The following is a 72,089-nucleotide window of genomic DNA, read 5'->3' on the forward strand; positions in this document are numbered from 1 at the left end:
CCACTTGGTCAAACTAACACACCTTCATTGGTCACTACAAATTGGACATCTTATCTAGAAATAGGGAAGCATTTGACTCTGCTGTACTCTGGATTATCCTTCCTTGAGGACCACCCTGGAGATTTTTTAGCTGGGGACTCTGCCCCATCAGTTGAGGAACAGACAAAAAAGGCAACATTAGAGATAAAAGTTATGTTCTCACTATAATAATGCCTTTGTGTTGTCCGATTACATCCTTCCTCAGCTTCCTGCCCTCCATCCCCCTTCCTACTTCACAATTTTTTAATTTTTAAGTCTCTTAGTTCAGCCTAAGGAGTAATGTATTGCCTGACTTCCAGCTTTTTTTCTACTTTGTTTCCACTTTATGTAGTTATTTCACTAGGATGTTATTTTACCATCCCTATATTGCTCCCATCCGATAGCTGTTATACACACACTGTAGACTAAAGGGAGGGCAAACTCGATCTGAAGTAACTCTAACTAGAAAGGAGGGTTATGGGTAAGGGGAGGAGCTTGAGCTATGGATCCAACACTTTAGAAGTGGCCAAAGTTGGATCTGAGACCCCATCAGTTGAGGAAGGATGAAAAAAAGTAACACAGATGCATAGTTATGGTGAGTATGTAACTATTTTTCTTGCCTAGCTGTGTGGCATAGAGTGAAAAAACCCAGATGACATGAAGATACATACCTATTGTCCACTTCAGTAACTAGCTAAGTGTATCTTTCTTTACTGGAATTTAGTTCTGTAACCAACTGAAATATTAGAGCAACTTTCTCAGAATATGTATTGATCCTGCACTAATACAGAATGCACTTAGAGATTTCGGGTATAATGAGTCATATATTCTGAATTAGATTGTCAATTAAGGCTTTAAGAACCTTACGCTTGGCTTTTCTTAGTCTAGATCTATGCAAGTCCAACTAAGCTTGCCTAGTCTTGGAGAAAGCATATGACAGGGTCATAAGAAAGCTGATTTGGGCAGTACTGGAATGGTTTGAAGTCCGAGAAATATTAGTACAATTAGTGCACCCTATGTACAAGGACCCAATGACTCAAGTACAAATAGTGTTTGGTCTCACACAGGGGTTCCCAGTGGGAGTGGGTGTGCATCAGAGTTCAGGTCTGAGCCCACTGCTGTTTATACTGGTGATGGACTACACTAGCAAACAAGTCAGAGGGAACATAAACAAAGCTGTTATATATAGTTGAGGCATTATAAGCAGACTCTGAACAGGAACTTCAGCAAATTATAGGGGACTGGAATGCAGAACTAAATGCACATGGGATGAAACTGATTACAGGCAATGCAAGTAATCTTGGCAGCAAGTTCTAGAAATGAAAATAAGCTGAAACTGAGGTATAATGGAAAATAGTATGGGGGGGCATGTCTGGGTCTTTTGAAAAAGAGCCCAGCCAGAGCAAACTCAATGTTCAGCCTTGGCACTTAGAGCTCATTAAGAGCAAAGCAAGGTTTCATAAAGTGGGACATGAGTGCACACACATATGCATACATTTTGTATCTATATTTTAGGAGAAGGTCTGCAGATGACAAACTCCACTGGCACTAAAACATCATACTTTTAGAGCAAAACCTAAATTATGAAAAGTAAAAAAAAAAATCAAAGACAATTTTTTTTGTAAGGGGGCAAGTCTTCTTGCACCCCATACCCCCTGCTATTTATATATCCCAAGTCCAAGATCACACAACAAAAGGAGAAGGGAAAATTACTTCTGAGGGAAGCCACAGCAGCAAAGAGAAGGGGAGAAAAAGCTATGGAGAGTTTCGAGGTGGAAAAATGAGAATTTGAAGAATTTTTTTATATGGAGTATCAGAATACAGATGAAGATTCCAGAAAATCATACAAATGAGCCCTGCATAGCTGTCTCAATGGAGAATGAAGTCAGTGAATCAGTTGGACTGGTGCACATAACGTAAGTGGTGTTGGGGGGGCTTGCAGATGATGTTCTGTTGAAAATAATTGAGCAGGATGAGCCAGATGACAGTTCTGCTGTTTCATGGGGTGAGATGGCAAATAACTTTTTTCCAGAAGTGCTGAGGATTGTAATGTGGAAAACGAACCAGAGAATACTGCAGTTAAAACTTATGCAGCAGTGACAGAAAGTAAAAGAGGAAAGCAACAACAAACTGAGGAGTCTGGTGTCGAGGCTGCAGAGGATGCAATAATTAAAACTTCTGCAGCAGTGACAGCCAACTAAAAAGGGAGCGCAGTAAGTAAAACTGTTTTTTTTTTAAAGAACAGAAGTCCAGTTGTGAGAATAAGAACAAAAAATGACACTATAATAGACAAATATGTATAGGACAATTTTGAAACTATTCTTGGATTTAAAGCTCAATAAATCCAGTCTTTTATACATATATAGGCAGAGACTTTTTGTGATGTAACATTTGAAACTGATGGACAGGTGATGCAATTTCTGGAACTGTGTAACAAATAAAGGACATTTATCCATGGAGCAATTATTTGTTTTCTGATAGTAACTTATATGTAAAAAAAAAACATGTTACTTTGTAGTTTAGAACTGATAAACTGGAAGAATGGGATGTTAAAAAATGCATGCAGGATTTGTGTGAAATTGTTGATAAGATTGTGGAAGTTAAAGATAAGAAAAACTTATGGACTTGAACTTGGGAGGTTGGAAGCTATTTTGAAATGTTTAAAAAAAACATGGTGAAACACTTGCCAAGTGTTATTCTTGTGGCTTGTGACAGATGGACATTAAGATATGCTGACCAGCCTAAATCATGTTTTTTGTTGGAACTTTAATCATTTAATTAATGATTATGACAAGATACAAAGTAACCATCGGGGTGGGAAAGGACATACAGCAAGAAGGTGTGCACCTGAACGCAGGTTGTGCTAAAAAAAGGGACACTTTTGGATGGATTGTCAAGAGTAAGCAGTAACTAATGAAAAAAGGGGAATGGGAAGAAATACACAAGGACATGACGAGGCTGGGGGAGAGGGTCAACTAGGTAAAGAAAAAACTGAGGAAAAGGAGGAGAGAATGCTTGCAGCAAAAGAGGTCAGGAGAAGGGAGTGACACTAGTACGTTTTTTGAAGTTAATTCTTTCTATATTATTTTTGTCTTTCCCATATATTCTCTTAACCTAGTCTGTTACTTTTTGCTCATAACTACGACTCATTTGAATATTAACAATCGCTTAGTTATCGCCAATTTTAAGAGATTTCACTACAACGCTGGCTGTAGAAACAGGTACTTGTAAATATTATATATAATAAAAAAATGGCGGCACCCAGTGTGGCAGGAGCTGCTTCAGCTCATCAAAGAAATGTGCATTATTTGTATAATTCTGTGTCTAAATCAATTAAAACAACCAGATCAGAGACAAAAAACATATGATAAGCTAACATACAGCAAGGAGAGACTTCAGGAAATTTGTCTACAAAGCTCGATGTGCAATAGGTTTGATGGACTGCTGGCTGCAGCGCCTACAAGGCCTAATATACTCCATGAGGTACTGGAGCTAGGAATTATACTGAAACACAATCCAAACTGCTCAGATAAGATGGAATCGGAGATTATTACTCAGGCAAGGAGAAGGAAATAGAGGCTCATAAACGAGGATCCAGGGCTGGAATCTTCACAAGATTAAAAGTTAATCCCTTTAGGCCTGCACTACCATCCATTCTATTGGCTAATGTTCACTCCCTGGAAAACAAAATGGACTACCTAAGGCTAGAACTAACTAACCAGAGCAAGGTGAGGCACTCTTGTGTATTTATCTTCACTGAGACTTGGCTGAGCTCTAACATAAATAACAGTGCAGTTCATGTGGAGGGACTATCATTTTATGCAGATAGAATACAGTTTGTCAGTGGGAAAGCAAATAGGGGGGTAGTGTCTGCATCTACATCATTAGCAATTGGTGCGCCAGCTGTGAGGTGGTAAAAATACACCTCTCTGAGGACTTAGAGTTTATGTCACTGAAATGCAGACCCTTCTACCTACAAAAGGAATTTAACAGTGTCAGCATCACAGCAGTATACATACCTCCCAGTGCCAACACAAACGAAGCACTACCTAAACTATATCAGTCTATAAATGATTTGCAAAATCAAAATCCTGACAGAGTACATATAATAGCAGGTGACTTCAGTCAGGCAAACCTGAAAACAGTCCTACTGGAATACCTCTAGTATGTAGACTTTGCAACCTGAGGGGAAATACACTGGACAAGGTCTATACAAATATTAAGCTAGCATTTAAGACAGGACCTCACCCCCACTTGGGTAGCTCTAACCACCTTGCCATTATGCTGCTACCATCATACAGACCACTGCTGACTGGAGGGATCAGTCATAGCACTACAAGGCTGTTGTGACAGTACGGACTGGAATGTCTCCAAGAAGACAACCACAGTAAGCCAACACATCAAGCTGGAAGAGTACACTGAATCAGCGATGGGTTACATCTCACAATGTGTTGATGTGACAGTCACCAAAAGCATCATCACAAAAGCCAACCAGAAACCCTGGCTAACAAATATCTGAACCTGCTGTTCCTCTCATACTGAGCAGGATTACTATCGCAAGAACACATCATCAATACGGTAAAAGTAACCGGTTTCATTACAGTTTAAATCTGGCTCACATTCCCTATTAATGGGTGAATAATCCCACATTGTGAATTCTGCTTCACACGATAGGAAGAGACAACATCGAAAGATCAAAAAGTGACATCCCTATGAATGCTTGGCCGCCACAAGCCAGTTATCCCTATGGTAACTTTTCTGACACCTCCTGCTTAAAACCCAAAAAAGCCAGAAGGATCGTGAGGCCCCGCTTTCACGGTCTGTATTCACACTGAAAATCAAGATCAAGCGAGCTTTTGCCCTTCTGCTCCACGGGGGGGTTTCTGTCTTCCCTGAGCTCGCCTTAGGACACCTCCGTTACTCTTTGACAGGTGTACCGCCCCAGTCAAACTCCCCACCTGACACTGTTCTCTGAGCTCTTGAAAGCAAGGAATGTGGCATTCAAGTCTGGTGATAAAGAATTTGTCAGATTGGCTAGATCTCAATTAAACAAAGGGGTGAGGGAGGCCAAACGCAAATATAGTTAAAAGATCATGAGCCACTTCCCTGAACAAAAGGACCCCAGGTACCTGTGGCAGGGCAGCCAGTCAGTAACAGGTTACAGATCCCCATCTTCACAGTGTGATGATGATACAGAATTCCTAAATAAGCTCAACATCTACTTCCGTAGGTTTGAGGAAGGGAACAAGGCAACAGCACCAGCAGAGAAAATCACCAACAACCAGAGTGAGGAAGAGCTCAGCCTCATCCCTGCTGATGTCAAAAGGACCCTACAAAGAGTTAACCCCAGGAAAGGAGGGGACCTGATAACATTCTTGGAAGAGTGCTCAGAGAATGAGTGGACCAACTAACAAATATACTCACAGACATCTTCAGCCACTCACTGAGTCAAGCCATTGTGCCCAAATGTTCCAAGAATGCAAACATTATACCACTGTCAAAGAAGTCACCACCTGCTAACCTAAATGACTATCAGCCTGTAGCTCTCACCTCCACTGTGATGAAATGTTTTGAGAGGCTGCTGAAAGATGTAATAACATCCAAACTACCTGCACACTTCGATCCACTCCAGTTTGCATACAGACCCAGTCGATCCACAGAAGATGCTATTTCTTTGGCACTTCACTTATCGCTGGATCACCTGGAGAACAATAATTGCTATGTGAGGCTACTTTTCGTAAACTTCAGTTCAGTTTTCAATAAAGTTACTTCGCAAAATCTGATCACAAAACTGGTTCAATTGGGCATCAACACTCCACTATGCAACTGGATTCTGGACTTTCTTATAGACTGACCCCAAAAAGTGTGCCTAGGCAAGAATACATTGGAGAGCACCACCCTAAACAGTGGAGTCCTACAGGGATATGTCCTAAGCCCCCTGCTTTTCACCATACTAACCCATGACTGTACTGCCAAGCGCACCTCAAACCGTGTCATCAAATCTGCAGATGATACGACAGTTGTGGGCCTCATCAGGAATGACGACGAGACAGCCTACAGAGAGGAGGTGAATCAGTTCATAAGTTGGTGTTATAGCAATAATCTTGCACTGTGTCAACAAGACCAAGAAGTAATTGTGGACTACAAGAAGAGCAGCAGAGAGCACTCTCCACTTGTAAACAATGAAGAAACAGTTGTGAGAGTAAAAAGCACAACATTTCTGGGGATGCACATTGCAGAAGACTTGACATGGTCAGCCAACACAAATTTCCTTATTAAGAAGGCACATTAATGTTTCACTCCTTGTGAAGGCAGAGGAGAGCAAACCTACCACCAACGGCTCTCACAACCTTCTACAGGGACACCATCGAAAGTATACTGACAGACAGCTTTACAGTAGGTATGGAAGTTGCTCTGTTTCTGAGCACCAGTCCCTCCCGAGGGTAGTGAAAGCAGCCGAGAGGATTATCAGGAACTCCCTCCTGTCCATACAAGAGCTGCACATGTCCAGATGTCTCAGCAGGGCAAGGAAAATAACCAAGGATAGCACTCATCCTGCTTAAAGGCTGTTCTTACATTTAACATCAGGAAGGGCCTTCGATGCATACGCTGCAAAACCACGAGATTCAGGAACAGCTTCTTTCCACTAGCCATCAGGTTACTGGACTCTAGGAACAGTACCCTTCACACTGGACATTAAAGCAGTAATCCAAGTATACTGAAAAGTCTGTATAGTGCAATATGTAACAAGGTGTTTCCCGCACCCAGACAGCAAAGTCAGCAGTAATCAAACTGAGCTGTATTACTGTGCAATATAAACGTAGGCCTTAACTCAATCGCTTAAGTGCAATTTTTCCAGTGAAAATAAGCTACTAGCCTAGTAATGAGTGACAATCTGTTAAATCAGTCCAATAATGCAAGTATTTATTATTGGGTTTGTCGTCTGTGGCAATAGAATTTTGTGTATTATCGTCATGTTAAATGTAGTCTATGTATTGTATGCACACTGGGTCCGAAGAAACATGATTTCGCTCAGTTCGTACTTGTTGTTTTTGCTTTCAGTTTAAGGTGTAACATTTATGACCATTTGTCTAATATTGTCAAGTTTCTATTGATCAATTTTTTTGTATACGAAGCACACTGGGGAATAATCTTAAGACTCAAGGACCTCTCTATCAAATAATTCATAATCAGGTGTTCAGAAAATTGGTGATACACAGCGAGGGTAGTGGACGCTAGTCTAAACCTACCAAAGTTATCAGTGAAGTTTATCCTGGGATCTTTACTGGATAATTTGTTTTCTTTTGGGCAAAAGTAGGCATTTTTAGATGATAAAATATCCAGACGTCTAACAAGCAAACTGTTTAATAGATGACCCTGATAAACTGAAAGTATTGTCCCTGTATACTGTGCCATACAAGCAATGAAAAAGGACCTATGCCTTGTTTGCAGGACTATCCTTGAAATGCTTTGATAGTGTTTGACTCACTGAAAATCTTTGCCTTCAGTATATTGTAAGGGGGCTGGTGGGGCTCAGACAGTCATTGTTATGGAATCTTAAAATGAACACAAGTATTGCTTAGGACAGATACAGTATCCAGGGGCTACCATGCCTCTAGAACAAGATTGACAAGGTACTGTACCAAATTGTCTCCTTCCCATCTTTTAAAAAGGAGCTTCAAATCTTTACAGCTGACAGACAATATCAACATATGGGGTGATGGTGTCAAGCTTCTTGAAAGGAGGTGGTTGCAATCATGCTCGAAATGAGGATATTAAGCTGTAAGCTTTGCTGCATAACTTTAGGTCATCAACAAAAAAGACAGTATTTTAGATTTAAACCATCTACAATGTCACTGGGAAAGGTACTAAAAAGGCTGGCTGGCTGCTGTACTGAACCTCATGACATCCAAACTAGTGTTATTTCACTTGTGTAAACTCTATTATGAACTGACTAAGTTAAACTGGGCTACATCAATGGGCCCTTTCTGACCCAGTAACCCTGTTACACAAAGCATGCTTACATTTGACAGTGTGTACCTTTACCATCCCTGTGTTAATCCATGCTATCCTGGGTCCCCTTCCCACTGGCTGTTAGTGCACAAATGCAGTCACACAAACAAGTCACAAGTTCCCAGCTCTGTCTTGCCTCTCCAGTTATTACTTTGTGCTGACATGGACTAATGCTGCAGTATTTCTAGCATTACAACAAAGCAGGAAGTCAATGAGTCATGAATACAACAGGATCCTTGGTTGATGACCCAAGAGATCTTGTGTCATGTGTGAATGGATATAGCAGCATTACAAGTGGATCACAGCAAGCAGCTGGCAACTACAACTGAAGGCCTTGTGTTAAAAAAAATAAATAAACAAACAACACTAAAACCATCACTTCATTTACAATACTCAGAAGAAAATAATTTCTTACAATCACTGAATCATTTAAGATGTGAAAATGGCATTTAGATAAAACAAACGTCACACAGTTAACATTTGTACAATTTTATTTAAAAAAATACAAAAACATAAAAAATCTACATTGTATAAATAAAATAGATAAACTCACACACTATGTATAATTTAAATATATTCACTGCAACCTTTCAAACAAAAAGTTCAATTAAATAAAATACTTTTCAAGTCTGCAGACATTATAGAGATAACCTTCAAGTAAGTAGTCCTTCATACAAGTATTTATACAATATACTCAGCACTAGTAAATAAATAAAAAAGGCAGCTGAACACAGAAAGATAACTAAATATTTGAATGCTGCAGCATGAATGATTGTACTAAAAGGCCTCTTAAATGTTTCTAAAATTATATGAACATCAGCTATGTGTAACACTAACAGATTGTGACATTTAAAATCAGCAAATCATCTCCTGCCAAATCCTATTATGTTTACACAAACAAAAAACATTGTGATACACATATTCCCTTCCTTAGACCATTTACAATTCTTCCATGGCCATACTTTCTCTAGAGTGTTTACAACTTTGTTTGAAAACTAAGTATGAATAAATATTAATGAGGCGTTATAGTCTGTTACGAAAAAATAATTTGTAATTGCCTATTAAAGAAAATAAATAAAACTGTAACAGTATTTTCAGAAGAAGCACTTTTGTGGTGACCAAAGGAACTACCTTATAGTAATGAACAAGAAACCCTAGCATTCTTAAAATCAGGTGGGAATTTTCCTGAATGTGATGTTTACACAATGTCTGTGCTAACTCTGTATGTAGTAGAAAATATTTAACAACTTTAGGCTTCTTTCTGAGCTTAAGTTATGAAGCTGTCATGTTATATCAGTTTGCAAACCTTCCCTGTAGTACAGCGGTGGTAACAGGTAATGATGAAATACAGATGCTGAGAAAGGCCCTTAATGTCTACTAACTCAGCACACTGAAATCTTGAATGCCACCAGGAAATGGGAGCAAAATGTACTATCACATTGTGTCACATTACTAAAAAATGCTGCAGGATGTTTTGCAGATGCTGTGTGTCAGGGTGCAGTCTTTCTTCAGTACAGGTGCTTTGATACAGTATACAGTGTGTGACAACTTTGGCTGTGTATAAGGTTACGTATTCAATTGCATAAAATGCCAAAGATACAGGTATGTTGGGGCAAAGGTTACCAACTACTCAAAAGACACAATGAGCCCTGTATGTGGCTTGATGACTGAATGTAAGTAAAAATGGGTTGTTTATAGTTGTGTGCCTACAACGATATCAGGCCCAAAAACAAACTACACAATTACAAAGTAAGAGAAACACAAACTGCATATGTGACTTCCAGAAGAATGCATCAGTCTCACAAATATATGCACCTGTCTATATTTAATCACTAGCCAGGGTATTTTCAGAGTGGGCAGTTACAAGTAAAACTACTTAGATAGCCATGCACTAAAAATGTAAATAGCTGTTCAGCAGGAATGCAGATGAAGCTAGGATTTACTCCAAAGTCACACCAAACAAAGGTGAAAAAACACAATAACAGATACACAGCAGTAGTGTTGTCGTCACATATAAAAATCAAACTGTACTTGTATATTTCTAGGAAGTCTAAGCATTCAATGACCAGGCTATATTAAAATGTTAAGTTCTGATTGTATCATGGATGTAGTTTGCTAGGCTTCATTGTTCACGGATCATCACTGTGAATAGTTGGAATGCTATCTATGTGCAGTTTGGTAATAAAAATCCTAGTTAATGTAGCTGATCTAGAACATCTACATTTTCACATTCTTACTTGATGAAATTAATTCCTTACCATAAAACTTAAGAATGGCCATATTTATATAGCCTTGCCACATTCAGTGATGTAATTGTAAAGTTCTCCTACCAGCAGCAGTGTACATAAATTTAAGTTGTACCACAGTGCTTGTAAAAACTGTTAATAATGAAATTCAAATATTTCACATTTTTGTTTAGGTTGAAAAGATGGAGATGCAGTCTGAGACCAGTGCCTCCCTAGTTACTTAGGCACATAATACAACATGAAGAGTTTTTACTTTTTACATTAAATTAGCATATAATGCATAATGAAGAGTTTTTACATTACATATTCTTTTGGGCAGCTTGTCTTGTGATCATAGTACATGTTTTCAGTATTTCCTGTATAGCGGGTCGTGGGGGTATAGGTGGTGTTTTCTGGCAAAGAAAAGTGGAATCAGTTTGTGAATCAGAACTGTCAGCTGATGACAGTACTTGAAGTGTGGTATCACTTGAATTCATCTTAGAGCTGTTATGTTTTTGTATCTCATCCTCAAAGTCACTAAAACGTACACAGAGTAAATTTTCTGGGCTTCCTGCTTCTGACGTGCTGAAACTACTTGAATTAGTGCTGTCTGAACTTAAACTAAGATTCTCAGGGCTTGTTTTATTTGATTGGAAGTCCTGTACATGCATTTCACATGTGCCTAGAAAAGAACCCAAAGATTTTGATCTTTGCCTTGACAGGTTTGTCAGATTTTTGCTGTTGGTGTTTGCTGTGCTGCTTTGATCATCTGATGAAATTTTACGCAGCTGTTTCAGAGGAAATGAGTCTATCTGCACACTATTTCTGGCACTGGTTAGGTTAGGGGTTGATGCATACATTTCCTTATGCTGTAATATCTGGAACTTCATGTGAGGATTACGGTAGACTTGGAGATACATCGATGGTGCATAGCCAACTTTTCCATTGTACCTAAAGAAGCAACAAGTTTGAACATATTTATTATAAAACAGCATGTGTCTGAAAGACTAAGGTATAAAACAATCAACAAGAAACTTGGATCCCTCTATAGAATCAAACCCTTTCTTACTCCAACAGCCAGGACTGCTATAGCCAGAACACATCTCACCTCTACATTACTGTATGCCTCACCCATTTATACAAACCTTTCTAAAGCCAACATTAACCAGCTGACTGTATCCTATAATAATATTGCCAGATTTGCTGCTGCCTCTCCTTTTCGAACTCATCATTGTCTAAATCTTAAACAACTTGACTGGTTAGAGTTTCTACACCATCTCCACTTTTCTCAGCTTACAATTGCCCACAAAACCCTACACCAATCTTCCAATACTCCTATTCTTGCAAGCCTCCTTACCCTCTACCAAAATCCAAAAAACCTACGCTCTTCTAACAAACTTCTGATTAACACCTGCAGATCCAACAATTTGGCAGGAGACTCCCTCTTCTGCAATTCCATTGGTAGACTTTGGAATGCTCTACCCTCTGAACTTACAACTCTCTGCTCTCATGCTCTTTTCAAAAAGAAGCTTAAGCTTCATCCCATGACTCACTGGTTATGCTCCTGTTCTATCCCTAACTGCTGCTTCCTCCCACCTACAACCTCCTGCTTTAAATAGCCTTCTCTTCTAACTCTGCTCAGGATGTAACTTTTTACTGAAGTCTTCACATATATATCAATAATTCATCTATGTTTATTGCTCTGGCCATGCCTTATACTAAAAAAATAAATAAATAAATAAATGTTTTATGCTCTGTTTTGTATACAACTAATTGATACTTCTTCCTTGACTCTATTTTGCTGTATTCTTCTGTATACTTTTTCATGATTGTACTTAATTTTGGTGTTTTTTATTCTATATTGCTATTTTGTATATCATTTGTTAATGGATTGTTGTACTCAACATGGAGCTTTTCTCCCCGGGCCTCTACTGAAAATGGACATGCTTCCAGCTAGACTAGCCCGGTCAACAAATGTAAAATAAATAAGATAAATAAATAAATAAATAAACAATAGAAATATAGCCTGACTAAACAGGTAAGTATAGAACAGACATAAACTACAGACCTGATTAGCCACCAGCCGTCGTCTGATTTCTGAAGAGCTTCAACAACTGCTCCAATGTTTAGGGAAACTTCATCACTCTCTTTGGCTTCATAACCTCTGACAGCATAGTATAGGAAAACTAAAAAAAAATAAAAATATTTTATTTTGTTTTATCCTTACCATTCTTTACCTACATAACAATTAATAATTGTTTCCACTATTTCCTCACTAGAAGGACTCTGCCATACTGGCTCTGGTCTATCAGCTAGTGACAAGAGAAAAAAACAAAACAAACAGTGCAGTGGAAGGAGGGTCAGCAGCATGCTACCACACTGCTTTGTGCTCAGCAGCATGCTACCACACTGCTTTGTGCTCAGCAGCATGCTACCACACTGCTTTGTGCTCAGCAGCATGCTACCACACTGCTTTGTGCTCAGCAGCATGCTACCACACTGCTTTGTGCTCAGCAGCATGCTACCACACTGCTTTGTGTGTAAAAAAACTGTAGAGTTTTCATTTAAAAATCAAGGTGTGCTGAATGCTATGAATCATTTAGGCTTCAATGCTCTAGTTATGGGGTTCCATATTTTCATTGAGGTGTGAAAAGTAGGGATTACTCATAAAAGCAGACCTGTATTCTTATTCAGTTTTGTTAATAGTTTGCCAGCCACAATGCAGGATCAAAACCTTTCAGTAAATTAAGCCAATATCCTTTTAGTAGAAAAATAGAGAAGTAAACAGAGGATTAGAGGATGCAGACAGACATTTTGTTCTTATGCCCAGCCATGCATTACTTCCTGGTCTCAGGATGGGTATCCTGGGCTACTAGAATCACAAACTAATGGCTGTTTTGTAGTTATACGTCTTATGGACTTATTTGTGTCTTCCAAAATGGATATAGTACCACAATGGAGATGAAGCTTGATTGCATAGATGTGTTATGGTTCTGTAAGGGTGTTTTGTCAGTTACACCCGTAGCTGCACATCATCAATATGTAAATATATGCAGTATCACATGCTAATCACATGGTGCTTTTTCTGGTCATATTTAACTGAGGGCAAAAAAATATATTCACAAAGTTTCAAAAAAGGCTCACAATGCATGAAATATTTAATTTAAACAGAACTGCAGATTCTTACTTTTACCACAATATTGGATATTCACAAAGCGGTCAGTAGAAGGGCTGGTCTGGTGGCTTACAGGAATAAGAGCTCAGGCAAACTAAGTTAGACTGGTAGTTCAGGTGTTTGGTAGAGCTGGCAGAGTGAATGGGTGTGCCTGTCCTATGGGGGGGGTGGTTGGAGCAGGCTGCTGGTTGTAGTAGCCCTTTGAAGACAGAGAACCAGGATTGTGACACAGGGGCACAGGTAGTTCACAAAGCTGCCAACTGGCAGTAGCACATCGCTCAGGTGAACTGGAACTTGTACTCACAATGGGGAAAACACTGATTTCCAATGTGATACAGGTCATACATCCCTCCAAAGAGGGGAGAGGTTAGATCAGTAGTAAATATGTCCTCATTGTATAAGAGGGCCCTCTTGCAAAAAAAAAACACTTTTGAAAGTGTCACCATGAGTTTCAGAATTTGCTGTTTTGTTGCCTATACATTTTATTTTTTGATATGTCAGGACTCACAAGATCTGAAATGGAGACCCACGTTTGTAGTAGTATTTATGCACAGTTTTCTGAGATTGCAGTGCCTGCAAAATAGTGGCAACACTATTAGCCTTTGGTATTAACTTTAAATCACTGGGTCATTCTTGCTATGTCAAAGTGTCCATCAGTCTCACTGTTCACTCAGGTTTAGTTACTGCCTCAGGTACCCGAGGGCAAGTTGTAGTGAGGGGACATATGATGACACTTGTCTGCTCACTGGAAAAGGTTTGCATGTCAAGGGCAATCCCATGCATAAAATCCATAGTTGAGTACAGGTATGACAATAGCTATAAAAAAGCATTCACAGACTGTAATGCTCATTTTGGGTTACATCATTTATGTATGCAAACAGTTTCCCCAGTTTAGACCCCCTCCCCTTTCTAGATCAAATGTGGGGATTAAAAACTGGGAGCAAAAAAAAAAGAAAAAGAATTTGCTTGCAGATTATATCAGTGTGGATACTATGTATTTCATCAAATAGGCTGGCTGGAAATATATAACAGGTAAGACGGAAAAAAAAAATAACTGTGAATGTGCATCTCTACTTTTCAAAATATGTTGTGTTTATGACTAACTACAGTTTTGTCTGGGTTATGTTAATCAGTATCCCTATTTTAACATCCTGCAATGAATTTAGATGAATTATTTGTTCCCTGAACCAAAATCATCATCATGACCATCACAAACACCATATCATTACATGAGACAACTGGTATGCCTAAGTGGATGCACATTTTGAAGCATTTAACTTCCATAGTTAGCCACTATGGAAATACGAACAAAATGCAGAAAACCTAACGTTCACTCAGATTCAGGCATTTACTGCAATTTGTTTACCAGGCCAGAGTACTGATCTCAGCGGCCCATTTTCAAACTCAGCCTGGGAGTTACAAAAAAGAAGAGTACAAGATTAGACGAACATTTGTAAATGCACTGTTTCAAGGCTAGTTAGCATGTTTTACAAAATTTACATAAGACAAAGCTGTTAAGTTTAGCAAAATGTATGTCTAGAAATTAACCTTTAAACATAGTTAACTATGCAATAAATAAATACATTCCAGAAAAAAAACATTCTGAGCGATGTCGGTGACATATAGCGAATGCCTTTGTATATACGTGTTTTTACTGACATATAGCGAATGCCTTTGTATATACGTGGTTTTACTGACATATAGCGAATGCCTTTGTATATACGTGGTTTTACTGACATATGGCGAATGCCTTTGTATATACGTGTTTTTACTGACATATAGCGAATGCCTTTGTATATACGTGTTTTTACTGACATATAGCGAATGCCTTTGTATATACGTGGTTTTACTGACATATAGCGAATGCCTTTGTATATACGTGTTTTTACTGACATATGGCGAATGCCTTTGTATATACGTGTTTTTACTGGATGGAAAGGTTGGAGTGCACACTTCTCAGTACACAGTTGCATGCATATTTCTGAGTACAGCTGTGCACATGCTTCTGAGTACAGCTGTGCACATGCTTCTGAGCGCAGCTGTGTATGGAGATAGAACTGGGGAGGGACAGAGGAAGAAGGAAACAGTAGCAAAGCAAGAGTTAGAATCAAAACCAATGTCTTTCGGCTTCGCCAATTAGGGTTCGCCACAGCAGATCACCAGTCCTCAGACTGATTGGCAGTGAAGCGTTTATGGCATCAAGTTGCCAGCCCAGCACACAACCTGCACTGAAAGCACATACTCACACACACCCCTACTGGCATGGCCTTCAAACTCACCTAACCACAGGGAGGACATGCAGGCTCCACACAGAAGGTGCTCCAGCCAAGAATCAAACCAGAGAACCTCTTGCTGTGAGGCAACAGTGCTAACCACTGCACCACCACAACATAAAGCAAGAGGAAGAATAAATAATATTTATTGCTGAAGAAAGAGAGTCATTTAATAATGCTTGGTGTAATGAGTTTGTTGTTCATGCTATGCATTTGATGGGAAAACAGTAGCAACTGGCTTCTTTAAAGAGAGATTTTTAACAGTCTTTGAAAAGACTGAAATTGATCTAATTTGTTAACAGTAGGTTGGTAAGGCTTCCCAGGAGTGTTGGGTCTAGTACTGAGATATTGTGCTGTGTGCACTGAAGCCTATTTCTTGGGGTCTGTAATGTCCAACCAGAACTGGGAATTGATCTGAAAGTGAAGCTGGGTTTCTTCCCTTTGATATTGGCAGCCAGAGATGGGAAGGAATTTTGTTCTACAAATTTATGGACTAAACATAAAACATTTGTATCTGTGTTCCACAGGAAGCCATTTTTGCCTTGGCTAAGACGGAGCTGTAGTACTCTGAGAACTCGGGAAATGTATCTATGGATGTTACTGGAAAGGGTTTGGAGTGAAGTCCTCCCATTTTAATTTCTCCAAGTCTTTTGGGTTTCTAATACCATGACAGAAATGGACCCCATTCCTAAGTCAAAGTACGATTAAAGTTCATGAAATTAGTATTGTTTCACTCTTTGAGGTTAGCCAAAAGTTCTCTTCGCAGCACCTGCAATGTGCCCAGTAATAACTCCTTCTGCAATTCGTACAGGGTTACATGGATTGGTAACATATCTAAATACGATTGTAAATTCTTTTTTATAAGACACGTTGCTCCTACTACTATTGGAACTGTCTGGGTATCTTTCTTCCACATTGCTCTCGTTTCTGCCTGCATAGCCTGATATTTTATGATTTTGTGTGTCTCGTACACAAGACACTGTAGTCACTGGGTGTGGCAATTTCAATGATCGATGCTGCTTTTGTCTTATTTTCTTGGACCACTACATCTGGTTTTCTAGCATCTATCTTTTGAACTGTTGGTATTGGGTGATCCCATCTGATGTAGACTTCATCATTTTCTATGATTCTCTGTGACTCATGTTTCCAGTGCTTTTCAGCCACTTCAATACCATAATATTTGCACAATCTCGCCACATTATTATGCCTTTCAGTATACAGTCCATCTGCCATAAGAGAGTCGCAACCAGCAATAAGGTGTATGACTGTTTCCAATTTGGTTCCACAAAACCTACATATATCTGTTTCTCCCACATGTTCAATAGACTTAGGAAACCAACGTGTACGTAGCCTACTATCTTGGGCTGCCAGTATTAACCTTTCATTTCTTGATGTAAATTTGCCTCTCCTTAACCATTCCTGCTTTCATTGTTGATCAACATGAGGTTCTTCCAGACGTTTTCTATACTTGCAGCTATATTTATGTTTTTTCCACATGTCTTGCCTTCTCATCTGGTCCTTCATCTTATATTCTTTCTTTTGTTTTGGCACATTCAGTTGCTGCCTGGTTTTTATCCACTTCTGGTTTGATTTCCATTCCTGCTTGATGCCGATATGCTTCTGCTAAATTAAGCAGAGATGTCATCTTAGATTTATTCTCCTCATGTTTCAAAACGTTCACCACATTTGGATCTTGTGAGGTCAGTAGATATGTGTGGAGTCCCACGATTGCAGATCTATACATGTAATCAATTTCAAGAGGCACATCCCTCCTTCAGAACGGGGGATATATAATCTTGGTACACACTGATTTTTATAAATCATTTGGTGAGCATGAAGCATCATTCTTGTTTTAATATCCAATCTATCCAACACTTTATGGGGCCAGTCAATCACTCCAAAACTATAAGTTAGGACAGGAAGAGCAAATTGATTTATAGCTTGGATCTTGTTCCTAGATGTCAGTGCTGTTTTCAGGATTAATTTAAGTCTTCTAAAGTACTCCTTACTAAGCTTTATTCACATTTGTTCATGTTTTATTGCTGATCCTTCAACAATTCCCAAGTATTTATATACCCCCTCTTGCTCAAGTTCTTTTATATCACATTCTTGTCCCAAACTGATGTTTTCCTGGTGCTGCAATGTTCCTTTTTTAAAGGTTGCTTTTGCACATTTGTCAAGACCAAATGACATTCCGATATCATCTGAAAAAGTTTTTTGACAACCTGCAGCTGTGCTTTCAGTTCCTCATCTGATGAGCTATACAATTTTAAATCATCAACAAAGAGAAGATGAGAAGTCATTATACTTTGTTGTTTTCTAGAAGCCAAATTATAGCCAAGGCCTAGGCTGTTAAGTAAACAGCTTAATGGATTAATGTCAAGGCAAAATAGCAACGGTGACAGGGAGTCACCCTGGAATATCCCCCTTTGGATTTTTATCCCTGGGATAATAATCTGTCCTTTATCATGGCTTAATTGCAAAGTGGTCTGCCACTGTTTCATGGTCACTTTAATGTAGTCAATCAGTGTAGGATGTACCTTATACATTTTTAAGCACTCTTTTATCCATGAATGTGGGATACTATCAAATGCTTTTTTATAGTCAATCCATGCCATACTTAGATTCTTCCCTTTCTTACAGTTCTCCACTATAACTTTATTTAACAACAAATGATCCTTTGTTCCATATGACTTTCTTTTATTGCCCTTTTGTTCTACTGCCATAATTGAGTTTTCTTCTAAATGACTATAAACTCTGTTGGCGTCAATCCCTGTGTATAGTTTATACGTAGTCGGAAGACAAATTATTGGTCTATAATTTTTAGCGTAGCTTGCAGGTTCACTCTTAAGCAAGAGCATTGTTTTTCCTGTTGTTAACCAGTGTGGTGTCTGTTCGGGGTGTGCATATAAATAGTTCTTACTCATGGCTAGAGCCTCATGTAAGGAAGTTAATACTTTAAGCCAAAAGTTAAGTACTGCATCTAGGCCTGGGGTTTTCCAATTAAAGGCTTTTCTCAACTTTGTTTCAATCTCTCTGGCTGTTAATTCATCCCATTTCATATCCTGTACCTTTAAACTTCTTATTCTTTCTTTTACTTCTTCAATCCATTTAGCATCTTTGTTATGTTCCACAGGATCTTCATAGCTACTTCTCCAAAATGTATCTACTTCCTCTTTTTTCAGTGGTATATCAATTCCTTTTACCTTATTTCCCAATTCTCTATAAAACCTTTTTTGGGTCATCAGTACATTGCTTATTTTGTGTTTTTCCCTTATATTTATCTTTGTATCTTCTGAGTCTTTCCGCCTGTTTTGAAATTTTTAGTTTGTTATCTCCAGTAGTGCATAATAGATCCTAGTCTGTTCTAATACTGCACATTGCTTTCATCACATCTATCTTTCTTAATATTTTTGTTCTTTGTCCTCTTATGTTTGTAAGCTGATGCAATGACAGATAAACCATAATCAAGATGAGACGGATATGTCTGCTTCTAAAGTTCTATTATTTGTAAAACTGTACTTTGGTGTATATAAATTCCACTCCCTGTTACTCTCTACTTCTGTCTTATATGGACTGAGACTGAAATTGGTCATTTGTAATTATTGTTCAACCCAGGCTAATAAATAAATATGCCAAAACTATTAGTAGGGCAGAGTGCTTAACTTACCATGTCATGCTTGAAGCATATCCTAATACTGATATAGGGACAGAGTGCTCAGCATACTAGTATGTCAGGCTTAAAGCATATCCTAATACTGATATAGGGACAGAGGGCTCAGCATACCAGTATGTCATGCTTAAACCATATCCTAATACTGATATAGGGACAGAGGGCTCAGCATACCAGTATGTCATGCTTAAACCATATCCTAATACTGATATAGGGACAGAGTGCTCAGCATACCAGTGTGTCAGGCTTAAACTATATCCTAATACTGATATAGGGACAGAGGGCTTAGCATACCAGTATGTCATGCTTAAAGCATATCCTAAAACTGATATAGGGACAAAGGGCTCAGCATACCAGTATGTCATGCTTAAACCATATCCTAATACTGATATAGGGACAGAGTGCTCAGCATACCAGTGTGTCAGGCTTAAACTATATCCTAATACTGATATAGGGACACAGGGCTCAGCATACCAGTATGTCATGCTTAAACCATATCCTAATACTGATATAGGGACAGAGTGCTCAGTGTACCAGTATGTCAGGCTTAAAGCATATCCTAATACTGATATAGGGACAGAGTGCTCAGCGTACCAGTATGTCAGGCTTAAACCATATCCTAATACTGATATAGGGACCGAGGGCTCAGCGTACCAGTATGTCATGCTTAAAGCATATCCTAATACTGATATAGGGACAGAGGGCTCAGCATACCAGTGTGTCAGGCTTAAACCATATCCTAATACTGATATAGGGACAGAGTGCTCAGTGTACCAGTATGTCAGGCTTAAAGCATATCCTAATACTGATATAGGGACAGAGGGCTCAGCGTACCAGTATGTCAGGCTTAAAGCATATTTTAATATTGATATTGTGGCAGAAAGCTCAGCTTATCACCATGTCAAGCTTAAAGCATGCCTTAATAATAATATTAGGGCAGAGAGCTCAGCTTACCATCATGCGGATCTTCATTTTCTTCATCTTCTTCTTCTTCTGCAGTACATTTCTCCAGGTAGGGAGCAGGAAACCAAGATATGCGCTTCTCTTCATTTTCTACTAACCACCAACCTATTGAAGTCAAGAAAGATACTTTTATGTTTATAGAAACAGAAACCTACAAAAATAAGAGTGCAAAACAGTGTCAAAAAGGAATTGTTCCCCTAAGTATTACTAAAATGAGAAGGAATAATGATTCTAGTATACATGCCATACTGGGCAACTCTATGCTTCATGTGGCACTGTGCATTATGGGTATATGACAACTTGACGAATATGGCATACTGAAAGGCATAATAGTGAATGCAAAATCCTGAAATGTCAAAACTTTACAATGTAGAACTCAAAACCTGCTAGCAGCATGCATGCATGTACAGCACACACAGGCCGCACCAGATGCATGCATGTACTGCACACACACACAGGCCGCACCAGATGCATGCATGTACTGCACACACACAGGCTGCACCAGATGCATGCATGTACTGCACACACACAGGCCGCACCAGATGCATGCATGTACTGCACACACACAGGCCGCACCAGATGCATGCATGTACTGCACACACACAGGCCACACCAGATGCATGCATGTACTGCACACACACAGGCCACACCAGATGCATGCATGTACTGCACACACACAGGCCGCACCAGATGCATGCATGTACTGCACACACACAGGCCGCACCAGATGCATGCATGTACTGCACACACACACAGGCCGCACCAGATGCATGCATGTACTGCACACACACAGGCCACACCAGATGCATGCATGTACTGCACACACACAGGCTGCACCAGATGCATGCATGTACTACACACACAGGCCGCACCAGATGCATGCATGTACTGCACACACAGGCCGCACCAGATGCATGCATGTACTGCACACACACAGGCCGCACCAGATGCATGCATTGTACTACACACACAGGCTGCACCAGATGCATACATGCACTGCACACACAGGCTGCACCAGTATACAGCCAGTCAACAGTATCACCCCCCCCGTTAATGAAACTTAGAAACAGGTGCTAACATGAATCCTGCAAGGAGGGGAGGGGGGAGTCCAGGTCCTTTTTTATGTAGGGTAACAGTTCAGTATTGCACATTCAGTTTTAGGAATTTCAGTATATTGCTTTTCAGTAAGTTAGTAAGTCAGCAACATGAGATAAGTGACATTATGTATTATGATGCATATGTGAGTATTTTGCTCATATTATGCAATGTCACTTAAAAAGTAATTTTGCATTTTATTAAATCAATATTGTCTGACAGTTTATGAAAGCAAAAATGACTAAAATAATCTGAATTAGTTATACTAACTAAACCCAAAAGCTAGAACAGCAGGGCACTGCAGTTCTATATGAACTTCCTGATTTTGTCTGTAGTTTTGTCATCAGTTTATACCTCCTAATACCTCTTTTTGCTTCAGTTATTTTTTTTCTCTAGTACTGCTAGAGTCTCATTCATATCTGTATTTATGTTGCTATTAATAATATCTATATTTTGCACCTGTGTAGGTGCACATACATACACACAGGCACAGTGAGGACAAATGGCCAATAAATACCTGTTTCACTACAATGATTTCAGTGTGTCACCTGTTTCCTGTTTTCCCTGAGTATCTCTGCTTTTTGATAGTATCACTGCTTTTTGATACTGAGTATCTCTGCTTTTTGATACTGAGTATCTCTGCTTTTTGATACTGATACTGATGCAGTGAACTATATTAACTGGCATTTTGTTCTCTTCCTGGTAATCATGATGGCATTAAGCTATGTGAGGATTAACAAGCTGACCATAACTGTTAAAGGCTTGGTAACACTAAAAGCTACTTTGTCTGCACTGGTGAATTCGCACAAGTATTTATGGTGTTGAGTTACCAACCCAGTGCCCAACCTTTCATAGAAGACACACACATGCACAGGGCCAATTTGGAGTATCCAATCCACCTACAGCATGTCTTTGGGATGTGGGAGGAAACCGGAGCACCCGGAGGAAACCCACATGACCACACAGAGGGCATGCAGACTCCGCACAGAAGGCACCTCAGCTGAGGATCGAACAGGAGAACCTCTTGCTGTGAGGTGGCAATGCTAACCGCTGCACCACAACGGCTGCCCTTTTTAATAAACAAGACCAAATAACCAAAATTAAATGAATGGACACCCAATGAAAAGCGTCTTATGAGGTGCCCTTCACCCCTCACACCTAGAGCTTTGTTCCCAAAATTATCTTCCTAAATACAACAAATTTTGAGGCCATAGAATCTTAGGATAAATTTAAAAAGTAATCAGTGGATGTCTGTGCATTTAACTGGGCATGTCTGCTAGTGTTTCAACTGGAAAATGACATAATGAAACAAATGTATACCACTTTGACCTAACCATATGATTTAATGGGGCTGGAATTATGCTTTGGATAAGCCAAACCTATTTTGCACTTCTTTTCTGTTTAGTTAAGTACTCTGCTACTATTTCAACTGCTACTATTTCAACTGCTACTATTTCAACTGCTACTATTTCAGCTGCTACTATTTCAACTGCTACTATTTCAACTGCTACTATTTCAACTGCTACTATTTCAACTGCTTGTCTGTTTCCTCCACCAAAATACAAACTTTCTCCCCCAAAGCTGTTCTTAAACAATAGATATTTTGCATTTAAATGCTGCTAATAAGCTGAATATTTTAATTCTTACTGATACAGATCTTCCACTCATTACTAATTGATATATTTTTATCACAAAGATGCAAAGTGTATATCTTCTGAATAAAATAAAACCACAGACAGCAAGCTTACCAGATGGATCTTTAATCAATACACCCAAACGATCATTTTTATTCACTTTAAATGGCCTGTTCTTAACATCCTTTGCGTCATACGAATCTTTGCAGATGTATGTTTCAGAAACTAATGGCTGCGTAATGGATGAAACGCTATCTCTTTTTTTCATTACTTCATTATCCTCTGGTTCCACCATAGATGGCAAGATGATGAAACTAGCCAGAAGAAAAAAAAAGAAAAAAGATAAAATGTACTTCAAGACACTGGTTACATCTGGTGTGTAAACAACAGCCTACTGTAAGTGTGGTAACATTTAAAAAATGATGTTCTGTGCTGACAAAGAATGGAAGACTTTTGCTGATGAGACAAAGTATTTTTAACTGTAATGCTGAGGAGGACCCCAGATATATGGGTAAGATACATATGTGGGCATAACAGGAAACAAAAATACAAAGTATACCTGCAGCCATAATTCTAGTCACAGAGTCAGGAAAACAGAGCAGAAAAAGCAGATCTAGATGAGGCTGAAACTGGGCAAAAAGGTCAAGAGATACGTAGAGGGTGGTAAGTGCTTGGCAATCACATTAGGCAAAGATGACATCACATATACAATTCAGGTCTCCAGGACTGCACTCCTAGGAGAAGCTATCAACACTAGGAAGGGACTGAGAGGAATTACAGAATATGGAATTAAAAATAATACAACATCTATATTTGTAAATGTTTAATGGCTCTGTGTTTTCTAATGACCATTTGTCAGTATGGACTTCTCATGTGATCATCTTAATGTCATGTAAAAGGGAATATTTAGTGTGTTTCTGATTTGGGAGTTCAATTACCATTGCTACATATTCAGACTTCCTGACTTTTTACTTACACAACACAGATATTTTTATTAGTACACTAATGGAGTAGCATGATTCTATGAGTTAAATGCTCCATAAACTACATTTTATGAAAATAAAATGCCAACGTTTACTTGTTAACTTATTGCTGCATTCAGCAACTAAGATACATTTACCAATGAAAATATTTCTTAGAACAGTCATAATACACAAATTTTACCTGTTTTTAGGGAATGAAGGTTCTAGATCATTAGCCTGAGGCAAAAAGAACTGAATCAGATGGTCGCACTGTGAGATGTCTTCTTTATCTAAAAGTTCCGTGCAGTACTTCTCTAATAATATCAGCCTTCGCATGCATCTGCTTTCTTCCCTATTTCGGATGAATTTTAGAGGGGCATCTGGCAACAAATAAGGATAATTTATTAGACGCATAACCCCTCCTAGCTTAGATGTAGATTTCATCAACCTCTTACTACAACTCTTTCACCCCTGTAAGCTCTCAACAACATCCTTAAGCATACGCGCACGCACACACACGCACGCACACGCGGCCACACATGCACGCACGCACGCGCACACACATACGCGCGCGCACATGAGTAATATGTAACCATACTGCAAACTAAAGACAAAATAAGACAAACAGAGACCTTTGCTCTGCCTTCTGAAGAACAGATCAGTATGATTAATCTGATTTAGGATTTCCTGGATTTTATGTTCCCATTACTGCAAGGACTGTATCTCAACAGTCATGAAAATGAAACATTTTAGAACAAAGTTGCTTTCTGGATTATGAATAGTCAGTTTTGTCATGTAACACTGTATTGTTCAAAACCACAACAGAAAAATAGAGCACCAAATAACATTGAAATTACAGGAAAGTGTCTGCAAACGCAATTAATCTCAACCAGAAAATCTCTACCTGTACAGAGCTTCACGATTAATTTGATTTAGCAGTTCATGAATTTTATTTTACTAATCAGTTTTTCGATGTCATGGCCTCATGGCTGCAAGGACTCTAACAAAAAGAATACAGTCTCAGCCTGTCTCTGCCTGAAGAATAACCTTTCCAACTGACCCTATACAGCAATACAAGGTTACAGCACTGGCAATACTGGTTAAAGAGCTGGGATATGTATTGTAGCCTGAAATATCAACCGGCCAATAAAACCTATTGCAAACAAACCAGCAGCCATGAAACTCTACAGACACTGGTTAATATATTGGCATCACTGGCAAGCAATAAATGAGTAGCCAGAGTCGGAATGTAACTTACCGTTGAACAGTAATGAAATATATAGCATGCTATTAATATAGACTTCCGCGGTGGTGCAGCGGTAGTGTTGTTGCCTCACAGCAAGAGGTTCTCCCGTTCGATTCTCGGCTGGAGTGCGGGGAGTGCCTTCTGTGTGGAGTCTGCATGTTCTCCCCGCGGTTGGGTGGGTGTTCGAAAGACATGCGTAAATGGGCGTGCCTTCATTGAAGGTTGAACATCGAGCTGGCACCTCGACGTTCATGAAAATCTGCTGCGAATCATTAGCGGACCGGAGTTCCGCTGTGGCGACCCCTAACCAGGAAAAGCCAAAAGACAACAACAACAAAGCCATGTTATGAATATGTAACCATTGTCGAAGAGCAATGAAAAAGATAGCCACATCTAGGTGCTGCAGATGTTGTTAAGAAATAGTGCACTTGAGTTGAATAAAACTACACTACAAAACAGTCAGGTGATTTTGAGGAGAGGAAGACAATTTGGGTGATATTATTTAAATATTTCAACCTGGATAATAAAGGTATAGAATATTAAGGGTTCACTTGGCATTCTACAGTTTACCTGTTGCTCAATTTCATAAATGTTTTGAGCAGCATACTGTTTTTTTGTAATTGAAAGTTAGTAGCTAAGAGAACAATAATGGCTGCCCATTTTAAGTGTGATCTAGCTTGGGTGGGTTGAGGGTAACAAAGCAGCATAAAGTTAATGGATTTCCTTTATCAGTGCAGGCAATAAGGTACAATTTTCTATAAAATGACTTGCTAAGTCACCTTATTGTAAAAGCATTAAGGCAAAATTGCCAGAAACTGACTGTGAAATTCTACATACTTGTCTATTAGGCATATAGAAACTGGAAATTTGTTGAAGGCATAGTTTCTGGGAACCATGCCATACTGAAAGATGTTTGGGTTTGTGTGTGTGTGTGTGTGTGTGTGTGTGTGTGTGTGTGTGTGTGTATATATATGTGTGTGTGTGCGTGTGTGCATATGTGTGTGTGTGTATAAAGAAATATGTCCCCCTTTTTAAATAAATGATTTAAATAATAAAAATGGCTTCTGTTATTTACAGTGAGGCCTAGTCTGATATGTAAAACATAAATCTGTTATCAAAACTATTTGACTTTTTCTGAGTGCACTTAAAATTCTGACAGTAATATTTCATGCACAGCTGCAGCTTATAAATAGGGATGGACATATTTTATTGTTTAGGAATAAATTCCATTAAAATAAGTCAACTACAGTAAAACTGCAGATGAGTTGCAAGTGAGTTCCTTTTGCAACAAGACTGAAACACACCTCAATGATCTGCACAATGCCAGTGATGGGATGGCTAAAACTGCAGACACCTATAACACGATATCCTGAAAATACAATATTCAAGACAGTTCTGAATACTATAGTATGCATAACAGTGTATATACAGAGGGGGCAATCCCCTCTACCCTCCATATCTAACTTCTCACTCCAAAGTCACAAGAGTTTGTCTGAGACCATATTTTGCACTAATCTCTGCCAGGGTGTGAAATATTTGTGCGAGAATAATTAAGTAGGGGGCGGGGGTTACAGGACCCATTTGTAAACATGGACTTAAAGATATGTAATAGTGACAATGTAAGTAATTTATCATCTTTATATGACACTTTTTTTAATCTGTTAGTCTTTTGTAGTGTTTCATTTGTGATATTGTACTTTGAATTCTGAGTTTCATTCCTTTGGCTATAGTGTATTGTAGTTCGGTGAGGCGTGTCTAGGCTTCTGTAAGAAACCTGATGAAGCTGCATACACAAATGGACTAGTGCTACAAGTTTTTTTTTAAACAATTCCCTACTGGGTGTCAGGCCCATCTAGATCACACCCACTGCCCAACAGTCCGGGACTGTAATGTATTTTTTTACTTGCACCCCCACACCCTCCTGAAAATTGAATATACCAACTCCGAGATTGCACTACATTGAGGAAAAGGGAAAACATCACTGCATGCCCACATCTATGTGGGAATCATCCAGTGGGGTATGCATGTACAATATCACTCAATTTATTTTACATTAAAGGTTGAAAAATTGACACTTTGCATTTAATCATCTTTTGAATGAGTAGCCTCTAATCTGCAAGTGTTCTTGTGTGAAATATTTTTCACAGCAGGTACAAATTCTCCACCTGTCCTATTGTTCTTGTTTATGGATCAGCATTTGTGGACAACACAGATAAATCAGTATTTATTGAGGTCAGACATTAATGTACATTTCATGGTAAAATCTTCTCACTGATACAGATTTAAGATCATAGGAAGTTACTGGGCTATTGGCCTGAGGCCCTTATAAGTCTAGCCAAGTATTTAGCCCATGTTCTTACAAGTCAGCACCCAAATGCCCCTGTCCAGCAGGGACACAGGTGGAATCCCAGGGGGTGTATTTTCTGTTCCCCATCCAGTTATCCAGGTTGCACTTAAAAAGGGTTAATGAGGTACTCTGCTTGACATAGAAAGGGTGTCTATTCCACAGAGGGGGGAGTCTCTGGGACATAAATCTGTCCTGCCAACAAGTCCTATTGATGTCACAGACCAGATTGAGATTGCCTGTGCAGGTTATTAAGTGGAGCTTGACTTGCGGATATGCAGCAGTCCCAACAAGGAAATTCTCATCTGACTTCAGTGTTATAGTAGGGGAAGCATATCGATCCATTAGCAAATCTACCAATTCTTGGTAGAAAAAAAATAAATAAATAAAATAGAAGGAATTTCTTCTTGCAAGGGGGCAATCCCCTACCCCCTTCAAACATATATATTCCTACTCCAAGGTCACACAACCATGAAGAAAAGAACGCTCTCCACTGGTGGTGAAAGTTATTTGGGTAGATTTCCTTCCGTCTACTAGCATTTGCTAGAAGCATGCTTGATAAACTGACAGGCTGCCATAGTGGATTGGTATATACCTCATGGCTGGTAAAAAAAAAACATACTGCCTAAACTCCTTTCTCTGTTTGTTTATCATGACCACTGGGTATCAATGGTCAGTACTTCTCTGCAATTTGGAGAGAAAATCACATATAAATCTGTCTTTTTAATTTACTAGGGTGCAAAATGGTGGCAACAACAGGTCTTACAGGAGGATAATGTGTGATGGAGCTTGTGAATTCCAAGCATTTACAGTAACTAGCATGTAGCAATTTCTACCCAGAAGGCTACTTTGCTGTTTTCTTCACTAAACCCTCACACTGCAACATAAAGGCAACAACTTGGCACGACTCCATGTAACACAACAGGCTGCTGTTAAACAAGAACTAAAATCAGCATAAACTTTACTTTGAAAAGTATCAGAAGAATGAAATACTTAAGAGGAATTGATTACCTTTAAGTCTGGGAAGAATTTCTTCTGACTTCTTAAGCCTTGAAGCTGCAGCAAATTTCTTCTGGAGTGCTTTCTGGTAAACATGCAGGGAAGACAGTTAAAGTGAAGCATTGACCCATGTAACTGCAGACTAATGAGACATCAAACTGTGACATGAAGAGCCTACCTACCTGTAGCTTTCGAAAATCACAAAATCTTCTGTACACAATGATTTCATTTCCATCAGACCACAGAACAGATAACAGGTAGGTCTGTAATGAAAACATAAGAATGTGTATTGTTTATCAGCTGTGCAAATGACCATAGTAACTTAACTACAATGCAAATAGCCAGCTGCAAAAGGCCCAGAGGCCTGGTGAACTTGTACTGTATTATGTAACGTCACACCTCTCATCCACCTCACCTAAGAAAGGAATTACTGGTGTCTTTATTTTATAGAAATAAACATGAATAAACATTACATACAAAATATTCCTTTGAACAAGAAGTGAAGCACAAGACAAACTGAACCATTTAGCATTCCTTTACCTGCAATAACAAACTGCCACCAGACCTGAATTTTCATAGACAATTAGAATACTAATAACATACATTTTTTTGCATTGTGTTATGGAAAGGAAATATGAGAAGGCTCATCATAATGTCACTGAAATGCACATCCTATAGTAAAGAAGAACAGGGTATTTAAAATAGGATTTTTGTAGAAAATCAGAGGGAATAACACATAGTGCCAAGTTCAAAAGTGTGAGGTCCTGCCTAAATCCATTCTCTACTGGCTAAATATACTATAAGCACAATCCTTCTATCGTATACTGTTTTTACCTTCAGACTTTAGTCCCTCTATTAACCTACACTGTGACAACTATCATATACTGTCACACACTTTCCTTCTCCCAGTCATTTCCTTATTTCTACCTATTCTCTGTTCACCCTTCACCTAACTCTCATCCCTTACCTCAATACTCAACACTATTTCAATGAAAAAAAAAATCTGTTTTACTGCAGCTTCCTAACTGCCTCAATAATATTTTCTGTGATAAACAATACACTAGTTTGTGTTATCTGTAAATTTTTATACAATTTGCAAATATGTACATACAAACATATCTTATGGTATCCTATGTTATCTTTAAAATGTTTATGATAGGTTGTACTTCAATTATTGTCAACTAATTACATATGCTATTATCTCCAGGCTCCCACTGAAAATGGATACTTCTGACCCAATCAAAACATTGAGAGAACATGGGTGAAATTCTTGGCTAGGCTTATAAGTACCCTAGTATCATGCTATGAAGCTATTATCAGACTGTCCTGGTAAGCAGCAGTAAAAATAAATCAATTAATTAATTAATTAATACATTAATTAATTAAATAAGTAGTGAATCCAGTAATAAATAACTGCATTGGATGTGGGCAAAGGGAAGGTTAGGTGATGTTACAGGTATAGATAGCCTTTTTTAAGCGAGTAATTAAATACTCTTACTGCATTGTGGGTACATAGTGATAAACAGATTTCTGAGCATCTGGAGAATAGCTTTTGGCAGAATATTTAAGCAACACTTTAAATATTTTCATACATGTAGCTAATGTACTTTAAATTATCTGCCTAGCTACTGGCCACGACAAAAAAACAATAACCTGTGGATACATTTGTAACTAAAATACAAAGTTAAATATAGTTACTAAAACACGTGCAGAACCAAAGCAAACCAGCTAAACTCGCTTACTACATTTTTAAAACCTTTTGGTGACTTTTACTTACATATTTCACCCTCTGGACCAATGAATTTTAGTGTAGTAGTTTGAAAAAGTGTACTACAGTTAAGACAGCATTTTGAATTAAATTGCTGCCTTCAGGAAAAAAAGCTATTTATTTTTAGTGCCAAGCATTAGTTGTAAACAAGGATTTTAAAGGCTACTAAGTCAGATTTATCAAATTCGTTATGAGTAGATAGATCATTCCTTAAAATACAGCACAACTTTCTGGATTCTGTTTTATTTTTTACTATGTAGCACAAAATCTTATCAATATGTATCTTATGTTTCTGTATCTGATTCAGCTGTGTTTGTTACTCCATGTAATTTTAAGTATGTAGAGCTTTTCTACTCGGGCATCCGCTGAAAACGGGCTCTACCCAGTCGGATTTTCCTGGCAAACAAATGTAAAATAAATAAATAAATCTGAGAAATTATAAAACGAAACAACGTTACTAGCACTTTTTAAATCACGTCATTAAAAAAAATACAGCCAGTATAAATGCATACGTTATTGTAGGGTCACTGCCTTTGTGGAACGTTTCTTACAAAACAAGGCGATGCAGGGCAGTGGGCATCACCGGACAACGCAGGAGACTTGTTTTCAACGCATTATCAAAGTTACCACTCACATTAGGACAATTAATGATGCCACTAAAATTAGGGTATTTAATATTGTTGTCATTTGGTAAGTCAAAACTGCAAATATCAGGATGGGCTTTTGAAAATAGGTACACATGGTCACCCTAAATAAATATAACAAGACCCACGAGTCTTTAAGCTAACTCTTTAAAGTTTTTTTCCCAGATGTGGAAACCAAGGACAATGTTTTGTTGTACCCTAACAGTTACAATGTATTTCACTGAGGAAGCAGTATTATTTTAGAATTATTTAGCATATATATTTGCTTAGATATCTTTATTCTGAATGTCTGTCAAACCCTTTTATTATTGTACAAGGAGTTTGTACGATGGAAAATGAAGGACTGGTCCTAGAAATGCGATACAGTTGATTTACGGTACCATAATATACGAGTTTCCAGCTATTATGCAAGTAAACTGCATGCATCCCTTAGACATCGCCGTGAGCTTTGCTGCAGACATCCCTCTGTTACATACCTTGCACTTCTTGTGTCTGATGAGCCCAATGAGCTTCACATGCAGGGGGTGTCGGTTCTCCAGCATGTTGACAAAGTGCGCTTCTGAATCACTATCCCAGTATGCAGACCTTAGAACCAGCAAATCCTTGAATGAGTCCATGCAGCTGCCGCTGGGTTTATATACACCTGTCGGTCACCAGCCAATCACATCTCAAGAATGCTGCGCGCGGCAGCAGGAACGTGCACCCAGGGAGTCTTTTGTTTCTCTATAAAGGAAACATTCATTATTTTTAATGCTCATCCTGGAAGGAAATCATCAGAAAAAATATCCGGAAATAACATGCTGTAAATTAATTGACAGCATCTCATACTAAATTGTTTGTACTTTTATAATTTCCTCGAGGCTTAAAATCACAAAATAGAGATTTTTTTTAAAATATTGGGCACCATATCTGCAAATGCACACTGCGTAGCTTTCAACCTCTTAGCGCATACAATCTGGACAAAGCAAAACTAATGAGAGGACAAAGGTGAAAAATGGGGATAACATTTAAACATTGTTCTTATAAAGTAGCTAGAATGAAAGGTCTTGTTGCGTTACCTGAGTACTATGAAGTCTGAAATTCAAGTGACCGTCTTTATTTAGTGAATTTAATCCTCACTGACGTGTGAAAAAAAATCAAGAAAATCACACATTTTATGAGGAACAGCAAAAAAATATGAGGCAAAAATATGGACATCCTTTGAAAACCTGTACATTGAGAGGTAATGCGACCCATAATCGTAATTTATTGCAAATGGCTCACTGCGATGAGACTGATGTGTCACAAAATAAGATTATTTTAATCAATATTATTTAATCGCGTAGTAGGCAGAATAGTGCAATCATTAAAAATTACAAACACCATACATGTCTTGGAAATGAAGCTATAACGTATAAAATCGATTTTTTAACGGAACATAGACCTGAGCATGCAAAGAAGACAGTGAAATTAAATTCATTGTATTTTCTGGATTCCATTAAATCGGTTTATGTTATTTTTTTTATCAAACTGGTATCATCATCACAGCAGGGGGTCTTTGAGGTATTGCCTGCTCTTATAGCAGCAGCTACCCCTTTTTGACCCTGTTATACTTGAAGTTCAGCCTTCATTAGGACCAGCTGAAACTATTAAAATATAAGCATCTTTGTTTTAGGGTCAGACAGTCAGGTGCCAGCATCCGCCATATAACGCACGCACTCAGGTCACTCCACAACAACTACAAGTATGACTCCTTCATTGTCCATGTTGGAGTGATGACCTGAGACGTACCTCCATGGATTACATGAAAAGAGACATGGAGGAGCTCTCTGACCATGTGGCCCAGGCAGGTATGACACTAGCCCTAAGTAGCATCCTGTCATCGCCAAGAATGATGCCACAGTACAAGGACAAAATGATTGACTTCAACAATTGGCTAAGATTCTGGTGTTATTCAAAAGGGACCCAGTATCTGTCTGCCTGGGATAACATGATCGACAGACCACGATGCTTTGCTAGAGATGGCCTGCACATGTCACTGCTGGGATTCCAGATACTGGCTAAGGCTCTTGTTGCCCCTATAGTGCCTTTTTTAGGTAAGGCTCAAATGTCAAATGCACCACCATAGTAGACATAAACAAGTGAAATCTAAGGGTAATGCTACTCAATACTAGAAGTCTAAACCTCAAAATGCACACACTCGAGGCTCTCCTTAAGATGGAGAACATCAACATCTGTGCAGTGACAGATACCTGGTACCTGGTTTAAGGGTCCAGAGAGCGCCCCTGCATTACCAGGCTACAATTCTTACCACACCTTTCGGCCACCCAACCCAGAACGAAGTACTAAAGGAGGAGGCGTGTCCATATTCATAAAGGATATCCACACCTCCGGGCTAGATGTTCAACATAATGCCTCCAAAATTATCCAAGTACAATTAACACTGGGAAAGACTGCAGTTCAGGTTGTAGTGTATTACAGATCCCCCACCATGCACCAGGATGCCCACTCCATGTTTCTCAATATACTGGATAATATTAAGATACAGCCCAATACCCTAATTTTGAGAGATTTTAACTACCCCTCCATCAACTGGGAAAACTACTCATGTACTAACTCATTTGCCCAACGTTTTCTGGAATTCATCAATTCCAATGCCCTGGACCAGCTTGTCCATACCCCTACCAGGGGTAGCAACATCCTGGACCTGGTCATTACCAATATGGGTAATAGATCCTCCATGCCAGAGGTCAACTCCTCACTGGTCAGGTCTGACCACAAGCTAATCACCCTAGATCAGACGTGGCAAACATCATGACACCCACATAAATGGAAAATAGTGGCACAACTGCTGAATCATATACAAACGCACTGTATAAGTACATACACGAGTGCCTGGACCATGCCATTCCCAACAGAACCAAGACGCTATCCTCCAGAAAAAGGAAGCCAATCTGGTGGTCCCCTCCCATAAACAAGCTCTACAACAGAAGGAAGAAACTGTTGCAAAAAAGAGTAAAATCCCATGACTGCAGGAACTCCCTGGTCAGCCTCAGCAAGAAGCTGAAACCCCTCATAAAATCCTTCAAAGCTAATTACGAAAATAAAATTGCCTTGGATTCTAAAGACAACCACAAAGCCTTCGACAGCTATGTCAAGAATCTCAGTGGCAACAGTCAGATCTGCTCTGAACTACAGTACAATGGCACTGCATTTACCGAACCAACTGATATTGCCAACATCTTGGCAGACAGGTTCAGTGCTAACTTCACCCCCCCCCTCACCCCCCAAAGGGCCCATCCCCATACTGGATGATTACTAACCCCCCTGAAATCATGGCCACACAGGTGAAGACCACGCTCTCCAAAATCAAGAACACAGCATCTATGGGACCGGACAAAATCCCAGGCTGTGCTCTGAATGAACTACAGAACAAACTGGCACCCCACCTAAGTACCATGTTCAACCATAGCCTCACTTCAGGCTTTGTGCCTATGGAGTGGTGCACAGTGACAGTTATCCCACTCCACAAAGGAGGTGCCACCACAGACCCCAGGAACTACCACCCCATTAGCCTGATGAGCTTGGTCTGCAAGGCCATGGAATGCATCATCCTAGAGCTTATAAACAAAGACATAGGTAACCTCCAAACTCTGGACCCCACTCAGTTTGTGTTTGTAAAGGATAGATCATGCCTCCTAAACCTGATTGACTTCTTCGAAGCAGTCACTAGAGCCGTAGAGGGTAAAGTAGTGCACACTGCCCATCTTGACCTCGCCAAGGCTTTTAACACCATCTCCCACTCTGGTATTATAGATAAACTCACTGGACTAGGCATAAATCCCTATGTCACAAGATGGGTGGTCAACTGGCTCACTGACAGAACCTACACAGTGAAAGTAGCCAACTCCAAATCCGACTTCAGACCAATGACAAGTGGAGTGCCACAGGGTTTGGTCATGGTTCCTCTCCTGTTCGGTATCTACTTCTCTGAAGCCCATGCAAATACAGCTGGTCTCTGGCTAATGAAATTCGCAGATGACTGCAAACTAGGAGCCATAATAGATTTGCCTAAGGATGTGGACATTCTACAAAGAGGCCTCACTGAGACTAATGCTTGGTGTCAAAGCCATGGCCTAAAGCTCAATGCCGAGAAGTGCATTGTCATCCCCTTTGGGAAAAATACCATACCCATGAACTACCACATAGGCGGTAGTCTACTAAACACTGAAAGTATGATAAGAAACCTTGGAGCACAGGTGGATAGTAGTCTCTCCTTTGATAATCATGTCACCACAGTAGCCAGGAAATCCTTCTATGTGGCACACCTCATCACAAAAGGGTTCTCCTCCTGAAAAAGAGAGGTCATGTTCCTCTCTATTCATCCCTTATTAAACCCATCATAGAGTACAATGCCTCGTAATGTATATTAGAGGGTCAGCCCAGCTTGGAAGGTTTGGAGACAAAGCCAGAGAGGCAAAATTAAGTTGGTTTGGACATGTGCTCAGGAGGGATGCAGAGTATATTGGGAAAAAGATACTAAGGATGAAGCTACCAGGTAACAGGAAAAGAGGGAGGCCTAAGATAAGGTTCATGGATGTGGTGAGAGAGGACATGCAGGTGGTTGGTGTGACAGAGCAAGATGCAGAGGACAGGAAGAAATGGAAACAGATGAACCGCTGTGGTGACCCCAAACGGGAGCAGCTGAATGAAGAAGAAGATAGAGTACAATTCCCCCATTTGGCATGTACCTCGCAAGACATCTGCAACAGCTGGAAAGGCCACAGAAATACCTCACTAAGAGGATTACTGGCCTCAAACAGATGCCGTATGTCGACCATCTCAAAAAACTCCAGCTCTACTCCATCGCATATCACCTAGTCCGAGATGACCTCTGCCTAAAGTTCAAAGCCATGTGTAACCCAGACCTGATGGACATGCTACACTTAAAGAAATCCCAATCTCTCCGAGCCACATGCTCCAGGGACCTAAACCTTGTCACCACAATAAACAGAACATGCTGGAGGGATAGATTTCTATCCCAGAGACTTCCCCTGCTGTGGAATAGGCTGCCCATTCATAGGTTCATACTAGGCTATCTGCCCTAGGACATTTATAAGCCTAGCCAGAGTGTGTTTGGCTTTCGCCACCCATTTTAATTTTGCTATGCCCTTTTTCGAGGTTAGTATGCTGTGCCTCTGTCTAACAGTGACACAGAAGTGATACCCGGGGTAAACCTATGATCTCCCATCCACTCATCAAGATTCCTCTTGAAGAGAGTCAATGAGGGACTCTGCCTAACCTGGACTGGGATTTTATTCCAGAGTGAAGGGAGCCTCTGGGTTATGAATCTGTCCCTCCAGCATGTCCTATTTGTTTCAGTGCTGAGGTTCAAGTCTCTCAAGCATGTAGCTCAATGGGATTTGGATTTTCTGAGGTGTAGCATGTCCATTAATTCCGGGTTGGACATGGCTTTATACGTCAGGCACAGATCGCCTCTGAGCAGGCGGTATGCCACTGAGTAGAGCTGGAGTTTCTTTAACCGGGCAGCATATGGCATCTGTTTGAGCCCTTTGATCCTCTTGGTGAGGTACTTTTGGGGTATTTCCAGTTGCTGCAGGTGTCTGGTAAGGTACATCCCAAAAAGGGCATTGTACTCAATTATGGGCCTGATGAGGGATGAGTAAAGAGGCACGGTGACCTCCCCCGATCTAGATGTGAATCCCTTCATGATTAGGTGGGCTATATAAAATGTTTTTCTAACCACTTTGGCCATGTGGTTGTCAAATGAGAGATTGCTATCAACTTGGGTCCCCAGGTCCCTAATTACTTCTTCTGTACTTAACGGATTACCACCTATGTGGCCATTTGTGGGCACTTTGTTTTTGCCAAAGGGGATGACTATACACTTTTTGGCATTTAGCTTGAGGCCATGGCTCTGGCACCAGTTGTCTGTTTCTATGAAGCCCTTTTGGAGGATGCTTGTGTCGGCTGGAGAGTCGATTATGGCGCCCAGTTTGCAGTCATCTGTGAACTTGGTCAGCCACTGTCCTTCCATTTTGGCCTGTACCTCCGAGAAATATATACCGAACAAGAGAGGTCCCAGGACTGAGCCTTGTGGGACGCCACTTGTAACTGGTTTGGATTCTTACATGGCTCCAGCAATTCTAACCATGTGGGATCTGTCCTTGAGCCAGTTTGCAACCCATCTAGTGACATAGGGGGTTATATTTACGCTGGTGAGCTTATCTATAATGCCAGAGTGGGGTATTGTATCGAAGGCTTTTGCGAGGTCCAGGTAGGCTGTGTGGACCACCTTCCCCTCGTCAATGGCCTTGGTGAATGTTTCAAAGAAATCGACCAGGTTTAAGAGGCAGGATCTGCCCTTAACAAAGCTGAACTGGGTAGGATCCAGTGTCTGTTGGTCCCCAATATCTTTATTTATGAGGTCCATGATGATCCTTTCCATAGCTTTGCAGACCAAGCTAGTCAGGCTTATGGGGCGATAGTTTCCAGGATCCGTTGAGGCACCACCTTTGTGGAGAGGGAACACTGTTGCTGTACGCCACTCTTTGGGTACATATCCTGTAGTAAGGCTGAGATTGAACAGTAGTTTTATGTTTGGGTTTAGCTCTTCTTGGAGTTTATATAGGACGCAGCCCGGGACACCGTCTGGTCCCATTGATGCTGTGTTTTTTGCTTTGGAGAGGGCGGCTCTTACCTGAGCATCTGAGATGTCAGGGGGGCAGCACTCTGCTGGGATAGATATTTGCCCTTTTGGTGGGGGGGGGGAGTTTGTGCTGAACCTGTCAGCTAGGATGTTGGCAATGTCTGTGGGTTCAGTGTACTTTTTGTCGTTTTGGACTAATTATGAGCATATCTGGGAATTCCCACCCAGGTTCGTAACATAACTAAAGAAAGCCGTGTGATTATCCTTAGTGTCCTGTGCAATTTTTCTCTCAAAGCTGGCCTTAGACGATTTTATGAGTGCCCATAGTTTTTTGCTAATACTGATCAGAGATGCCTTCCCTTTTTGGGATTTTGCTCTATCATGTAGTAACTTCCTCCTTCTATTGTATAGTTTGTTTATGGCTGGGGTCCACCAGACAGGACGTCTGCCTTTGGAGGATTGGGTTTTGGTTTTATTTGGGATTGCATGATCCATGCATTCCTGAAGGTGTTCATAGAATGTGTTTATAAAGGATTCTGTGGTCTGGGCCGTATTTTCCACAAGCCCAGGGGCTTTGAAGGATTCCACCTCGGTTTTGAGGAGTGTGAAATTTGCTTTAGAGAAGTTTTTCACTGTGGTTTTCTGGGCAGGGGGTGGGGTCGGGATGTGAATATCCAGTGAGATTAGTTTATGGTCTGATCTTACCAGTGAGGGATACACTTCTGCTCTGGAGCATTGAGTCCCCATGTTGGTGATGATCAGGTCCAGTATGTTTTCTCCTCTTGTGGGAGTGGTAACAAGTTGTTCCATAGCATTTGAGTTTATAAATTCTAGGAACCTTTGGGCTAGGGTGTTGGAGCTAGAGTAATGCTCCCAGTCTATGTTTGGGTAGTTGAAGTCACCCAATATAATGGTGTTTGGAGAGACCTTCATATTTTCCAGTGTTCTCAGGAAGGCCGAGTGGGGTTCCTGGGTTTGGGGGGGTGGTCTGTAGCAGGCTATAAACTGGAAGGCAGTTTTACCCACTGTTAGTTGCACATGGATAGTCTCTGATGCTTCGTGCTGTGCCACCAACCTGGAGGTGTGGGTATCTTTGACGAATATTGATACTCCCCTCCTTTTGTGGTTCGGTCCAAGTTTTGAGGCCAAAAAGCATGGTATGAGGTATAACCTGGTAGCGCTGGTGTGCTCTCGGGAGCCTTGAACCAGGTTTCTGTTACTGCACAGATATCGATGTTCTGCTAAGGAGAGTTTTGAGTGCATGCATCTTGAGGTTTAGACTTCTGGCATTGAGTAGCATTACTCTTAGTTTCTTATCCCTTGTGATACCTATGGTGGTGGGTTTGTCTTTTGAGCCTTGCCTAAAAAAGGCACTATGGGGGTAGCAAGAGCCTTTGCCAATATCCAAAAGCCCAGGGGTGACAGGTGCAAGCCGTCCCTAGCGAAGCATCGTGGCTTGTCGAGCATGTCATCCCAGGCTGACAGGCATTGTATCCTCTTTGAATGACACCAATACTTAAGCCAATTGTTGAAATTGATCATCTTGTCTTCATATTGTGGCATCATTCTTGGTGAGGGTAAGATGCTAGTCAAGGTCAGGGTTATACCGGCCTGGGCTACATGCTCAGAGAGCCCCTCTATGTTTCTTTTCATGTAGTCCAGGGAGGTACGTCTCAGGTCATTCACACCAGCATGGACAATGACTGAGTCATATTTGTACTTGCCTTGGAGTGACCTGAGTGCTTGTGTTATGTGGCGGATCCTAGCGCCCGACAAGCAGCTCACCGTGACCTTCTCCTTGTTCAGCCTGATGAGCGGGACGTCAGTGTGCCTGATGATAGAGTCACCTATTACAAGTGTATCAGGTGTGTTGTTTAGCCTTAAGGGCTGTGACTGTTCGGCACACTGGCTTTGTGAGCTATGTGTTGCACGTGTTTTGTTTTGGGGTAGCGGTTGCTTGGGTGTCTGCTTTGAAGGTCTCTGCTGCTTAGGCAGATTTTTATTTAGAGCCTCCGAGTATGTTTTTGTGTGTTTATGTGTTTGATTTGCTGTTGTGGTAGGTCTATGTGAGACTGGAATTGTAGTGAGTGTGGTTTCCTTCTCCTCCTGACTGGTTAGGGCAGTACTGAGTTGAGAGAGCGTAGCCTCCAGTTTGGCTATATGGTTGCATCTCTCACATGTTTTGGAATTTGTTGGGAGGAGGAGAGGGTTGTCTGTGTACATGAGGCAGTTGTAACATTGCCTCAAGATTCCCAGATTCACCAGCTGGACCAGAGAGGAGATTGAAAACTGACCTTTGGACATGCTAGAATAGTATTGGGAATTCCTTTATAATTGAAAAAAGGGCCAATGGGGAACAAGGTACTCAAGGGGAGTTTGTGAGGGTGTAGTGCTTTTAATGTTTAGTGCTGACTTAGTGGGCAAGGGCCAGGTAACTTAAATGTAATGTGTTACAGGTAACTTAAATGCAAAAATGACAAACAGTAACTTTCTTTCAAGTGAAACAAGGAAATAAGTACAGTAAGCAATGCAGATATCACTAGGGATCCACAGAATCACGGAAAAGACGCATTTTAGGTGATATTAGTATTTCAGGGAAATAACAAGCAAACAAACAACAAGCATACAAACAAAGCTAGATTCAGCAGACCTGGATCTAGTCTATGCTACAGCAAACAAGGTGTACCAATTTTAATAAGAAACAGTTCAAATATGCAGGCACTATAAGCTTTTAACCAGAAATTCCCAGCTCAGAAGGGCAGAGTCCAGCCTCTCCTCCCACAAGAGTGCAGACCACAACCCTCTTAATGTAAAATAACTGGCCTGAAGCCCAAGTGCTTAAACTAGAATTAATACACTTTTAGAATAACAGACACTGAGCCCTCAATCAGCAGTTCCCAACTTAGAAGGATGTAAGCTACCTGTCCTGCCACCACAGTGCAGGCCACAAACCTTCCTAATGTAAAACAACTGGTCTGAAGCCCAAGTGCTTAATCCAAAAGACTTAGAATGATAGCTACACTTTAATCAAGTTACTACCAAGCAGTAATAAATACAATTGAATACTTTAAAGAATGTCTGGATTAGTGCTCAAGTTATACAAACAAAGCTAGATTCATCAGGCCTGGATCTAGTCTATGCTACAGCAAACAAAGTGTACCAATTTCAGTAAGAAGCAGTTCAAATATGCAGGCACTAAAAGCCTTTAACCAGAAATTCCCAGCTCAGAAGGGCAGAGTCCAGCCTCTCCTCCCACAAGAGTGCAGACCACAAACCCTCTTAATGTAAAATAACTGGCCTGAAGCCCAAGTGCTTAAACCAGAATTAATACACTTTTAGAATAACAGACACTGAGCCCTCAATCAGCAGTTCCCGACTTAGAAGGATGTAAGCTACCTGTTCTGCCACTACAGTGTAGACCACAAACCTTCTTAATGTAAAACAACTGGTCTGAAGCCCAAGTGCTTAAACTAAAAGGCTTAGAATGAGTTACATCAAGCAGTAATAAATACAATTGAGTATGTTTAAGATGACACAAAAGCAAAATAAAGTAGGAAGAAACACAAATACAGTAAAAGCAGATAATTTTTTTTTTTAAGTGGAAAGAGAGAAAGGAGTAGCAGAAACTAAGCTGATTGGCCTTCTCAAATGTTCTCCCTGTACTGGGTAGAATGAGGTAATGACACTAGACTGGGAGGAGGGTCCCAGATCAAATTTACACTAGGGGTGGGCAACTGCAAAGCCACCAACTATAAAAACACTATACCAACAGGGAAGGAGGGTGGGAAACAAACTGCAGAAATGTTTCTCACAGCTGAAAAGCAGCAGTGAGCCTTTAAATGAAAGTTTTAAACAGCTAAAGGAGCCTCTAGAAAAAAGAGTTGAACTTCAACAAGTTATCAGAAACAAACAACCCAAGAGATGCTTAATAAAAGTGGACAATTTCCATTTAATACCTCACACACAGTGAAACTAGCTAGAAAAATACACAGTACACAAAGTGCTATAAATAACAAAGAAATAAAGAACAAAATAAACAAAAACCAGGATACTTAATGTTATATATTATAGCTCCAAGTTTCCTCACTGTCTTTCCTTCGATCAGCTCAGTGTGAAATGGCAGAACACTCACAACTGAACTTCTTAGGTAACAGAAAGTTGAAACCTGAGACAGCTTTTAAGAAAGAAATCTCAAAAGAACCAATGAGGTGCTTAGTCTAAGCTGTAGTCCAGGTGACCTCAGTCAGCCAATGACCTCAAACAATTCTCTCTCACTGAAATGCCTGATGGCTTTGGCTAAACCAAGATGTCCCTGAATATGTGCTCAGACACACAGCTTCCACAAACACTAGGCCCAAATACAAGCCTGAATATGGAAATGCTACAACTATCCCCACTACTTAGAACAAACTGCAGAAATGTTTCTCACAGCTGAAAAGCAGCAGTGAGCCTTTAAATGAAAGTTTTAAACAGCTAAATGAGCCTCTAGAAAAAAGAGTTTAACTGCAACAAGTTATCAGAAATAAACAACCCAACAGATGCTTAATAAAAGTGGAAAATTTCCAGTTAATACCTCACACACAGTGAAACTAGCTAGAAGAATACACAGTACACAAAGTGCTATAAATAAAGAACAAAATAACAAAAAACAGGATACTTAATGTTATATATTATAGCTCCGAGTTTCCTCAGTGTCTTTCCTTCGATCAGCTCAGTGTCAAGCAAAGCACCTCATTAGCCCTCTTTAACAGAAATTTTGACAATTGGATGGGTAATAGGAAATTTACCCCGGGAATCACTGCTGTGGCTCTGCTCGACAGGGGCACAGGAAAATAATTTTCTTGGGTGGCGAAAGCCAGGGAACACATTTGGCTAGGCTTGTATGCTAGGGCTAATAGGCTAGTACTTACCTATGAACCTATGAATCTATAAGCATCTTTGTTTTAGGGTCAGTCTTTTATATAATTGGCATTTTTCTTTAGCTTTGCACCTCCCACTCCTTAACTACCACGTTTTGATTTTCAGCACTGGGATGAACAGAGCAGACTTTATTCATTTAAAGTAGCAGCTCCAGGTTCCTTTTCTGCAGGGGCACAATAGGGACACAGTAGCTAGCTGGTAAGGCACAGATGGCATGTAAAAAAAAGCAGACACAAATAAAGTATAGAGTATATGGTAACAACTCGCTCACAAGCCATTGTTAAAAATGAAAGACTATTTTCCTACAAAAAAAAGCTACTGAGATGGCAGATAACCAAATATTAGTTTTCCAGCCCACTCCAAATAAAACAGCACTGATGAGGATGAAAACTATACCAAGCAGATGTAGCAACATAAACTGCCTGGTACTCTATGTCCGGTTTGCTGAAATAATACCAATAGAAATAATTTAGGAGTAGAACTCTACCTATCAACATACTGGATCAATAATGCTGGAAAAACCCAAAAATAATGGGGGGGGGGGCAAATCAGGAACAATGTTTAAATATATTACACTAATTCCCTTAAAAAAGTTACTAGAATCAGTTATGCATCAATATGCGTTTTTTTAATCAAAAAGAAGTATAAAATTCTAACGATTGGCATTACTGATTGTAATCACGAGTTATTTACTGCAAAATCAAAAATGTTACGAGGGATAGAACAATCATTTAGAAGCAAAATCAGGGAGATTCTGCAAAAATAGTGACAGCTGAGATGCATGGGCACCACTCAGATGGAAAAGACTGATCGTAATTATCCAGTCCTGGTTTGGATGCAATGGAGTTTAAATTATGTCGTTATTATATTCTGAATGTTATTATCACTGTCTATCAACAAATCTCATTAGAAGAATTTAAAAATGGTAATTTTAATGACTGTTATCATTAAAACTAAATACCCTTAAATTATTAAGCTGAGGCGTCATTTTCAGTCATCAAAATGTTTAGTATTTTTTGCCATTATCATAACATCCATAACATAATCAAGTAAAATAATTAAAGAAACTACTGCCATAGTCAGCTTTCCACCGTCAAGATATACAACACTATAGTGCCTATCGTAATGTGAAACAAATGGGCCAAATGTGGACTATTTGAAAGAACTAGAGAGGGAGCTGACAGCATGGTCAGAATGTTACATTGTTACATTACACCCGTCTTACCACATACCAAGTTCTTCAACCATTAGAGACTATAAGGAGAAGCAACTGGTAAGAATGTTACATTACACCCATCTTACCACATACCAAGTTCTTCAACCATTAGAGACTATAAGGAGAAGCAACTGGTCAGAATGTTACATTGTTGCATTACACCCGTCTTACCACATACCAAGTTCTTCAACCATTAGAGACTATAAGGAGAAGCAACTGGTCAGAATGTTACATTACACCCGTCTTACCACATACCAAGTTCTTCAACCATTAGAGACTATAAGGAGAAGCAACTGGTCAGAATGTTACATTACACCTGTCTTACCACATACCAAGTTCTTCAACCATTAGAGACTATAAGGAGAAGCAAATGGTCAGAATGTTACATTACACCCGTCTTACCACATACCAAGTTCTTCAACCATTAGAGACTATAAGGAGAAGCAACTGGTCAGAATGTTACATTACACCTGTCTTACCACATACCAAGTTCTTCAACCATTAGAGACTATAAGGAGAAGCAACTGGTCAGAATGTTACATTACACCCGTCTTACCACATACCAAGTTCTTCAACCATTAGAGACTATAAGGAGAAGCAACTGGTCAGAATGTTACATTACACCCGTCTTACCACATACCAAGTTCTTCAACCATTAGAGACTATAAGGAGAAGCAACTGGTCAGAATGTTACATTACACCCGTCTTACCACATACCAAGTTCTTCAACCATTACAGACTATAAGGAGAAGCAACTGGTCAGACTGTTACATTACACCTGTCTTACCACATACCAAGTTCTTCAACCATTAGAGACTATAAGGAGAAGCAACTGGTCAGACTGTTACATTACACCTGTCTTACCACATACCAAGTTCTTCAACCATTAGAGACTATAAGGAGAAGCAACTGGTCAGAATGTTACATTACACCCGTCTTACCACATACCAAGTTCTTCAACCATTAGAGACTATAAGGAGAAGCAACTTACGTTGTAAACATCCAAAGGCTCCAGGTGGGCAAGCCAATTACCACCCTCCCCCCACAAAAAAGCACAAGCAACTCTAGCCAACATCAAATAATCAAGCAATACTGGTAGGAGGGGGCTTGCAATATCATGAATATCATACCATCCGTAACATCAACAAGTTAAAGAATTAAAGAAATTACAGCCATGGTTAACCCTCCACCTTCAAATTCTACACTGTTGTCCATGATGTTGAATAGATGGGTAAAACGTGACACATTTACTAACCACTAGGAAAGAAGTTTGCACTACGGTTATACTATGTATTTTATACTTATAAAACGTTCTTCACTGACCCGGTCTTTCTTTGCTTGCCAAATAGTTATTTGGTTATAACATAACATATTCTTTTTACATTATTCATGAGACAAACAAAGTTAAGTTATATAGCTGTTGTAGTATATTGAGTTTTACCATGCACTCAGCTTTTCAAATAGAATACCTCACTATACACACACACACACACACACACACACACACACACACACACACGCACACACACACGCACACACGCACACACGCACACACACACACACAACAAGCAACTTATTCTTTTATTCTCTGTTTTAGCATCTCCAGTTACAAATTTTTAGTGACAAATGACTTTAGCATTTCTCCTCATGTCAGCTATTTTTACTTCATTCTAACCCCTACATTGCAAATACTTTGATATTTGACTTACACACATGTGCATGTGTGCAGACACATACACACCCATACACACACACACACACACACACACACACACACACACACACACACACACACACACACACACACACACACACACATGCATACACACACAGGCCCATCAATTACAGCTACTTGTATGATGATACACCTCAGATATTTGCTTGAGATCAAGCAAATGAATACATTTATAAATAATTGTCTCAATGCTTGGCTTTTATCTTTCTGGTATAAAAGTATTAACCTTTGTGTGAACTTCTGCATATCATTGCTAGAAACTTCATTGTGCCTGACTGAGAGTGCTTCTCAAACAATCTGGAAATATAGAGCTGATAAGTATATTTTTTGCACTTTAACTGTTCAGTGTTCTGCACTGTCTTTATTTTTGTTTGATTGAATTATTTACTTATCTGTGTCTGCATTTATATATTTGCTGACCTGTGCTCGAATTTTGTTTCCTGATCTGTGCTGAATTTTTTCTCCCATCCTCCCACCCAACTGCTGTTGTGTTCTTAAAGTTGGTGGCTTTTGCAGTTGCCCACCCCTGCTGAAAATGTTATCTGGGACACTCCTCGCAGTCCCATCTCATTAGCTCATTCTACTTAATACAGAGATCATTTGGGAAGGCCAAACCCCTTAGTCCCTTAACCTGAATTATCTTCTGTTCCTCCTCTCTCCCTTTCCACTTAAAAAAAAACACTTTATTTGGCTGCTTATATTTTTCTGTATTTGTGTTTCTTCCTACTACTCTGTTACATCATCTGGCTTTTTCCTGTTACTTGCTGCTTGTTCTGTAAAGTGTTCAACTGCATCTTTTCTGTTGCATTTATTACTGCTTGTTTATAGCCTGTATAAATTGTTGTGTTATTCTAAGCCTCTTAGTTTTGGTTTAAGCACTTGGGCTTTAGGCCAACCCTTAGCTCTCCCTGGCTTTTCTCCCTCAGATTCTTCTGCTTTCTCCTTCCAGTCTGATTGATATGGGCATCCTGAGACAGTGTAGCAACTGCCGCATGTACATGGAAAACCATCTACTACTACACTCTAGGAACACGATTTGTGAGAGATGCAATTACATTAGGAAGCTAGACTACATGCTCTTTCCCTCTCAAGCCAGTATATCTGGCACCAAAAAGGTTGTCTACACAATCACTACACCTCAAACATCACCCACACCTATACAACACATACCCACATATGCGGAGGTCCTCAACATAAACATACCCAAACAAAGGAGACCTCTGAGACAAAAACACACACAATCTCCACAGCCCTCCACACTACATACCATGCATAGTCCACACACATGTGTATCACAGCCACTAAGGCTTCACCATAAACCCAACATATTAGTCATAGGAGACTCCATTGTAAGATACACAGATGTGCCTCTCACCAGGCTGGATAAGGAGAAAGTCACTGTTAGTTGTCTGTCAGGGACCAGAATCCACTATATCACATACTCAAGTCTCAACAACAGGTATTCTTATAACTCTGTCATAGTCCATGCTGGTGTGAATGACTTGAGACGTACCACCCTGGACTATATGAAGAGATACATGATTGAGCTTGCTGATTATGTATTCCAGGTAGGTACGTCCCTAGCATTAAGCAGCATTCTGTCATCACCTAGAATGATGCCTCAATACAAACAGAAAATTATTGACTTTAACAATTGGATTAGTTTCTGGTGTCATTCCAGGGGGATCCAATATCTGACAACCTGGGAAGATATGATCGACAGACCATGATGCTTTGCCAGAGATGGCCTGAATCTGTCTTACCTGGGCTTCAGGCTTCTGGAAAAGGCTCTTGCCTCCCTGTAGTGCCTTTTTTAGGAAAAGTGGTGAGGTTAAAATTATCAACATAAAAATTTCAACAAAACACAAATTAAAGTTCTTGCTGCTAAACACTAGGAGTCTAAACATGAAACTGCACTCATTGAAAGCATTCCTAACCCTGGAAGATACCGACATCTGTGCAGTCACAGAAACCTGGTTCAAAGCTGTGGAGAGCACCCCAGCCTTACCTAGTTACTCATTCCATCATACATTCAGACTCCAAACTCTGGGCAGCAAAGCCAAAGAGGTGGAGTTTCAATATACATTAAAGACATACACACCTCCAGACTGGCCAAACAGTATGACACACAGGAGACACTCCAGGTGCAATTAACCATTGACAAGAACCCTATTCAAATCATAGCTAGCTACCAGCCCCCAAATCTGACTCTAGATGCCCAAGCCACCTATTTGGACCTGTTTGAATCTATCAAGATTCAATTTTTTACCTTGATCCTGGGTGACTTTAACTACCCAAACATAGATTGGAAGAACTACTCATGCCAGAACACAAATGTCAGAGATTCCTCAATTTTGTCAATGCAAATGCCTTGGAACAGCTAGTCGATACCCCTACAAGAGGTGATAATATCTTGGACTTGGTATTAATCAACATGAGTAACCACTACGGCATCCCTATAGGATCATCCCCCCTGGTAAGATCCAAACATAAAGTGGTCACTTTCGAAGTCACCATCTCCTCCAACCCCCCTCTAGCTAGGGTCAGACATAAAAACGTCTCCAAAGCTGATTACAGCCTGCTGAGGGATGGTATAAACAGATTCACAACCCCCTCCCCCTCTGTTGGAAGTGGCACCAATATCCAAACTATACCAAAGCACTATATAAGCATTTATATAGATGCATGGAATCAGGAATACCTGACAGGACTAAAACATCCACTGCAAGAAAGAGTAAACCCGTCTGGTGGATATCTGCAATAAATAAACTCGATAACAAAAGGAAAAAAAATTGCTGTCCAAGACCAAGCAGGAGCAGGTGCCCAATTGGAAGCAATGTCTCCTTAGCTTGAACAAGCAAATAAGAGCACCAGTGAAATCCTCCAAAGCAAACACTGAGTCCAGATTGGCCACATCTACTAGAGACAATCATAAGGCCTTGTTCACATATGTCCACAACCTCAAAGGAAGCACCCAGATATGTTCAGAACTGGTGGTCAAGAACACCACATATACAAATGCAGTAGATTTAGCAAACTTATTGGCTGACAGATTCAGTGAAAACTTCACCCCTCTGCCCCCCATCCATAAATCCGGACCTCCCCAGTATCTCCCCCTTCCCCTTATATCTAGGGAACAGGTCATCACTGCTCTCTCTAAGTAAAAAAATAACAGCCTCCATAGACCCGATAACATCTCAGGCTGCCTCCTACGTGAACTCAGGCAAGAACTTGCAGCACCATTAGGCAATCTATTCAACCAAAGCCTGAGTACCATCTTCATCCCATCTGAGTGGAGGACAGCCACTGTCATCCCTTTGCACACAGGTGGAGCATCCACCGATCCAGGAAGTTATAAACCCATCAGCCTAACTAGCCTGATCTGCAAGGCCATGTAACAAATTATCTTGGACCTCATTAATAAGGACATTGACAACCTCCAAACACTCAATCCCACACAGTTTGGCTTCATCAAAGGGAGGTCATGTCTGTTAAATTTGGTCAACTTCTTTGAGACAGTCACCAATGCCGTGGATGAGGGGAAGACAGTGCACACCTCCTACCTTGGCCTGGCCAAAGCCTTTGACACTATCCACTACTCAGGCATAATAGATAAACTCTCTCAACTAGGCATGAATCCATATGTTACCAGATGGGTAGCAAACTGGTTCAGTGATAGAATCCACCTAGTCAAAATAGGGGATTTGGGCACCCAGGTTGATAGCAACCTGACTTTTGACCACCATGTTGCTTCCATTCTACAGAAAGCCTTCTACATGGCCCACCTCATAAGTAAGGGTATCTTATCCAGGGACAAGGAGGTCATAACATCCCTGTATTCTTCCCTTATAAGGCCGATTATTGAGTATAATGCCCCTTTCGGCATGTACCTCGCAAAGCACATGCAGCAGCTGGTGAGACCACAGAGGTTCCTCACCAGGAGAATCCAGGGCCTCAAACATCTACCACACACATATAGGCTAAAAGCCCTATCCCTCTACTCAGTTTCAAACAGACTCCTCAGAGGTGACCTCTGTCTGCCATACAAGGCAATCATGGACCCCACCTTGATGGGATTGCTGCATATCCACAAGTCAAGCTCCACTCGAGTAACTCACACGCGTGTCCTCAACCTGATCTGTGAAATCAACAGGACTTGTTGACATGACAGATTTGTGTCCCAGAGACTTGCCCTTCTGTGGAATAGACTCCCTCTCCATGTAAAGCAGAGTACCTCTTTATCCCTTTTTAAGCGCAAGCTGGATAACTGGACCGGGAAACAGAAAATACACCCCTGGGATTCCACCTGTGTGTCTGCTGGACAGGGGCATTGGGTGCTGACTTGTCTAAGCATGGGCTAAACTCTTGACTAGGCTTATAAGGGCCTCAGGGCCAATAACCTAGTGACCTCCTATGATCCTATGATAATGACCTGGAAATGTATCTCAACTCTCTGATGTCAGGACCACAGAGTATAATTTCCCTCTGCCCTCTCAACTTCTTAGTTCAAGAATCAGAAAGAAGGATCAAAATCAGGAACAGCTTTTAAATATTTCTCTTATATACTTAAAAAATTGATAGACTAGCAGGCTTTTCATTATCAAGTATTTTCTGAAACATATAAACTCTGAAACTCACATGTAGTGACTGCAATTCACAACAACTTACCAGAAACCACACATTTTACAAGGAACAGACCAATATACTTTTCAAGCTCTTATGAATCCTGGACAAAGCCAAAAATAATTGTAGACAAAAAGGAACACATTTTAAATATTACTACTTTATGTATTTGTCATCCAGGTAAACAGAATGGGCAAAGTGCCCCTTATCAGGGGTTAAGTGATTTGTTCAAAGTCACAAAGTACGCAATTGGAGGTAGAAGGATTCAAACCCCTGTACCTTTGATTACAGGAAGCAGTTTATTAACATAAGTGCCAGACAACACCAAAGCACTTAAAATGTTAACATAAGTGTTGTGTTCCATGGACATACATTCTCTGAACAATAAAAACTTTGAAATAAAGAATAGGCAAGAAGGGGATATAATTTATTGGAGAAAACTGGCAAAGGAACCAATGTATTGTGAGCAAATAACAAATAACAAGGGAGGTAAAGATGATACAATGGGATGAAATCATGGAGAAATTTGAATTACAAACTAGACAGTGCCGTCCCTACCAGGAACTGATATCAGAGTATAGACAAAGAGAAAGGATAGAGGAATCTTAAATGAAAGACCTGCTCTGGTAGAGTTTTCAGTTGAATCTAGAACAAAAGTTGCTGTTAAAAAAGGGCATATAAAATATTAGATGATAACTATTAGATCAATTAGAGGAGGTTAGAAAAATTGAGAAGAGAGATTGGCTAAGCACTTTACAAGGAAACAATAGAAGGATGTGTGTATGGCTCCATAGTATGCAACAAAGTCTAGAAGATTTAGGATTTTTGCTTGAAAGTGTTTGCGTATGTATTTTTAACTCCCAAGCAGACTGAATTTATCCTCAGATAGATGGCACATGTTGGAGGTGTGATGGGGAAGAAAGAGGTAAATTGGAGCATATGTTGTTGGGAGTGTAATGAGTTGGCAGATTTTAAAAATTCCCTACAGAGTACTTTGTCAGAAATATTGGGTGAGTAAATGAGATTCTTTTGAGCTGGGACCCAGGATCGGAATTTTCTAGACATAGTAAGGCTTTGTTAAGTTTCGTTCTGGTGCCTGCCAAAAAAGCAATCACTGGGAACCGGAAATTAAAGTCTAAACCAACTATATTTGAAATATTGAATATTGTAAGAGAGCTAAAAAAACTGGAAGTGGGATCTTTAGTAAAGGGAAGGAGCAAATTACATTGAAATAAATAATAATTGTAGAAGCAACACATGCAGAATAATGTTCTTGAGGAGGAGTGAGGTTTAAGGGAGGGCAGGAATTGAATAATTTATGTAATGTTGAGGATAGTTATAAAAAACGTGTAATATATAATGTATGTAACTGGAACATGTTAATATGATTTGTTTTCTTTTATATTAATGTATGTTTGCTTAAGACTTTAGAGATAATTTAATAAATTTGTAAAAATAACTGTACCTTAGAGTGAGGAGAAAAATTAAAAATTATGAAACTGCAATGACTGGCATTATTGAAAGATAATAATCCTCAGCGATTTACCAGAAAAAAAACATTTAATTTTATTCATCCCTTGTTGACTTGATTAGTCCCACTAGGCTAGTGAACTCTTTTCAGGGGAGACCCAACGTATTATTAATATTTCTAGGGGAAATTATCCACGGCATTGGTCAACTTCCCCTACTCTTTTTGATCTTTTAATTCCACCTTTGCTACCAACAACACAGGCAGATGGGATTTCTGTTTAACAGCTCATCCAAATGACAATACAGTCCGGCGTACAGAACCCCCTTATGCTGCATTGTAGTGTTAGTAATCATTCTTCTTGGTGTGGGAATAGAACCCACAGCCTTCTGCACTACAGTCAAGGGTGCTACCTGTTGCATGACTAACACTACCTAAGTTAATGAGGGACAGTGCATAGGCATGAGGCAAAATCAGTGATATGCAAAATTGGAGGCAAAGCACAAAGACTCTAAACTCTTACTGAGCTGCTTTCTGTAGTCAAGGGTGCAGGGTTTGATTCTTTCTGCCTCCATTTTCCCTACTGTGTGACTTTGATTAAGTTGCTTAATGAGATAGTGCTCCTGGGTTTCCCCTTTACCCAGCTGAAATATAGAAGAACAAAACAACAGGGTATACATATAAGGCCAGATACTCATGTGCCCCTTCTTTACAATAGGAGCAGAGCTGGATAATGGCCAAAAAGGACCCTAGGCAGAGTAATGAACCACCACCCCCGCAGCCATATCAATATCCCATTACTTGGCTATATCTCCCCAGTTAACATGAAACACAGTTGGAACCTATCAGTGTGCATACTATTTTTTTACCTTTACAATGATCACAGAGACAATAACAAGTAAAGGGAAGATAAATCCGATGTGTGGTATAAAAACTCCAACTTGAAAAACAAAGCACAAACCACACTAAAATATCAAGAAAATGAAATATTTTATGGATGAAAAGTGAAGATAATAAAGTTCTAGTATGCTTAAATTTGACTACATTTCTCTCGTGATATTTTAGTGTGGTTTGTGCTTTGTTTTTAAAATGATCACAGAGATTTGGATTTAATTTAAAACTTTTATTAAAAAATTGTACAGCAAAAATACTGATAACCATTTAATGAACAAAACACCATCACATTGAAAACAGACAGTATAAGCAGCGGTACATTTCTCTTTCTTTGAAAATCACATTTATTGAAAATGCATCTGGTAATTCGTTAACCTGTAACAGACATGCAGGGATTCATAGGCAAACAGCAAATATTGATGTACTAATTATGGGCCATTTCAAGGGTGCAGGAATTCAAAAGACAAACATGTAATACATTTGCTAATAGCTTGGGACACACTACTGGACACATGTTTTTTCAGGGGCAGCCTAGGAGCACTGCCTGGTGAAATAACTTTGTCAGACTCAAACTAGACAAACAAAGGCTAAGGAAATAAAAAAGATGCACTATAGGAAGCAGTTCATTAACTCATAGCCTTAACTGATCTGCAATAAGTACCAAACTGTTGTATTCAAACACAGTGCATTTCATATCATTGTGCCTGAAAAAAAACAAGTTAAATTAAAATTGCATTCATAATTAATATTTTGATATTAAATTTGTATACTTCATGCTGTGCAACTTATTTACAGACAAGCACACTGTCAATTGTCAACAAAACAAGAAAACTAAGGCTTGTACTCAAAGAACTTGGCTCATATGATGAAGGCCCTATTTACTACAGTCAATTATTTATTTTACACCATTACCTACACTAGGATCCATGATGTGCACACAAACACAAATACACACACTCAGAAATGTGAATATTAATTTCAGTCTCTTGTACAGCCGCATATATTCAGATGTTTGCTTGTGATAAAATGTTCGAACAATGACTGTGAAATGTATTTCAGCTCACTAATGTGTGAACCATACACACAACCCTGATTCCCTCATAACTTCTTATCTCCAAAATCAGAAGCAAAGCACCAACAATCAGGAACCTATTTTAAATCTTCTCTTATGTACTTAGAAATTTATATTAGCTATAATTTTCTGAAGGACCCAAAGTCTGAAACTCACATACATGACATAAAGTGACTGTAAATCAGAACAATTTGCCAGAAAGCTATACATTTTACAAGGAACAGACACAAATAATTCTGAATTTCTTCAGTCAAGAATTCTGGAAAAGTCAAAATAAGTGGAGGGAGGGGGCAAAAGGTACACATTTTAAATACTGTTTTGCATCTGTTTGATAATTATGTAAACCTACCAGAGAAAGTGTTCCTTTTTGGGGTGACCCTGGAGTACTGCCATAGTGACTTCCTCACAGTCACATCATAGGCATATAGAGGTGGAAGGATTCAAACCCAGTACTTTTGACTTTAGGAAGCAATTCTTTAACAGCTCAGAGTCTTAAGTGTCAGACAACTCTAATTCATTGAAGTTAACAGAACTACAACAGTTGTTGCATGGACATGCATTTTCTGAAAAATAAGAACTATGAAACTCTACAAAAAAAGTTAAGTCACTCAAGCCTAAAATGCCTTTTTTTCTATACTTCCAGTTCACTCCCATACCGCCTTATGGTGTCTAGAACTTTTTTGGTTCTGGCTTGTTTAGTAAGTCACTCGCCAGCTAATAACAGGCAGTATTAGAAAGGACAAGAAGTTATTAATAAAACGACTCTAAGATTGTTAGTCTAGGCTGTCTTGCAATGGAGAAATTAATCTTTGCCACTTATTATTCATATTTTCATATTTATATTTTCATGACTGACAGTCCTACATTTTATTGACAAGTATGGTATGAAACACCAATGTGGGGGACAGGACAATTCACTATCAGTGCTGGCTTATATCACACTAAACTGCAAATGTTGCTTGCTGTTTGCTAGTAATTATGAAAATTAGCAAAATGTACTTAATACTTAAAACACAAGGGACTTACAAACTGTTGAATGGCATCAGGTGAAACCTTAGATGTTGTTGAAGAAAACTGTGCTTAATATTTTCACTGTAAGTTGCACATCTTCTGAAATATCTAGTATTTGTATTGCTAATCATATGATTAAACATATATTTTCATATTTCTGTGAATATCTCAATAAACATGCACTTACAGAGGAGTTTCTTGTTGTCATGTGAAAGCTTATGTTTGGCTAACAAATATTTTCGAATAATATATGTCTAGGCTGTATAGTTTTCACAATATGAAATTGTGCTTGTGAAAGTTTAAAAAAATGTATAATTTGGGGTTTGTATATATTATACTATATTACAGTATCTATGGAAAAGACTATGAATCCACTGTTATCACTGTGAAAATACCTCTTGATACAATTGCTATATGTACAGTTTTAACAGCTTTTATTGTTCAAAAAGTAGTTACATGTGTTTATCATATGCTTTTAAAGTTTATTTTTCAGAAAATGCTCTGGAATGCAACATGTGCATAGGCTGCTAGAGGTGTGACCTTGCACACCACCTAGGTGCTAATGAGTTAAGGAAGGTCTGGTAACTGGTATGAAAGTTCAAGGCTCCAGTTCAAGGGTCCAGGGTTTGATTTTCAAACTGGGTAATACTGAACAATGCAATTAAACATAAACCTTTATTTAATTGGGCATTTACATTTTACACACACACACACACACACACACACACACACACACACACACACACACACACACACACACATTTAGACACATACACACAAACACATGCATACGTACACAAACACATGCATACACACACACACACACACACACACACACACACACACACACACACACACACACACAAATACACACACACACACGCACACACACACACACACACACACATACACACAAACACATGCATACAAACACACACAAACACATGCATGCACACGCACACACAAACACAAAGACACATACACACAAACACATGCATACACGCACACACACACACACACACACACATGTGCGCGCAAAGACACATACACACAAACAAATGCATAAACACACACACACACACACACACACACACACACACACACACAGCATTTACATTTTACTTACACACACACACACACACACACACACAGCATTTACATTTTACTTACACACACACACACACACACACACACACACACACACACACACACACAATTTAGTTTCTCTCCCCATCAGCTGCCTGTGCTGTGCTACTGACTAAAAGAAACCTACACTGCTAAGGTGGGCTTGTTGTAAGAACTGTGTGCTTGCTGAAAGAATCAGCCATGTTTGGAAAAGCTAGTGGTGGCATTAAAGAAACGAAACACTCTTGTGGAAAGAATCATCAGCTAGGATGAGTTATTTACTGGGGCACTCTGGGGGGGGGCACCTTCACAGGGGAGGCACATGCTTCTGTGTGCTCCCCCCTAACATCGCTTTATGTTAATTTAATGCCTGAGTAGATGCGCCAAGACAACTCATCAATTTTGTGACACTCACAGCTAATTTATTGTAGTGACACTGTTAAGTACTGTCAAGGGGGTTCAGGTGCATTTATAAAAGGACTTGCTTCACAGCCTGGTCATCATTTGTTTTTTAGTAGTACCTGTTAGTATTAAACAGTAGTATTACCAGCAATACTAATAACAACAAGAATAACCCTATTATTAATAATAGGAAGAGAACAATTATTGCAGTTTATAGCCTTGTACATCACATAGAACCTCTGTCAGTGATATGTATAGTAACTCCATTGTATATGATAAACATCCGTTTAGTGCATGGGACTTTAGTTTTAACAGGTATCACATTTCTCACCAGAAATCATCTGGCTAAGGTACAGGTATACACAGCTTATTATGCTCATCTGTTCATCATTCATTTACTCTCCAATTACGTAAATGTAGAGAGGCGGGGCAGGGGGCAGCCGTGGATGGTCATAGAGGTCATTGGGTGCAAGGCAGAGATGCTAATTGCAGACAAGACATCAGTCCATTGCAGGATGTACTCAATTCACTTGTAGCACATATCTGAAATGGGGGAGAGAACCAGAGCAGCCAGTGAAAACCCATGGGGGCACAGTGAGGACATGCAGAATCTCTACAGAAGGCACCCTAGCTTTAACCCAAAGTGGGGAAACAGCCATGGTGTGTTAACCCACTGACAAAGTATAAATGTAACACTTTTACTACAACTGTATGATATTAGAAACCTAACTCACTGTCCTTGTCTGGAACAAAAGCCTGAATAGATCCTCCTCCATGCAATTAAGAGCCTTTTACTATAGTAATAATAGTTGGTGCTGGGAGGAGTCATGGTTAGATTTACTTTCAGTTCACGAGGTTTAATAGCTCTGATACTCTCCTCACCTGTATGACAAGAAGCCTGATAAATGACTAGACTGTGAAGCACATAATAAAACCCGAGACTGAGAATGCAGAGACAGGTGAATCAAATGCATTAGAGTTTAGTGCATTTGCAGACTGCAAAATATCATGCACAAATATGAATTTAGTGTTTATAATATCATTAGACAGTATGTAAAGTATAAACTTGCCTTCTTGCTATGGTATAGAATGTTTCTGAATGTTAAAACCAGTTGCATCCCATCCAGATCCAAATATAATGAACAAATGCAAAGTAAACCATGCTGGCAGTCCACTGACTTAAATACAATTTATAATAACAGGAAACCATCATTAAAGCAAACAGCAGACTGAAGGATCCTCAGGTCAAAAAATATCAGTAAATTGTCTAAAAATGAAAAATACTATTAAGCCCATTAAAGCAGCCCAATAGTTTAGGTTAGCACCTGAAGCTATGCTCAGGTACAAACCCTCCTTTCATTATGTCAGGAAAATAAAAGCACCTCTAAGCACTGCACTGAACTCATCATACTAAATGATACTACATACTCTGACCCAGTCGATACTACATACTCTGACCCAGTCGATACCACATACTCTGGCCCAGTGGATACTGCCAACATACTTGCAAACAAATTTAGTGCAAATTTTATTCCAGAGATGACTATCTAATTGTCTCCTATATTCCTGAATCTTTTAAAGTCTCATATCTCTCATTACCACTTAGGAACATGTACTGACCCGATAATCTACTAGGCTGTTTAGTAAACAGTACAATCCCTGACAGACTCACTCCTTAAACTAGTTAACCTTTGCCTAGCAACATGCTTTGTCAGTTAGGCTTGGTGCATAGCAGTAGCAATGCAACTCCATATGGCCGGCCATACTACTGACCCCAGAAATTATAGGCCCATCGGCCTGATGGGTCTCATATGCAAGGTCATGATCAGATAAACGTTGTCATTAAAAATCTCATCAGGCTAGACCCACAGCAGTTTGACCTTGTAAGGGGCAGATCACGTGTCATGCATTTGGTGGATGTTTTCAAAAGGATGACCCCAGCTATTGACAGTGATCATGCTGTCCACAAGAGTACCCCGATCTAGCCAAAGTATTTCATGCCATCCCCCTCCCTCATGCTAACATACTCAGTCACTTAATGCATTACAAATAGCTCTCTATGTGGTAAAGAGGTAAAGATGGGCAGTCAGTTGAATAAAAGACAGAACCCACATGGTGTGGGTGATAAGTGCAGCACGAGATATTATAAACGTAACCAGTGCCGCATTCTAGATTTCGGTAATAAGGCCTCTTTTATTTGGCATTTACTTTTACACTTTCCTACTCACTACCTTCTACATCTCTCTGTACTTCATTACAGCTTTCTTCATCTGTGTATCGGCTAACAAATACACATGGCTCCCTACTGAAATGTCAGCACTCGAAATGACGAAAAGAAAAGTGTGGAAAATGCAGAAGAATAGGTCTCAACACATTGTTCTTCTGCCTTAAGTTTCTTTTTTTGCAATAGGACAAGCTGACATGCACATCCACCCTGCAAACCTACATATACTAACTCCAAGATAACCATACTGCAGAAAAAAGAGAACATTCAGAGAAAAGGCCATCTCGGACTTAGTATATGTTAAGTTCATTTTTTCGGCTACGTAGTCTCTGCATTACAGGACTCACTATAGCAAGGTCCTGACATTACAAATGGTTACTGGTATATATCTTCTTCTTTTTCCCAGTTAGGGGTCACCAGAGTGGATCACCTTGTCCGCTCATGAGTGGCAGTAGAGTTTTATGGTAGTGAGTTGCCAGCCCGGCGCCCAACCTTCCACACAAGGCACACACATGCACACATTCACACCTAGGGCCAAGTTAGAGTGTCCAATCCACCTGCAGCATGTCTTTGGGATGTGGGAGGAAACCAGAGCACCTGGAGGAAACCCACATGACCACAGGGAGGACATGCAGACTCTGCACAGAAGGCACCCCAGCCAAGGATCGAACCAGAGAACCTCTTGCTGTGAGGCGGCAATGCTAACCACTGCACCACCATGACTGCCCTGGTTACTGGTATATATACTACTCACATATTCCTCACATTCTCTTTGCTTTCTACTCATATCTCTCTCTGGGGAAGGAGATGCCAGTGGAGTAGCAAAAGGTAGCCATATTTATAAGAACCAGATCAAGAATTATATGTCCTTTACTAGGTATGTTTATCAGCTGCTTATGGTCACAGGAGTTTATTCTTATTGAGTTTAGGAATTTTTGTGAATACCCTACCTTGGAGGTCTAGGTGTCCATGTTTATTGAAGATTTGTTAAAGTTACCCAAAATTATGGAGCATTTGCTAATAGGGAAGTCATTTACAGCGTATAGGAATCATACAAGGTCATCAAAGTACAAAGAAGGTGCTGTGCATTAACCTATTTGATAACTAATCCTATATAGAGTGACTTGCAGTATATTGAGTTCAATTTGTGGGTCTGTAGGGATCTGCCTGGAGGTAATATGTTCCTAGAAAAATATAAACACTCTGACAGAGTTGTTACTGGCTTTGAAGACATGAAAAGTGCATAACTGAGGTATAGAGGGAGTGTTCTCTTAACACTTAAACCAAATTTCAGTTAAGTTCACAGACATAGATGTTTTCCAAATGCAGGAGTGTCTCAAGATCAGACAATTTATTGGCACTTGAGGATACCCACCTTGATGTCTTCTGATGTTAGGACTGATATATTACTTATTCTGGAATGTCCATCAGCTGGACTCTGCCTACAAAAGGCGCTAGGGGCAGCAAAGTCTTTAACCAATATGCGTATGTCTTGAAAAGAGAGGTGCAGGCATACAGCTCGGTGGCACCCCTGCTTGTGACACAAGCTTTAGCTCTGTTCCTCTTAATCCCTCCTTAAGCTGGTTACTTTTGGAGAAAAGGTGGTAGATTACACTTAATAAATAATAACAACAATTAGAGTTACAGACTTCTTTTACTTCCAAAATGTATATTAATTCACATTCTCTTATTCTGTCACTATTAAGTTAATAGAACTAATATTTTAAAAGTGTCCCTGATTATTTTTAGAGTTGTCCCTGATTCTGTTGAGATATGTCCTGACTGGTTGAGAGCTATGAGTGCAGGTCATCCTTAGCAAATAAGCTGGTCTGTCAAGCATCTTGTCCCACACTTCCTTGCTGATACATACTGGATCCCCTTGGAATGCTACCAGCTATTTAACCAATTATTGAAACCAACTATCTTCACTTATAGTAAAGAAAGGATTCCTGTTATGACCAGTGTCATACCTGCATTTGTAACATACATGGAATATTCTGACGTCTCTCTCCTCATGTCTAGCAGGGTTTTACATATAAAGTCATTCACTCCCACATGTACCACTACCATGTTCTAGTCATATTCTTCAGAACTTAGTGTCATTAGAGCCCTTGCAATGTTAGAAATGCTGGCTTCTGAAAGACAACTTATAACCCTCTGCCTTGTGAGTTGAGTTGGTGTGCCTGACCGTCCCCTATCACTAAAACATTTTTGTTGCTACTGAGGTGGTGTGCTTCAGACTTGCAGAGTTGGAGTTTTTTTTTTTTCATTTGTTCAGGGTGATCATTTATGGTAGGCATGCATAGGGTGGATGAATGGACTGATTTTTCCTGAGACTTAATATTCTTATTTTTAGTAGGCTTTCGTGTGAAGATGATCGAGTAAGGAATAGAATAGAATAAGAGCAAAAGGGAATGGAGAACTGGAACTTAAAAGAATGGCAATTTCTTTTTGTCCTGCACTTTCAAAAGGGGAATATTTGCAGGTCTGTTTGTGGGGTCAGCCACTACTGACTTCAGACCACCTTTCATGCCCTGTTGCTCCATTCATCCCAATGCAACACATTCTGGGCTACAGCATAAATGGGTCCCTTCACTGACTGGGCCTTATTCAATTCAACTTTATTGTCATATGTACTAGAGACACTGCCACAAAGTACAATGAAATTCTTATTGTGCAAATCCTCCAGCAACATATAAAAACATGACAATTAACAAGAAGAAGTAATCTAAGACAACAGACGATAATATAAATACCAATATCAGTAAATATATATAACTGTGCAAAACAGTGCATTTGTGCAAAAAAAAAAAAAAAATTGTTTCACATTGTGAACCAACCTACAATACTGCAAGGAGAGGTAGTATGTGAGTTTTATTTGCCAGTCTAATAACTTGAGGTATAAAACTGTCTTTCAGCCTGGTTGTTCTGGCTGCCATGCTCTTATAATGCCTCCCTGATGGTAGCAGCATAAACGGTTTGTGCTGCTAGTGGGTAGTGTCCATGATAATGCTTTGAGCCCTCTTAAAAATATTTTGTTGTAGATGTCCTCCAGTGCAGGAAGTGTTACTCTAGTGATGTTTTGCACAGTTTTTTATATTCACTGCAGAGCCTTGCGATCCTGTATTGTACTATTCCTGAACCATACTGTAACAGAGTAGGAGAGAATGCTCTCAACTGTACATCTGTAGAAGTTGCTGAGGATGGTATTGGGCATGCCAAACTTCCTCAGCCTTCTCAGAAAATACAGTCACTGCTGGCTTTTCCCTACCAGGTGTGTGATGTTATGAGTCCAGGTAAGGTCCTCAGAGATGTTAATACCAAGGAATTTGAATGTAGCCACTCTTTCCACCTCAGAATCACCAATATATAATAGTAAGTGCTGCCCTCTATTCCTCCATGTATCAATGATCATATTGAGTATTGAGAGAGAGAGAGAGAGAGAGTTCTCCACTTCCCTCCTATACGCTGACGCATCAGCCCTGGAAATCAGACCAATGACTGTTGTATCATCCATAGATTTGACAATACTGGTGTCATGTTGAGAAGCAATACAATCATAAGTGAAGAGGGTGTACAGCACTGGACTCAGCACACAGTCTTGTGGAGTTCCTGTATTTATTAGTATTATTGTTTTAGAGATGTTATTCCCCAGTCTGACTGACTGTGGTCTGCCTGTTAAAAAATCCAAGACCCAAGAGCAAGGAATTGGTGGCACACCCAGTATGGACAGCTTATTAATGAGCTTCATTGGTATCACTGTATTGAAGGCCAAACTATAATCAATAAATAGCAATCGAACATAACAGTCCTTATTCTCCAAATGAGTAAGAACTGTATGTGATGTACTGACTCCATCCTCTGTCGATGTATTCGGTCTGTATGCAAACTGCAGGGGATCCATTGTATCGGGTATAACTGAATATGACTCATAATGATTCTCTCAAAGCATTTCATCAATTTCATCACTATGGGAATCAATGCAACTGGCCAGTAATCATTCAGGCATTCAGTTTTGCCCTGTTTCAGCAGTGGAATAACAGTAGTTGCCTTATAACAAGAGGGAACTGTAGTTCATGCAAGGGAAAGATTGAGTATATCAGTCAGAACATCAGCAGGCATCGAAGCACAGGGTTTGAGTGTCCTTCCAGCAATATTATCTGGAGCGGCTGCCTTCCAGGGATTTATCTTCCTTAAGGACTTTACCACACTTGCTGGTGATATTGTGAAAGGTGGTGGTGCCTCCTCTCTCTTATGGTGGTACCCTTTGACTCGGTGTTTTGGACCTGAAACCAGGCATAAAATTCACTGAAATTGTCAGGTGAAAACTAGCTGTCAGTACTCATCCCTCTGCCTTTGTCTCTGTACCCAATGATGTTTTCCAGGCATTGCCACATACGCCTTGCATCAGCAGTCGAATAATAGCCTTCCAGCTTACGACTGTAAGTCTCCTTTGCTGTTCTGATAACTCTGCATAAGTCATACCTAGATTTTTCATGCTCGCTGATATTGCCTGATGCATTTGCCGTGGAGTGGGCATGAAATTTTGAGCGAACCTCTGGGTTAATCCATGGTTTGTTATTTGGATATATCCAGATGCCTTCATTGGACAGTGCATATGCTTATGTAGCTGGAAACTACTCATTCACAGCAACTGTCTTAAAAGCATCTCACTGAGTACACTGAAAACAATCCCGAAGCTCCTCTTCAGATTCCTCTGTTCACACCTTAATAGTTTTTCCTACAATAGGAGCTTGTTTGAGGAGCTGTCTATATGCCAGGTAGAGAAATACAGAAGTATGATCTGACTGACCAAAATGAGGGTGAAATATAGCCTTGTGTGCCCCCTTCACATTGCTGCATATATAGTACAGCTTGTATACCCCCTTCACATTACTGCACACATGGTACAGCCTTGTATGCCACCTTCACATTACTGCACACATGGTACAGCCTTGTATGTCCCTTAACATTAATGTACACATGGTACAGCCTTGTATGCCCCCTGCACATTACTGTACACATGGTACAGCCTTGAATACCCCCTTCACATTACTGTACACATGGTACAGCCTTGTATGCCCCCTTCACATTACTGTACACATGGTACAGCCTTGTATGCCCCCTTCACATATTGCTGGTATGCTGGCACCACAGACCATAAGTTACAATGATCACAGTTACAAGCCACTATAAACACTGCATCAGAATGTTTATTTTCTTGTGCATTTATAGCCTCATACAATGTCCCCAATTCAGCCAAGCAATTGCCTTGCGGAGAGATATAAACAGCTAAGATAAACACAGCTGTAAACTCTCTTGGTAGATAGAAGGGTCTACATTTAAGCATTAGGTGCTCTACATCACTCAGGCAGTGTTTACTAACAATCTGCACATCTGAACACCATCTATTGTTAATATAGATGCAAGTACCTCCACTGTTGATTTTCCCTGATGCCTCTGTCTGGTCCCTGTGATGGCTAGAGTATGCAACTGGACAACTGAATCAGGAATATTATCCGATAACCAAGTTTCAGTAAACATCAGTACACAGCAATATCTCATTTCTCTCTGAGTCACAATTCTAGTTCTGAGATCACCCATTTTGTTCTCAAGAGATCAAACATTAGCAAGCAGCAGACTTGGAAGGGGTGTCTGCTGGCCCTAGTCTTTAATTTCACATATAACACACCTCTCTTGCCTCTCCTATCTCTCTTACTATGCCTCCACTTGAAACACTCCTTCCTCTGGCTACATTCATCACCCAACTAGCCTGCTTGTAGGCCTTGTCTGTATGCATTTCTGAGAAGATGTTCCTGATCTGATAAGCATGGAATAATATCACAAAACTGACTGCTAATCTCTAATACCATTCCTTTATCATATATAATCAGTGCAGATGAAGTCTGCACATCTAAAAACTTAAAAAAACGCCACCAAAACAATCATACAAAAACACTTGCAGGAGGAGAATGCAGCGACATCAGCCATGACGGGTGCCATCTTGAGGCAAAAGAAAATTGCTCCAGATGAGCAGTCCTCATAGATCCCTGAATCACAAATACCCTGTGACCATAAAAGAAGAGCAGATGTGAAGGGGAGGCTGTCACACTGCAGCCAATATGTCAACTAGCAAGTTGTGTGGAAATAAGCTCTAAAATAGATGTCCTGACATCACTGAAACATCTGGATGTCCCATGGGAGTTATTAGAGGCAGGAATCAGCCTCCATGGTGATGTAACCTTTGGTTTTCTTGCTCACATGTTGTGTGGGTTGCACCATATTCTCTGATTTTGTGGAACACTCACTAAAACTGAGTAAGGGGGACACTGCCCAGCATGTCTTCCCCAATCCCCCACTCCCTTACCCCAGATAGTGGACAGCAGACATGGCTTCTCTTTTCTTTCTCCTTTCCTGGTCATCTCATCCAATGCCTATGCTGCCAATCAAACTTGGATCATTGGGGTTGAGGTTAGGGCTTTACCTGTTTTGCTAATGAAGCTAGACAGAAAACTGGAAAATATTTTTTTTTTGCTATTCTGTGCCTCCCGATGCCTTCTGACTATCAGGCCTTCTCTCAGTCAGCCAGCACATTTGTTCTCAACCGGGCAAGAGCTGACCAAGAACATCATCACCTGAGTGGTCATCAGGGGTGGTTGGAGAAATAATGTTATTTTCATATGGCACAGACAGAGCTTACTTAACAGGACAGCAGTATGGTTACAGATGTGAAGTAACATATACTTTAAATCTGCATAGATTTCATGGATCTGAACAAAGTGATTCAGAAGGAGAGTATAATCCATTGCACTGTACCCATGAACTACTACATAGAGGGTGGGAGGGTGGCCTAATGGTTAAGGTGTTTGCCTTACAAACACAAGGTGCAGGGTTTGAGTCTCACAACGGATAATTGGCTAAGCTTAAAATGGCTCGCAAGGGCAGTTAGCTTAGTAAGAATCTATGAATCTATGAATCTATGACAGCAGTCTACTTAACACCGAATGTGTGATAAGAGATCTTGGGACTCAGTAGGACAGTAGTCTGTCCTTTGATAGTCACATCACCACAGTAGTCAGGAAGTCTTTCTACGTGGCACACCTCATTATAAAAGGGTTCTCATCCAGGGAAAAAGAGGTCATTGTTCCCCTCTACTCGACACTCATTAGACCCATTATAGAGTACAGCGCCCCTTTTGGAATGTATCTCACAAGACATCTGCAGCAGCTGGAAAGGCCACAGAAGTACCTCACAAAGAGGATTACTGGCCTCAAACAGATGCCCTACACTGACCATCTCAAAAAACTCCAGCTTTACTCCATAGCATATCGCCTACTCCGAGGTGATCTCTGCCTAACATATAAAGGTATGTCAAACCCAGAGCTGTTGGACATGCTACACCTAAAGAAATCCCAATCCCTCCGAGCTACATGCTCTAGGGACCTAAACGTTGTCACCACAATAAACATGACACGCTGGAGGGATAGATTCCTGTCCCAGAGACTTCCCATACTCTGGAACAGGCTACCCATCTATGTCAAGCAAAGTTCTTCATTAGCACTCTTCAAGAAAAATCTTGGTGAGTGGATGGGAAATAAGAAATACACCCCGGGGATCACTTCTGTGTCTCTGCTCGACAGTGGCACAGGAAAATAACTTTATTGAGTGGCGTAAGCCAGGGAACCTTGTTGGCTAGGCTTATGTAGGCCCTCTGGCCGATAGCCTAGTACCTACCTATGAACCTATGAACAGCTGAAAAGGCTGTCTCATCAGTGCTCAATGCCAAGTGCATCTCTTTACTAGATGTGAACCATGGATCACGTTGGATAAAGAGAGTTCAAAGCTGTGTATATTTAGTAAACCACTGGGAAGATACAGATTTCTGAGACTACCCTTTTGTATTTCATTTGCATGTGATGTATTAAAGAGAGCTGTGGCTAGAATAACAGAAGGACTAGATGATGTAGTTAATATAACAGATATAAATAAAATGCACCAACGGTTGTCCAAATCAAACTGATTAACTTTTATTACTCAAATAAACAAAACTAATACAACTGGTAAGCACTTTCATTAATATCATGAAACTTCTCCAGACCAAGCTGTACTAACTAAAGACCACAATAAATATATTTAATTACTATCTCATGACTTAACATTAATTACTATTACATGACTTAACATTAATTAACGATTTAACCCTTTTCTTTTCAGGACCACTATGTAATTTTCCCTTTCATTCATACCAGGGAAATTACACGCATTCAACTTTATCTGCCAACAATATTCCTGTTTTAGTGCAGTCTAGTTATGTTGGTTACGTTGATTGATGTGACTTTTTTTTTTTGGATAATATAATAGATACCCTAATAGTGTGGGCTGAGATAAAAGTGATGCATGATTTGTGATAATCAGTCGCTTGAACAGACTGAGGCAGGACAACTTAAACTAAATAGGAGAAAATTTCAGGTTTGTGTGACTATTTTTGAACTAGATAGGTTATATTCTTATGTCAGAGGGTCTGAAATACGATGTTGGGAAAGTCAGCCTTTATTTATTTATTTTACATTTGTTTACCGGGATAGTCCGACTGGATACATGTCCATTTTCAGCGGAGGCCCGGGGAGAAAAGCTCCACATAAACAAGCTTACATAGATTACACAGAAGTTAGCAAACAATTATAAAAACAAAGTGATTATATACAATGGGTTAGTAGTGTTCCCTAGTAGGGACTCACAATTCTCATGGACAGACAATTAAAAGTAAGAGACATTAGATTGGAAGCAGAGCTTGGTGATGTAGTTACAAGTTATGATAATTGCAGAATATGCTTTTAGTTTATAACTTAATCAGGGTTGGTACATGCTTATGTTTTGAGATTTCTGAGAATAGCCCAGCATATATTCAAGTTCAAAATACATCGGAGGTTACTGTGCTATTATCTCTCTATGTCACAGTGCTGGTATGATGTGACACAGAAATGGTTAATGGGACAGGGACAGGAGCAAAGCTTTGAGTCACTGTAGAAGTGTGTGTCAAATGTACTATCTTTGAATATTTTGATGTGTTTAAAGCAGTTGTTTTCCATGTAGATGTGAGTAAGTGTGGTCGAGGAGTAGCAGTGATGCAAGGAGACAGATTAGTGGCATATCGTCTGAGAGCCTTACAGATATATTAGAAAGTTATGCTCAGACTGAAAAAAAGTGTTCTTAGCCCTTGTCAGTAGATGTGAGGAAATACCCAAATATGTATATATCTATTCTGGTTGAGACAGATGATAAACAGCGAACACCCACCTTAAGCTACTTTATTTCCGCTCTACTGTGCCTTAAGTAACAGAGTTCTTAACAAATGTAATCATTTCTGCTCTTTATCTCTTTGAACTAAATAGCTTTATTACACTAAACAGCTCATCTACATATTACAGTAGAAATATTCTCAAATGTCACATTACAAATTTCCTAGATTGCTAAATAATGTTTTTACCCTTGCTATAAACCTTCTTCACATCCTTTGGTAACAGGTAGGGCTATATAAGTCTCACCTTACAGTTGTTGGTAGCAGCAAAAACTTTCTTTACCTCAGTAACAGCAGCAACACAGGCTCATAGATTCATAGGTGTGTACTAGACTAATGGCCCTGGAGCATTTACAAGCCTAGCCCATAGGATTACCCTGGCATAGTGCCACCTAACCTTAGTTTACAGTGCCTCTGTCGAGTAGTGCCACTGGTGTTATCCCTGGGATGAATTTTCTATTTCCCATCCACTCATCAAGATTTCTCTTGAAGAGGGACAGTGAGGTGCTCTGCTTGACATGTATAGGAAGTCTATTCCAGAGCATGGGCAGTCTCTGTGTTATGAACCTGTCCCTCCAGCATGTTCTGTTGATTGTGGTAATGAGGTTGAGGTCTCTGGAGCATGTGGTGCAGAGGGATTGGGATTTCTTTAGATGTAGCATTTCTAACAGAGCTGGGTCAGACGTGGCTTTGTAAGTCAAGCAGAGATTGCCTCTAAGTAGGTGATACGAGACAGACAATAGTTGGAGTTTTTTTAGTCTGTCCATATAGGACAAATGTTTAAGGCCTAGGATCCTCTTTGTGAGGTACTTTTGCAGCCTCTCCAGTTGTTGCAGGTGTTTAGTGAGGTACATGCCAAATGGGGCATTGTACTCGATGATTGGCCTAATGAGGGAAGAGTAGAGGGAGACAATGACCTCTTTCTTCCTGGATGCAAAACCCTTAGTAATGAGCTGTGCCACATAGAAGGACTTTCTGACCACAGTGGCAATGTGGTGGTCCAAAGAGGGGTTGCTGTCACCCTGTGTTCCCAGATCTCTTATAATGTCTTCTGTGTTCAGTGGACTACCATCGATGTGGTAATTCATGGGAACCGGGTTTTTCCCCAAAAGGGATGATGACACATTTTGTTGGCATTGAGATTAAGGCCATGGTTCTGACCCCAGTTGTTGGTCTCAGTGAGGGCTTTCTGCAGGATGTCAACATCACTCAGGGAGTTAATAATAACTCCCAACTTGCAATCGTCTGTTCCTTTCCCTGAGTGCTAGTATTGCCTTTAGTGGAAGCGAGAGCAACGTTGTTTTACAACAACACCAATAAACGGTATTTTACAGGATTTTACACCTGTGCTTCTCATCCTTTGCTGTTAATTTTTGCTTTTCTGGTTGGTGAAATTTTGCTTTTTACAATACCCCCCGATGCACAGTAGCAAGGCTTGCCCAAACCCTGCCCAACAGTCTTCCCATGGCCATATTTTTTTTACTATACATGAATAAAGATGACAATGGTTTGGTAGTCCTTATGAATATTCATTTGGTATTACCGGCATGCTGTAAACATTCAAGGGGGAACATTTTTAATAAGAATTTAATAAAACTATGATGCATATATGTTACACATTCAGCGGGAAAAAAAAAAAAACAACTCCAAGATCATACTACAGGAAAAATGTAAACTACGTTAGAATATTACTTATTTTCCTGGGCTTTTTGTGTATAATCCCCATGTATTTTAATATAAATAAACCAACTCCAAGATTGCACTACCTTTGAGAAAGTTGAATACACATGTTTAGTTTTACATTGTGGTTTCTCCTGTTTTATAGTCTAGCTCACAAATATTACTTTTTTTCCCTGGGCTTTTTGGAGGGGAGCAGGTCCCCCCTGCACTCCCTGTGTATATAAATACAAATATACCAACTCTGAGATCACACTACTTTGAGGAAGAAAGTAAACTACTAGAATATTACTTTTTTTTCCCTGGGCTTTTCATGTCTACACCCCATGTATATTAATAACAATGTATACCAATTCCGAGATCGCACTACTTTTGAGGAAGAAGGTGAACTATATTAGACAATAAATATTCGTGATGTCACAGGCAACTCTGCATGACATGTAAATCACGCATCATTTGCATGCTACATCACAGCCATTAGGCATGTCAGTCACTACGGCCACACCCATTCCTGCACAAAACGACTTGGGTTTCTGTGAGGCCATTTTTTGCTTGGGCTAAAGGGAAGTCTCTCTGTTGATCAGTGACAGTGAAAAACATTGAGCAGCCTGCCTGCCCCTGTGGGAGTGGTTACTGACTTGAAACTGTAGTTTTATTGGCCATTTTGGGTCAATTCCAAAACTCCTTCATCTTCCTCTCTTAAAACCCTCTTTTGCGTGGCTTTGCGCGTTTTTGTGCATAGCGCAACAGCGGGCAGCGCCGCCTAATTGGGTTTAAACTATTCCTAGCTCCACAAAGTCTGCTCTTCACTTTTTCCCTTAGAACTGCTCTATCTCTCAATTTAAACACCATATTCTCATTCTAAGGCCCTTCACTGGTCCAATTAAGTAATCCTACAAGTTAGCACTATTAAACCATAAGCACTACTTACTCTTATACTCTCTGCGATTACCCTGTCCTCTATTGGTCTGTCTTAAATTCAGTTTCCCTATTACTCTAGCATGTCCAAAGGTCAGTCAATGGTTTCCTCTCCAGTCCAGCTGGTGAATCTGGGAATTTTGAGGCAATGTTACAACAGTCTCATGTACACGGACAACCCTCTCCTCCTCCAAACAGGTTCAAATATATGTGAGAGATGCAACTATTTAGCCAAACTGGAGGCTGAGCTCTCTCATCTCAAAACTGGTGTAACCAGTCAGGAGGAGAAGGTAACCTCACACAACACAATTCCAGTATCACATAGTCCTACCACATCAGCGAACCAAACACATAAATACACAAAAACATACTCGGAGGCTCTAAATAAAAATCTACCTAAGCAACAGAGACCTCCAAAGCAGACATCCAAGCAAACGCTACCTCAAAACAAAACACACACAACACATAACCCACAAAGTCAGTGTGCCAAGCAGCCACAGCCCTTAAGGCTGAATAACACACCTGATACTCTTGTTATAGGTGACTCTATTGTCAGACACACTGACGTCCCGCTCACCAGGCTGAATAAAGAGAAGGTCACGGTGAGCTGCCTGTCAGGTGCTAGGATCCGACACATAACGCAAGCACTCAGGTCACTCCAAAGCAAATACAAATATGACTCAGACATTGTACATGCTGGTGTGAATGACCTGAGATGTACCTCCCTGGACTACATGAAAAGAGACATAGAGGAGCTCTCTGATCATGTAGCCCAGGCTGGTATGACCCTGACCTTGAGCAGCATCTTACCCTCACCTAGAATGATGCCACAGTACAAAGACAAAATGATCGATTTTAACAATTGGCTAAAATTTTGGTGTCATTCAAAGGGGATCCAGTGTCTGTCAGCCTGGGATGACATGCTCGACAAGCCACATTGCTTCGCTAGGGACGGCTTGCACCTGTCACCACTGGGCTTTCAGATATTGGCAAAGGCTCTTGCCACCCCATAGTGCCTTTTTTAGGCAAGGCTCAAAAGTCAAACCCACCCCCATAGACAGCACAAGGAACAAGAAACTAAGGGTAATGCTGCTAAACGCTAGAAGTCTTAACCTCAAGATGCACGCACTCGAAGCTCTCCTCAGTATGGAGAACATCGATATCTGTGCAGTGACAGAAACCTGGTGCAAGGCTCCAGAGAGCACCCCAGCACTACCAGGCTATACCTCATATCATGCTTTTCGGCCCCAAAACCCGGACCGAACCACAAAAGGAGGGAGAGTTTCCATATTTATCAAGGATATCCACACCTCCAGGTTAGTGGCATTGCACGAAGTATCGGAAACCATCCATGTGCAACTAACAGTGGGCAGGACTGCTTTTCAGTTTATAGCATCCTACAGACCACCATCTCAAAGTCAGGAATCCCACTCGGCTTTCCAGAAAACATTGGAGAACATGAAGATCTCTCTGAACACCATTATATTGGGTGACTTCAACTACCCAAACATTGACTGGGAGCACTACTCAAGCCCCAGCACCTTAGCCCAAAGATTCCTGGAAATTATAAACTCAAATGCTATGAAACAACTAGTCACCACTCCCACAAGAGGGGACAACATACTAGACCTGATCATTACCAACATGGGGACTCTATGCTCCACACCAGAAGTATATCCCTCATTGCTAAGATCAGACCATAAATTAATTTCACTGGATGTCCACATCCCGACCCCACCCCCAGCCCAGAAAACCACAGTGAAGAACTTCTCAAAGGCGAACTTCTCACTTCTCAAAACTGAAGTGGAATCCTTCAAGGCCCCAG

At 40.1% G+C, this 72,089-nt stretch overlaps 1 protein-coding gene across 1 annotated transcript; it reads right to left on the bottom strand.

Moving 5' to 3' along the window:
* Window positions 1-8,510: 8,510 nt before the first annotated feature.
* NOXO1 (NADPH oxidase organizer 1) lies at window positions 8,511-31,645 on the bottom strand. The gene is made up of 8 exons (XM_044089119.1): window positions 31,509-31,645; window positions 28,803-28,883; window positions 28,633-28,705; window positions 24,234-24,411; window positions 23,184-23,383; window positions 20,332-20,445; window positions 12,325-12,442; window positions 8,511-11,207 (listed from the first exon to the last, which is right to left on the bottom strand). Exons 1-8 carry the CDS (start codon window positions 31,572-31,574, stop codon window positions 10,577-10,579), a joined length of 1,461 nt encoding a protein of 486 aa, XP_043945054.1. The 5' UTR covers window positions 31,575-31,645; the 3' UTR covers window positions 8,511-10,576.
* Between the last annotated feature and the right edge of the window lie 40,444 nt (window positions 31,646-72,089).

This window comes from Protopterus annectens, chromosome 12.part0 (genome assembly GCF_019279795.1).
Source record: "Protopterus annectens isolate FY-2018-M chromosome 12.part0, PAN1.0, whole genome shotgun sequence".
NCBI lineage: Eukaryota > Metazoa > Chordata > Ceratodontiformes > Protopteridae > Protopterus > Protopterus annectens.

Coding starts and splice junctions, on each gene's coding strand:
- NOXO1 (XM_044089119.1), bottom strand. CDS start 31,574: ATGCTGGAGAACCGACACCCCCTGCATGTGAAGCTCATTGGGCTCATC. Junction 28,884..31,508: donor TCAGACACAAGAAGTGCAAG/GTATGTAACAGA, acceptor TTTTCATTACAG/ACCTACCTGTTATCTGTTCT. Junction 12,443..20,331: donor AAATGAAGATCCGCATGATG/GTAAGCTGAGCT, acceptor ATTTTTTTTTAG/TTTTCCTATACTATGCTGTC.